This window comes from Quercus suber, unplaced genomic scaffold (assembly GCF_002906115.3).
Source record: "Quercus suber isolate HL8 unplaced genomic scaffold, Cork oak 2.0 scaffold_6, whole genome shotgun sequence".
NCBI lineage: Eukaryota > Viridiplantae > Streptophyta > Magnoliopsida > Fagales > Fagaceae > Quercus > Quercus suber.
In genome coordinates this window covers 2582433-2652846 of record NW_027069472.1, presented here as the reverse complement: position 1 = coordinate 2652846, position 70414 = coordinate 2582433, and the positions used below count along the sequence as shown (strand labels likewise).

Genomic DNA, 70414 nt, shown 5'->3' with positions numbered 1-70414 from the left:
TTGTTACATATGCATTTTCTATTAGTGAGTTAATGGAAAAAACTAAATTGGTTGTAAGTGGAAAATAGCAAGGACTAAATTAACTGCTACAAAAAATATAGGAACTAAATTGACTTTGACCTCAAAATGTAGTAAGGGTCTTTTTGGAATCTGCTTATTTTGCTGAAACTGAAAATTTTTGCTAAAAGTATGGTAGATAAAGGTAAAAGTCAGTTAAAATAGTACGGTGGGACCTATGAATAATACCAAAAAGTGCAGTGGAGCTTATGAATGAATAGTAGCAAAATAAGCTTAATAGTAAAAAAAAAAAAAAAAAAAAAAAAAAAAAAAACCTTGCTTTTTAAGTTGGAGCCAAATGCACACTTAGTGAGTTAATGGTAAAGACTAAATTGGTTGCAAGTTGAAAATAACGTAGACTAAATTGACTGCTACCAAAATATAGGGAATAAATTAACTTTAACCTCAAAATGTAAGGACCAAAATAATGTTTTCTCAGACAATTTATACAACTCTAGAAGAAAAGACAATATCATCTTCCACCAATGAATAATTCTAGAGATACAAACTATTTTACAAATAATTTTACAAACTGCTGATGTGGTGAATGATTATTGATAAATGAAAAAGGAATATTAATGGCAAGCCTAAATGAAATCCAATAAAAAGTTGGCTATATCAATAATTTGTAAAAATCAGGGGCGGAGTTATAGCAAGGCTTTTGGGGGGGGGGGGGGGAAGGTTGGGATGGCCCCCAAAATAGAAGTTGGCTCATCCAAATGTTTGAGTTAGTCCAATGATACTCTTAAAAACCAATAGAATTTGTCAATTAGTCTAGTAGTTATAAAGACAATGTAGTTTTTGTTTTCTTTAATTTGTTTATTGTACATGTTTAATATCAAACTAGACTGCTTTTATATACTATTGAAGTTTAAAAGATATAAGTTCATCTAAAAAATTATCTTGCAAATATACATATGTGAAAGTTATTAATTTTATACACAATATATTTATAAATTATGAGCTACTCTATTATCAAAATATTAATGTTTATATTTGTATATGTGTGTTTAGGTATGTGTGTGATGGTTTATCTTGACTCAAGACTAAAATATTAGTGACAAAATTTAGCCTTCCAAATAAAAATCCTAGCTCCGTCTTTGTAAAATAGTTTATGATTGTAGTGTAATTCTCAACCAATTGCCCTAACTCTACGTGGACGAGGTTGCAAAATCTTAGGCGTGACGTAGATTCCAATTTTGGTATTCTCCATCCAATCCCAAAGTATTGATAATCTCAACAAATCATGAATTAGCACGTAACAACCGTAGGATAATATCCTTAAAAAATTCCCATGATCCAGCTTTCCACAATAATCAAAACAGTCAATACAATAATTTATCGTACACCTCCATAACCCTACCTTCTCTCTATGTCTCTTCGCTGTCTCCGTCTCAGAACGTAGTAGTAAGTGTAACCCCACAAAAAGAGTAACTCAAAGACTGTCAGATAGAGAGAGAGTAATGGGGGTGATAGATATAATAACACGAGTTGGCGCGATTGGCAAGAAGTACGAGAAGTACGACGTATATAAACACAAGGACAAGGACCCCAACGTTGTTTCTGGTGGGGATGATGCTTTTGCTCGTTTGTACGGCGTCGCTGAGGCCGACACCGATGCTGCCTTCCAGGTCTGTCTGTGTCTCTGTCTCTGTCTCTGTGTTCATGGCGGTCTTAGATGATGAAAAGGGTCTTTGTTGGTTTGTCTTAAGAATGTTTTTCTTCTTTGTTTTGATTTCTGAGAAAAAAAAAAACTGATCAGAAAGGAAAAGAAAATAAAAAAGTTAACCAAGATAGAATCTTCAGGATTATGTTCTTTGAAGAGGGTGCATGTTGGTTTAGTGTTTTATTATTATATATTTATTTTTAGGGTGGGGGACCTTTTGCTGCGAAGAAAATTGAAAGGGAAAGGAGAAGAAAAGTATGAACTTTTTCTTTTTTGATGTTTTGTGTTTTATTACTTTTTAAATGATTAACTTATTTGTTAAGGTAAAAGTGTTAGTAGGAGGCTGAGTATAGAGTAAAGGTTTTTGCTGTGATTATATTTAATATGTTTTCTATTTTTAGAAATTTTTTTTACGTTTTGGTTATATTTATGTTTATTTAATTTTGTAGAAATCAGATGCGGCTGCCAACGAGAAGAACAGGGCTACGGTGGTGGCTTTGAATGCAGAGATTAGGCTAACCAAAGCTCGTTTGCTTGGGGAGCTCCCTAAATTGCAGAGACTTGCTCTTAAAAAGGTTAGCTTATCTTTTTACATTTGATTTATTTATGTTATGTATCTCTCTGTATATGTATTTAATTGTTGATATAAAGTTCCTTTATTTATTTATTTACATTATATTGCTTGGTTTCTGAAAAATGTAGAAAAGGGTATAAATATCCTAAACTTGTACTTCGATTTAAATTTTCTTCATTTATTCAAGGGGGCACTTAAGCACATGTTCAATTTCCAAAATTTTCTCTTCTAACCTTAGTTGAGCTAAATTTGGTGGAATTTCTGCTTTCAAATGCGGGAAAAGACTTCAAATTGCTATCCCTATGATTTTTTGAGTATTTCCTGGATTAAACAAGAGCAAAATATTGTTTTCATTTATAGTATTTATTTTTCATCTTATGCTAGACTCTACTACCCTTTTTGCTACTGATTCTAATTCATGTCCCTTCTTGGTATGCTTATTAAAATTTAAAACTATTTGTAGGTCAAAGAAGGGCTGTCAAAAGAAGAAGAGCTTGAGGCTAGAAATGATTTAGTTTCTGCACTGAAGGAGAGGATTGAAGCTATACCTGATGNTTAGGTTGATTTTGGCTTGCGGTGGCAATGGTGGTTGAGTTGCTAGGTTTTTTTTTTGGGGGGGGGGTTGTGGTGGTGGATGAGTTTCTATTTGATTAGTTAAATGAAGAGAGAGAGAGAGAGTGAAATGAATAAATAAATAAATAAATATTATTAGCTGTGATGTGAAGAATAAGAGATGAAAAGTAGCATGAGTTGTGAAATAGTATGTTTAAGGATAAAATAACTTTTTGGAGTGAAAAATATTAACCTTTGTAGCACCCAAATGTGAATGTTCTTAAGATAAAATCATGCTTTAATAAAGGCCAATGCCTTAGTATGCTGGAGTTGACACAATTTAGGCGAAAACACCATTTAATCCCTACATTTTGAGGTCACAGTCAATTTAGTCCTTATATTTTGGTGGCAGTCAATTTGGTCCCTATTATTTTCAACTTGCAATCAATTTAGTCTTTACCGTTAACTCACTAATAAAAAATACATATGAGGCAAATGGTTTGCACTGTTGGCATGCCTAGTATTAAACTATTACATGATATGATGACATGTCTAAATTTTAGTGGCCACATCAACATTTAAAATTACTTTTCTTTTCTTTACCAAATTTTTCTTACAAATTCTTTTAACCAAACAAAAATTTCTTTTTTTATTCTTATTTCTTTATTGTAATTTCTGGGTTACCAAACACTCTCTCTATCTCTCTATGCAATTTCTTTACTCTTTAGCTTCTTTCTCTCTCTCTCTCTCTTCTGGCTTTCACTCTCTTTCACTTCACTCTTCTTCTCTTCAGTCATCAATGGCTATCAACAAAGACTCAACACCTCCACTAATTAACGGCAAAATTAGATCATACACAATGTTCATGAAGCCACCATTGACTTCGTCCCAAAAGCTTTCTTAGCAACCATTTTTCGATTTAGCCAAGAAGATCGTTGTCCCTTCAATGCAACTATTTGATAAGTTTCTTCAAGAATGAGATCCATAATGGATGGTCCTGGTGAAGAAGGAGAAGGGGTCCAAGAATAATATGGGTTTGATTACATATGAGGTTGTTCCTGTTTGTTTATTGGTTCCTCTACCCTCTCTGAGTTTTGAATCTTCTAATTTATGAAAGCATCACAAGAAACAGAGATCTACTTTCTAGTTCTAATAAACCACTATGGGAAGCAAAATGATGTTTTTTTTGTTTTTGTTTTTGTTTTAAAATTATCTTAGGGACTTCACGTTTGCTCTCAGAACCTCATTAAAGAATTCACATTCATTATAGGGAAAGAACGAATTTTTGGATCATTGTTGATATTTGATGGTAGTAGCACTAATAAAATAATCAAAGGTCCTTTCCCAATTAATTGTTGTTTATGTAAAGAATAAAGTTTCAGAGAAAGAGAGGGTGTGTTTGGTTACCAAGAAAAAAAAACTCGAGAAAATAAAATAAAATTTTTAAAAGGTGACATGGCTTTTTTTGCCATCCAAGTGCTAATGTGGTCACTAAAATTTAGGCACATCATCATAAAACGCAATAGTTTAATACCAGGCATGTCAATAGTGCAAACCGTTTGTTACATATGCATTTTCTATTAGTGAGTTAATGGAAAAAACTAAATTGGTTGTAAGTGGAAAATAGCAAGGACTAAATTAACTGCTACAAAAAATATAGGAACTAAATTGACTTTGACCTCAAAATGTAGTAAGGGTCTTTTGGAATCTGCTTATTTTGCTGAAACTGAAAATTTTTGCTAAAAGTATGGTAGATAAAGGTAAAAGTCAGTTAAAATAGTACGGTGGGACCTATGAATAATACCAAAAAGTGCAGTGGAGCTTATGAATGAATAGTAGCAAAATAAGCTTAATAGTAAAAAAAAAAAAAAAAAAAAAAAAAAAAAAAACCTTGCTTTTTAAGTTGGAGCCAAATGCACACTTAGTGAGTTAATGGTAAAGACTAAATTGGTTGCAAGTTGAAAATAACGTAGACTAAATTGACTGCTACCAAAATATAGGGAATAAATTAACTTTAACCTCAAAATGTAAGGACCAAAATAATGTTTTCTCAGACAATTTATACAACTCTAGAAGAAAAGACAATATCATCTTCCACCAATGAATAATTCTAGAGATACAAACTATTTTACAAATAATTTTACAAACTGCTGATGTGGTGAATGATTATTGATAAATGAAAAAGGAATATTAATGGCAAGCCTAAATGAAATCCAATAAAAAGTTGGCTATATCAATAATTTGTAAAAATCAGGGGCGGAGTTATAGCAAGGCTTTTGGGGGGGGGGGGGGGAAGGTTGGGATGGCCCCCCAAAATAGAAGTTGGCTCATCCAAATGTTTGAGTTAGTCCAATGATACTCTTAAAAACCAATAGAATTTGTCAATTAGTCTAGTAGTTATAAAGACAATGTAGTTTTTGTTTTCTTTAATTTGTTTATTGTACATGTTTAATATCAAACTAGACTGCTTTTATATACTATTGAAGTTTAAAAGATATAAGTTCATCTAAAAAATTATCTTGCAAATATACATATGTGAAAGTTATTAATTTTATACACAATATATTTATAAATTATGAGCTACTCTATTATCAAAATATTAATGTTTATATTTGTATATGTGTGTTTAGGTATGTGTGTGATGGTTTATCTTGACTCAAGACTAAAATATTAGTGACAAAATTTAGCCTTCCAAATAAAAATCCTAGCTCCGTCTTTGTAAAATAGTTTATGATTGTAGTGTAATTCTCAACCAATTGCCCTAACTCTACGTGGACGAGGTTGCAAAATCTTAGGCGTGACGTAGATTCCAATTTTGGTATTCTCCATCCAATCCCAAAGTATTGATAATCTCAACAAATCATGAATTAGCACGTAACAACCGTAGGATAATATCCTTAAAAAATTCCCATGATCCAGCTTTCCACAATAATCAAAACAGTCAATACAATAATTTATCGTACACCTCCATAACCCTACCTTCTCTCTATGTCTCTTCGCTGTCTCCGTCTCAGAACGTAGTAGTAAGTGTAACCCCACAAAAAGAGTAACTCAAAGACTGTCAGATAGAGAGAGAGTAATGGGGGTGATAGATATAATAACACGAGTTGGCGCGATTGGCAAGAAGTACGAGAAGTACGACGTATATAAACACAAGGACAAGGACCCCAACGTTGTTTCTGGTGGGGATGATGCTTTTGCTCGTTTGTACGGCGTCGCTGAGGCCGACACCGATGCTGCCTTCCAGGTCTGTCTGTGTCTCTGTCTCTGTCTCTGTGTTCATGGCGGTCTTAGATGATGAAAAGGGTCTTTGTTGGTTTGTCTTAAGAATGTTTTTCTTCTTTGTTTTGATTTCTGAGAAAAAAAAAAACTGATCAGAAAGGAAAAGAAAATAAAAAAGTTAACCAAGATAGAATCTTCAGGATTATGTTCTTTGAAGAGGGTGCATGTTGGTTTAGTGTTTTATTATTATATATTTATTTTTAGGGTGGGGGACCTTTTGCTGCGAAGAAAATTGAAAGGGAAAGGAGAAGAAAAGTATGAACTTTTTTCTTTTTTGATGTTTTGTGTTTTATTACTTTTTAAATGATTAACTTATTTGTTAAGGTAAAAGTGTTAGTAGGAGGCTGAGTATAGAGTAAAGGTTTTTGCTGTGATTATATTTAATATTTTTTGCCACCGCAAGCCAAAATCAACCTAATTTTCATGACCCATAACCTAGAAAACCAGCGTTGTTGGCCTTATTATTGTCATCCTTAAATCGAACCAGTAGCATATTGGCATCCTCAACTTAGTAGTAGATCCACTGTGACCCACACACACCAATCTCCACAACAACCCACATTGATCACTGTCTCGAAGGCATTAGTGTAAAGAGAGAGAGAGAGAGTCGGATAAAGAGACGTGAAAAGGACGAAAGAGAGATGGAAAAGACAATGAAAGTTAGATAAACAAAGAGAAGAGATAATTAAAAATAAAAATATAAGTAGCAATTTACTATAGCAATTTAGTAAATTTTTTTTTTTTTAACTTTAACAACTCGAGCGAAGCTTGGTTTTCGTTACTTGGACTACTGTAGATACCTCATTTTGTACCCCTTATGACTCGAGCCCTTATTCCCCAATGACGACATCACTTGAAGGACCAGGGATTGATTTAGGGTCTAATCTTGTGAATCTTTAGCTTGAAGGATATTTGGTGAAGAAAATAATGCAGTAAAATCCTAAGCATGCGTACGCGTGCTGCTAAGTATGCATACACATACATCGAGCATGCACACAGATACCCCATATATGCGCACACATGTAGGGTTTCAGAATACCTGTAAGGAAATTTTTTGGACATATAAATCGTATAGAGTGAATCACACATCTTTTGGGAGCCGCCCTACACCCCTCTATGATCACCATAGAAAGGTCCTAAAAGCTCGTTTACCAAAAAGAAAGCCAAATGCCTTAGAAAATAGTGAATCAAAGAGGTAGTTTTTATTCTAAAACATCCTCAAATTAAAGTTTACTTGGTTGAGACCTATCTTGGTCTTTACCTTCGAGTTTTAAGCTTACTAACCTTCTTGGTTTTGTTCTTGATTAGATTGAATGAAGGGAACATTCAAATCATAACTCTAAAGAGTTCTAGTGTTGAAGTAAAGGTTCAAACTTTGTCTCTTCCTTTTCTTGTTGTTTAATTGTTTGATTTTTTTTTTTTTTTTTTTGTGTTTTATTTCTTTAATAAATTGTTTGTTAATTTAGGTTGTTTAATTATTATATATATTAGAAGCATGATAGATCATTAGATTTCTTGTTTTAATCTTTCGTTCTTGCATGTTCTGAGTTTGTGTTCTTGGGCTCATATGTGTGTGCAAGCGTCATGCATGCCAAGGCATACTTGCATGCATGTGCACACATGCACATGGGGTGCACATATGCACATGGGTTGCTCAAATGTTTGTTTCTGTTTAGTCTAGTTCTTGCATATTTAGAGTTTAGGTCAGTAGTATAATATGTTTTGTTTGCTTAATCTTTAGATTAGGGTTTACATGCTTTAGAGAATATGAACATGCATAGAACATGAACATGCATTGATGCATAGGTGTTGTGGTACAGTAAGGTAAGTGAAATAAGTCAGGCATATGAATATGGACATGCATTTGGATTGTTTAACATGAGTTGATTGATGAACTTGATGATTGTGCTTGAATACTATGATGCCATGCTTGGATGATTGAATATGTCTTGTTTAAAAATCATGACCACATGTTAATGCCTTATTGATGTCATTGCCTTATGATGTTTGTACTTCCCTTGGATATAAAACACGATTTACTAGATGAATGAAGGGGTTTTATGCAATGATGTATGTGGGACAATATGTCATGTTTGGATGTTAGATGCATGTTAAAGTGTGTGTGTGAGTATAAGATGAACATGTTAGAGGACCCTTTGATGGGTTTAGAATTTGGAACACAATGAGTAGAGGCCGACCCACGAGTCGAGTAGGGTTGGGTGCCTAACACCTTCCCATTCCCATACCTAAACTCCGGACACATGCCCTAGTAAGATTAGTCCTTCACATAAGGATGTTATACATATGGTTCCTAGATCTAATCTAGGTGGCGAGTCCATTTACACCCTTTGCCAAGTCTATCCTAAGCCAAGGCGTACTTCCCACGATTGGAGAACACTCCAAACTCGTCACAGGGCGCTTGCAGCCATAACTACTAAAATATCATTTTTGGTAATTTAGCACCCCAATGTAAATGCTCTAAGGGATTCAAGTGATAATTCAATTATAATAGCATATATTATGGTGTTTTATATATGTGATTTGAATCATACCTCTCTTTCCCCGCCATAACTATCTACCGGTCAAAAAATCTTCATATTACGATTGGCAAAAAAAAAAAAAAAGTCATACTATGTTCCAAAAACAAATAGAAAATATTGTAAATTTATAAACCAAATTTTCCTTGACACATGATCTTTAATGACAAAAAAAAAAACTAAAATAATTATGTTATAATTAACTCAAACTTATATATATGTGAAATTTGAAGAAATTTAAACTTGTGATCAAATAAATTCTATGAGCACCAACACCTTTCTCAAGTCCCAACTAGAACAGTGGGTTAGCTTAATGAGACATGTACCGCTTTAGTGTCTAACTTAAGGATAGTGCGGAAAATGAGTCAGAACCTAGTTATATATCCATGAACCACTTTAGACCCCATATGTGAAGGTCTACTTGGCTCATACTAAGTATAAAGTTAGGGTACGTTATTGGGAATATGTTAGACACCTATTATTGCCCAACCATAGCTAGCCTTCACTTCTATTATTGTAGTATACCTAAATAAATATTACTAATAAGTAACCCCTATAACATTTATTGGCACACTAAACATAATATATAAACTAAAAAAGGTAAAATATCATTTTCATCCCTAAATTATCACAAAAGTTTGCCTTTTGTCCTTGAACTTTCAGAAGTTTTATTTTCATCCCTAAACTTTGCAAAGCATTCTAATTTTCATCCCTTATTATGTTTCTGTTAATTTATGTCTTACGTGGCTTGACAAAACATTAATGTGATATTTGACTTGAACTAAATTATTTTATTTAAACAAATTTAGACACGTGGCAAAAAATTACTGGCACATGTGAACCTTTTTTTAAATCGACAAAATTACCCCACCGAAATCTCCAAGTCTCAGGTGTGTGAGTATTAATAAAAAAAATCCTTAAACCATGAAAACCCACCACCCTCATTCATTGAAAATCTCAAACCTCTCTCACACGTAACTGAACTTCCAAGTTCAAGATTTTTGGTTCAAGATTTTTGGTTTACCTTAATTAATAAACCCCTAAATTTGGTTTAGTTAATTAGGTAACTTAAAATAAATTAGACAAATAGGTGACCAATCACACCTAATACAAAACCAATAGTTGGTGGCGACTCATAAAATAAAAATAAGAAAAAGGGACTCACACACACACACCTCACCCTAGAAGTGACCAATCATACAAAACCAATAGTCGGTGGCGACTCCTAAAATGAAAATTAGAAAAAGGGACTCACACACACACACACACACCTCATCCTAGAAGCATATACACATAAAGAGTCAAGTCGTTATGGATCCAATGTGTGATAAACCAAAAAGAAAACCCCTTTAAAGGGGAAGCAACTGAAATTAAATTTTTGGGGCATCCACAACTATTTCTTGTAATAAAGACATAACTAAACTACCGAATAACTAAACAGTAAGCTGTTACATTACAATGTCTATTACAGTCTATTAAACATGCATTAAATGAATTCTATACTAAAATAAATAGAATGAAATGCTTGACTAAAAAAAATTTAATTTTATTATATAAACTGAATTTGATTTATTCATCTTACTAAAATAAAACAAAATTGAGTAAAATACAATTGTACAAAAATAATATATGGAAATTAAATTCAAATTAAAGGATTTGCTCTGGGTGGCATACACCATTGATCAATGGCATACTCTACTTAGCTTCAAACAAAATCCCGGAAAATGAAGGATATGGGAACTAAAAGAACATCCAATCAAGGGTTGGGGAGGGGTTTGGGGGGGGGGGGGGGGGTTGGGGTGCCTAGAATTGGTGTAAGCCATTGATGACTAGTATATGACTATATGTATCCCTGGAAGTGGCATACACCACATCAAAAAAAAAAAAAAAACCCCATAAATTCACTAAAAGTGCCAAAAAAGAAGAAGAATAAAGATAAACAACATGCTATCATCCAATATAAATGAAAGCACAAATTAACATTTGAAAATAACTCTAAAAACATCACATTTAGGAGGAGAGGATTGTGGAGGAAATTCATACCTCTTTTCGTTCATTATTGAAGTGATCTTCTGACTGATCGCTCCATCAAATCAGGTACCGCAGTTATGTGTGTTATCCAACAGAATTAAAGTAAAGGGGGTTCGAGAAAAACCTAAGCCAAAATGATTAATAACTTCAAGGGATGACATCAACACTACAAGGGTAAAAAATGATGGACGAATTAGTGATAGTTGAAACCCATGAGAGAAAAGTTAATTCTTGTAAAAGATATTGCTCTAACACTTTTAGCAAAGAGAGCGAACAAGTCTAGATGGTTTGAGGGGTGGACTTCATTCTTGAAAAAAGGAGTGAAATGGGGTATTTATAGACTTGCAGAGTCTCTAAGGTGTTTGGTTAACATTTATTTATTTTTTTGATTGTAAACTTTTAATTGGATTTCATTGATAAGGACCAAAGTCCATTGCAATTACATCATTTAGAATTTGGAGTTCAATAACAGGGGGAGTATCCTCCACCCATATTACACAATCATTAACAGGCAAGGCATTCCTAGCAAGTAAGTGAGTAGCAACATTGTTGTTCCTTCTAACGTGCTCAATCCTCTAAGACTTGAAATGTCCTAAGCACCATTGAGCCTTCTACAATCTTTTGGATGGTCAAGGCTGGGATTACAGACCCTTTTAACACATTCATCACTAACTGAAAGTCCCCTTCCACCACAATATCCTTCAAACCCAAGTCCCATGCTAGCATTATACCTGTTTCAGCAACTTTTGCTTCGGCCTCTAAAGCTCCCCAAGGAAAAACTATCTTCTTACAAAGTGCTCCCATCATCTACCCTTTGTCATTTCTTATGTCCACCCCAATTCCACGACACCTTTGCTCCTTAAACACAGCAACATCAACGTTTACTTTATACATACCTTGAGGGGGAGGAGTCCAATGTTTAAACTGAGGGATTAGTTGAGCTTCTTGGCGCATAATCAGGCAGGCTTCACGAAATTCTTCCACGTCTTTCCTTGCTTCCCCTGCAATGGTTTTCCCATTCTTGCACTTACCCCAAACTTGACAAAATTTCTATTGTTCCACAGCAACCAAGCTGTGACAGCAAACTCCTCACAACCTTTCTCTCCTGGAGATGCCATTAGCAACCACACCATATCAAGGAAGTCCTTTGGGGGTCAACCTAGTCTGTCAAGCTTGAACTTTGTCTTACTCCAAGCCTCCTTTGCTACTTTACACCCCCATAATATATGACCCGATAATTCATTCTCTACACACAGGTCACACTTATCTTCTTTAACTACCTTTCGGTGCATTAGGCATTGTTTTGTGGGCAGGGCATTTTTTGCAAGCATGCCATAGGAAGTGCTTAACTTTGTTTGGGCACTACAAGCTCCATATAAGCTTCCATATAGCCTCCATTCTTGATGTATCAAAGCATCCAAGTCTGCCTTCATTTCCCTTTGAGACCTTGAGGTACCTAACTACCACTTTGTAAGTACTCTTGACAAAAATGATACCATTGGGGGGTTTTAGCCCACACTTGGGTGTCTGTCGGGTTCATGGGGCTAATTGGGATGCTTAGGATGGTCTCGGCTTCGAAGGGGAGGAAGGTGCTTCTTACCAAACCAACATTCCACTCAGTTTTGTCATGTGCTATTAGGTTGGCCACATTCTCCCCTATTTCCATTACAGGCCTAGGTGAGATAATTCTGCCTGACTCCGTGGATGGATTCCACGCATCACCCAGATCTTAATGCTCTTTCCATCACCCATACACCATCTAACCCCTTCCCTTAACATTGGTTTGGTTGCCATCAAGCTTCTCCAAATGTAGGAGGGGTTTTTCCCCACCTGAGCATCCAAAAAGGAGGAGTTTGCAAAATACTTTGCTCTAAGCACTCTATGGATTAAGGAGTCTGGTCTTTGCTATATTCTCCATCCTTGTTTGTCAAGGAGCACAAGATTGAATGCTTTCAAGTCCCGGAATCCCATGCCACCCTTCTTCTTTGGTTTGCACAAGTTTTCCCACGAGACCCAAGTGATCTTCCGAGCATTTTCTTTCTTTCCCCACCAGAAACCCCCAACCAAGGGATTTATTTCCGAGCACAAAGAATCAGTAGCTTGAAGCAATTCATGGTGTAAGTTGGTGTGGCTTGTGCTAGTGCCTTTATTAGGACCTTCCGGCATTGGACAACAATTTCCCCTTCCATCCCGCTATTTTCTTTCTTACTTGGTCTTTGATGCGATTGAAAGCCTTTTTCTTTCCCGTTCCCACCATCGAGGGTAAACCCAAGTATTTCTCGTGTTGTTGTACAATCTATGCACCGATAGTGTCCTTCACCCCCATTTTGGATATCAGCCCTTGTATTCTTGTTGAAAAACAAGGAAGTTTGGTTAACATTTTGGCTAGCTAGGGAGTTGACCAAAATCAAAGTAACCATGAAAATGGAAATGAGTGATTTTAGGGTTCTTGTCTTTAAATCGCATATGCCACCAACACGCAATCGTAAACTAGAATGTGAGAGGTGTTGGTGTATTTTAATAAACATAAATTATATTTTCATATTACTAATTCTATGAAAATAAATTTGGTGAATACTAGTTTGAAATATAAAAGATTCTTGTTAAAAGCATCGAAGTGAGCCAATAAGAAAAAGTTGGTGGTGCAAAAATTTTAATTTTTAGAAATTGTTAATACCACCAAAAATATACCTTTTGTATTTTTGAGGAGATTAAAGAAAATGAAGGCCTATAGCTATAGCCAATAGATTTAGTAGATGCTGAAGGGGATGAGGTTGAAAGTCCACATTAGAGGATACCCAACCAAGCGTGTAAAGATTCAGAGATCCTGAAAACTAGGTTCATTGGAAAAAAATCTTAAGGTGGTGTTGATATTGTGTTTTGTTCAGTTTTGATTTGCGTACCGAAAAACCAATTTAAGCAGTAAAAAGCCAAATTTTGATTTTGTTTTTTTAACATGAAAAAAAGAAAAGAAAAAGGAATTAGATGAAATAATTTTATTTGTCTCCATTAGATGTTGGATAAATCATTTTGATGGTCCGAGATTTTAAAATCCCAAAAATGTCATTTTTAGCTAAGGTTGACAGACTTTGACCAAACCTAAGTGAGGCTAGTCAAAGTTTGACCAAAAATCCTATCATCGATTGAGATGAATTTGAACTCATCTTAAAAATAATGAATTTCCCGTTAAAGTGGCAGTTCATGGGCCTAAATCAAAGTTGAAATGGATGAGATATTCCGAAAATATCAAAAGTGTTAACCTTTTTTGCAACATGTGATTGTAATTTAATTTTCGACTAAATGATAATCAAATGAATACCAATTGGTTCAAGTGAGGAGTCGTTGAAAATGTTACATGATAAATTTCGATTTGACATGCTTGGATGACTAAAAAATTCCATTTAAATAAAAAAAAAATTCACAAAAATATTAAAGTGAGAATTTTATGTTAAAACATGGTTTTTTTTACTACTTTTCCACTGCATCCGATGTGCTAAATCAAAGGATTTGAACAAAAAAAGTAAGAATATTTAGAAAATAGGCATCACAACCACCGCACACCCTTGGTGCGATGGTCACTCTACAAGTATAAGTGCTTGTGGGGTGTGGGGGGCAAGGGTCGGGGTTCAAGTCTTTAGGAGGGAGCTTCACACACATATACACTTAGATTAGGCTAGAGTAGAATTCTATCTTGTATCCAAAAAAAAAAAAAAAAAAAAAAAAGGCATCACAACCTTTTTGACAATATCTTTGAATACAGCTTATTTTGCTAAAAACTGAAAACATTATAGCAAAATAATTTTTAAATGTGTAAATAGTGTCGTGAGACCCATTTTTTTTTTTAATAAAGTGGTTGTGTATCCCGTGAATAGTGCGTAAACAGTGATGAACAGTGCACGAACAATGCATAAACAGTGCACTGTCTCCTAAAAGCTGTTGGCGTGCATAAAAAAAAAAAACTGAAACGCGTTTTGCCTGGAGACGCGGACGCAAAACGCAGTATCTATACCCAACCTAAGTCTTTTGTTGTTATTGTTGTTGTTAAGTTTCCAATTGTTTTTCAATGCTTAATTTAGATTGAAAATGTTGAATGAAACAAAAATAGAAGATATTTAATGTTAGGGGTGATAATATACCAAAAATGATAAAAAAAAAAATAGACAATTTGTGTATTCATTAAAGTTTATAAAGATGGAAATTTCTATTTTTATATAATAATAATAATAATAATAATGTATGCTTGTGTAAATGTTTGTATGTATCAATATGCGATTTGATCCCCCAAGCCAAAATTCTTAGTTTTGCCCTTGGTTACAGGGCAATAAGATAAATACCATTCATGGTTCAATCCCCTTCCACAACTTTGTTTCAATAACATGTTTTGATGTTAGACAAATAATTATAAATATGGTCAAGATTGTGTAAATGCCGACCTCCATTTTTGTTGGATAAGATATTGTCAAAAAGGNAGTTTTTTTTTTGGAAATGATGTTGATGAAGCTAGTTAAGGTATTTATTTTATGTTTTTTTTTTTTTTTTCACTATGTTGGGTCTGAAAATTAAAAATTGTTGTTTGAGGTTTATTTGTTTATCATTGGTGGTGGTAACAGAAAGTCAGAAACTCAAAATATTATTGTTTTGAGATTTCAGAAATTCATAATATTAAAAAATTGTAAAAGGCTTTCTTGTGGGTGGAAAGCATGGACATCGAATTTGACTCATGGTTATCTTTTGACAAGGATTGCAACAGTGAAAAAGTATAAGAGAGATTACTTTATATTGCAGCAGATTAAAAAAAAAGCAATACCTTAGTTGTTCTTATTTACCGACTTTCCTACACTACTTTATCAATTTTTTATAAACATACTACTTTAAACATGTGAGTTTATTACGTTACTATATGCTTTTTTGTTAACAGTTTTATGATATACGATTACCTGTAAAAAAAAAAAAAAAAAAAAATTCGATGATGTTATCTCCTTTTTTTTTTTTTTAATGATTTCTAAGTTGATTAAAAATTCTAACTTGACTACTATTCTTTCTTTAAAAAAAAAAAAAATTGCCTACTATTGGAATTCTTCCTCTAATGAATTTCTTTTAATTATAAATTTATTGCTTTTTATTACCAATTTATCAAGAGAATTAACATGAGAGCTCTTATTTTCATGTTTTTTATGAAACTTAAATTAAAAGATAATTAGTATTATTTTTAAATAAGATAGTTGTGGTTGAAAAGTAATGCAATGCAAGAAGAAAGAAAAAAAGGAAAAACAGAGAAGAACGAGAGAAAGAGAGAGAGATTTGGTGGAAGGAAATTCTGTTCTCATTGATTGATTGAATCAGATACTATATCCAATTAATTAATATATATAATTGTAACCTCCTCTGTAGAGTGTGGAACAAATCTAACCAACCCACATTCAATGCTACCAGATCTTGACACGTGAACAAAACACCAGACTCATTCTTACTTAACTACCCTATGCTACCTGTAGTTTACTTCTATGTCAACTATCCTACAGGTCGTTTACCAGTAGCCTTATCACCAATTGTGTCAGCACTCTCAACCACAGTAGCATCAGTAGCATGTGATGTAGCATGTGCCTTCACAGCGGTCTCATGAACTCATAATGATTTTTTTTTTTAATGCCAAACTGTGAATTTCATTATAAAAAATAAAAATAAAAGTAAAAAATTAGCATTACAAGTAGGGGTGGAGCTATACTTATCAATGGGGGAAGGATTTAAAAAAAAAAATCCTAATATATATATTCTACAATTTTTCAAAATATTAGATCATAAAATTAATAGCTGGCCCCTCCAAAAAATAAGAGCTGGCCCTAGCAAAAAAGGAATTGAACCACTATAATGGTTGGATTCCAAAAAAAAAAAGTTGTTAAATAACAACAAACTATCCACCTCTATCTATGAAAAAAAAAAAAAAAACTATCCACCTTGTAACCAAAAAAAGTAGTACTTCTTTTTAGTTTTTTCCTCTATTAATTGGAAAGTTCTAGTTGTTGACTTTAAATTGTAAGTTTTTAATAAAAGAAATTTCCTCTTAGAGTGTTATTTTATTTTATTTTATTTGGATTAGGCCTTCTGGTGTTGTTGTTAAGTTTAAAATTGTTTGTCAATACTTGATTTTTTTTTTTTTTTTTTGCTAAACTTGTCAATACTTGATTTAGTCACAAAATGTTAAATGAAAAAAAACGAAACTGAGGGTACTTAATGTTAGGGGGTAATAGTACTTAAAAAGTAATTTTCTCTTGGCTATATATATATATATATATATATATTTATATGTTTCCCCAATTTGAGACTAAGGGTTCATTTGAATACAGCTTATTTTGCTAAAAACTGAAAACATTATAGCAAAATAATTTTTAAATGTGTAAATAGTGTCGTGAGACCCATTTTTTTTTTTAATAAAGTGGTTGTGTATCCCGTGAATAGTGCGTAAACAGTGATGAACAGTGCACGAACAATGCATAAACAGTGCACTGTCTCCTAAAAGCTGTTGGCGTGCATAAAAAAAAAAAACTGAAACGCGTTTTGCCTGGAGACGCGGACGCAAAACGCAGTATCTATACCCAACCTAAGTCTTTTGTTTTTTGTTGTTGTAAGTTGTATTTTTTAATGCTTAATTTAGATTGAAAGATTGTTGTCAATGATTAACTTTTAGTGATGAATAACATAAGAAGATATTTAATGTTAGGGGTGATAATATACCAAAAATGATAAAAAAAAAAATAGACAATTTGTGTATTCATTAAAGTTTATAAAGATGGAATTTCTATTTTTATAATAATAATAATAATAATAATGTATGCTTGTGTAAATGTTTGTATGTATCAATATGCGATTTGATAAAAAAAAAACTAGCTTCGTCAACAGAGGTCCATGTGGTCAACTCGCAGGTTTCCTAAAACACCCCTCACCAAAAGAAAAAAAGAAAAAAGAAAAAGAAAAAGAAAACATATACACGGAACATACAATTATTACACACTCTTAAACCCTTTAACTTTCAAAGCCAATTGCTTTTCTTCACGTAGATATACATATGCTGTGTGCTACGAGATTCTTCCAAACCAATAATACTAAATGGCTTTTCATTCGATTCTGTGCTCTCCTTTCAATCTGATTCTCACTATTTTCGTGCTCTTTTCTTGTTGTTTTGGTCTCTGTTATACTTATGACCAACCGGGTTACAACACCTTCACTGTCTCCAGCTTTAGCTACCCTCAGACAACGCTCAGGCCCTTCGATTTGCGCTATATTAGAGGTGTGTGAGCCATTTCTCAATGACCCTTTTGAGTATCTGATTCAATTATCTGGGTTTTTTGTTGTTGCTCTTTTTCAGTGGCGTTTGAACTAATTCTCAATTACCCCTTCGAGAATTTGGCTCATAAGTTTGGTTTTTCTTTGATTGTTGAAGGATTATGGGGTGTAAAGATCAATGGGTTTTCGTCAAAATTTGGAATTTCGTGAAGGATTAATGGAATACGTAGAATTTTTTTAATATTATGGTTGTTGTTTTGTGTATATGTAATCAATGTTACAATTCTTGTTTTTTTAAGAATTAACTGGCTGCAAAAATTGTGGGGTACCTATATTTAATGGGTTATGGACAAAATTTGATCTTTGCTAATAAAATTCATGAAATTTGAATTTTTTTTTTTTTTTGGTCTTATTTGCTGATGTAGTTGGTATAATATATTCTTTATGTTTTACATGTTGTAGTGCTAGCAGAGGTGAAATATACGTAACAGTCACTGAGAATGTTTTTGTTCTGGCAACAAAAATTGACGAACTGATTGCAGAGTATATCATAACTTCATCTGAGATGAGGTCATATATAAGACAAATTTAATGTTTATACTAGGTTCGGAGATAATAATTTTAGAATCAACATTTGGTCGGTATGTAACCATGTTTTGGTGCTGCGTGACAGTATGTCTTAGTATCAGAGTTAATTTGGTCCTGTGTGCCTGTGACACAGTGATATTGGTACCAGAGTCATTTTTAATTTTGAGGGTTTTCATGACCTTGTTGATTGTTTCATCATTATCAAGTTTTATATTTCCTTTTTCTTTTCAAATGCAATAAGGAATGGGTTTTGCTTCAGATGTTTTCACTTTGTTTCTTTTGTCAATACCTCCTTACTTCTATTGGGTTGAAGTATTTACCTACTTCCTGTTATTGAATTTAAAAAAGATATTTGTTTGTATCATGGTTAGATTTATGTGTTCAATCTGTCAATTCTCAATTACAAAGGCAAGATATTGACTTACTCAAGATGCAAATGCTAAGATGTGTTCTTTTGAAAAATCTACATTTTGTACAGTAGCTCATTGATCTTGCTGTTTTGCCTTGTTCCAGTTGATTTGCCATTGTGGTTCTCTTCATTATCTATTTCATTGAGCTCGGATGTAGACCTTGTAAGTATGCTCATCTAGTTTATAGAGTTAATAGGATCTGTTTTTTATTCCAACATCTATTTATTATAAGTTTTTATCAATTACTTGTCTTTTGATGTTTCTGTTGGACATGTAACTTCTTCCATAAGAAACAGCGTATCCCATACACTTGTCTAATAGCTGATTCTGAAATTGAAGCTTGTTTTCTTGTTATTAAGTTTTTTGAATTCCATCATGTTCCAATATATCTTGTGCCTTTGTACTCTTCTTTTGTCCTAAAATAGAAATCAGAGGTCTGCTCCAAAAATTTTCCTTTAAAATGTACAGAATTGCGTTGAATCAATTATCAACTTAATGCGTTATGAGTAATTTGCCTCCCTCATTTGCTTATAGTCCAATTTGTTTGCAGGATGCTGCTAGCTTAAGGAAGACTCCTGAAAGCGCACTGCCAATAATTTGCTTCAGAGATGGCAGTCCCCCACTGCCAGATGTCTCAAACACTTCTCTAAAAGATCTAGGTACTTCAGATGAAAGTGGTTGAATTTCTTCAACTGAATCTTAATTAAATACATCTATTCATCCACTTGAATTTATTCAACTCTGCTTGTGGGCTGTGGCTTTGCTTAGTGTCATATATTTTGTTCACAGCTGATCCCAAGCCTGAGAAATGGAGGGCTGCAGTAGGTCGATGGCCAACGTAAATTTTAGTCACTCCATTCTGAATGGTTGGCCAACCCCAAAATTTTGGGACTAAGGATTTTTTGTTGTTGTTGTTCATCCACTTGAATCTTGTTTTTCCATTCCAGTTTATAGGCTTTATATTCTTTGAGGTCATGCTTTGAGCCAATATGCATATGCAAATACTTAATATGAAAACAACCTGACAGTTACCATGGGACCACCAAAATTAATTTTCTTTTCATCTAATAGGGCTTAATGACTGAGTATTCTGCTTGCTGCTTTATGAAAATAGTTTTTCTCAAATTACTTACCATTTGTAACAGTTTCTTTGGGTTAGGGAACACCCAAATTAGCTGCTTTTAAAACTCTTTCTTTTTGCCTATTTGCTTTTGGTTTTGAATCAATTAAGAATTCTGGTCGACTTATTTTTCCTTCTGGTAACCAGTCTAACCAGAGTATCTTTGCCAGCAGTTTAAAAAAAAATTCTTCTGTTGTAGTGTTAGTTCCCATCTCTAATTATTCGTTTGGAGGAATACAAGCTTTTCAGAAGGTGGAGCAGTGTTTTCCTATGCAGAAAAATATCACAATGAAGTTGACAAATGAGCAGGTCAATCTCAATCTCATTTACTTATTATTGTACATTTCTTTTTGGATGCTTGAATAAAATGTTCACACTATATTTGTCTTTTTTAATAAGTCTGACTGACATGGTGTCATGGTTTTCCACTTACGATAATCCATGATTACTGTCAGGTGGTTTTTTGTCTTTTATATACATACTTTGTAAAGGGTGATTCATTTGGTGCAAGGAATATTTCAGAATTTATATATATTCTGGTTGATAGCAATAATATTTATGAAGTTGTTCTTTAGATATCTCCAGGAGCTTGGTATTTTGGTCTTTTCAATGGCATTGGACGTACAAGGACACAATCAAAGATGGTATAGTTTTTTCCCCTTCAGTTTTACAATTTTTGTCAACTTCTTTTCTCAAAGGCTGCTAGTAATGCTGCTTTGTATCTGATTATATCGCGTGAAGGAAAATACTTTAGTTAAATAGCAGTTCTTTTTATATTTTCTTCTAATACATATAAATCCCATCCAAGAATGGAAGTTTTTAATGCTTGTGATCTCTATGAGGAAGCCATTCTTATTAATGAAAACTTTGTTAGGAGGAAAGCTGCGGTAATGATAGTTACTGCAAAGTTTGAAGCTGATGATCTGTTTGTTCGTAATAAGATCAAATGGCATTTAATCTATCGTACCAAAAGTTCTTATATTATTGTGTGAATTGTGAAGCCCATGAATTCTTTCTACAGGTTTATATCTGAAAAAAAATCAGCTGGCTCTACAAGCTTTACCATTCTAAAGTTTGTTCTAAATTTCAATGAATAAAGAATTACCATGGTGTCATAGTGTTGTACACCTTAAATATTGCTGACTTTTTTTCCTTTAGCTTTTTGCAGTCTACCTTGTTTCACTTCCTCATTGAAGAGTCTTGATATCAAGTTTCTGGACAGTCATGAATAATGCAATCATTTGAAAATTTAAACTATAGCTACTGCTCTGATAATTGCAGATTGTCCGAGGCCCGGCATATGCCTTTAGTGCCAACATTACTGTGGAAGGATGTACAACCCCAACAATGTGGGGCCAGTACTGCAACCAAACAGTTGATACACTCTCATGTGTTCCATCTGCAGGAAATATTTCGGTAGCCAATTCATACAACCAAACAAGTAAAAATGTGGTTTCCTGCAAAAATAGTTTAGAAACTTCTTGCCTTGGTGATGGTGAGCAAAAAGTATACTCCTTGGAGGTAATGGGAGTGGCTGAAGAGTTAACCATTATGGCAATGAATATTAGATTGAATGTAACGGCAACAAATAATTCTGGGAATTTTATTGGAGTTAATTTAATGTGCTTTGTTCGGCATGGTGCAATTCCTTCAGCGGCACTGCATGATTATAATTCTAGTAACATAAGTAAAGCCCCTTTGTCAATTCGCTCACCAAAGGTTGGTCGTTGGTATATTTCCATTTTACCTGGTAATATTTCTAAAGAACTTGGAGGGACTCAAAACTCAAATACAAAAGTTTGCTATTCCATGGAATCACAACTGCTTGAATGTCCCATAGGGAAGGCTGGATCAAATTGTACATGGGAACGATTTGTCCTTCAGGTGAGATTGTTAATGAGAATGTGTTTTCTGTCAGTCTTCCTCTATTAAATTTGTGTCTTTAATATGAAAAGCTGGTATAATAGGATGAGAATTTGTTTATACAACTTGTAACTGGGTATATGAAGGGGCACTTGTATCTCTTCAATGAGTTCCCATCTGGGCCCATTTTCTTAGATGATTAGAAAATGCTTTGTTAAGAATGTTTGCGTATAAAGCATGAAATGGCTTATAATGCCAAAATATAATGATCATACAGGAAATTATTATAAACAGAATAGGATCAGGATTCTGGCATGCAGATTTCACATTGGAAATATCACCTTTCATATTAGTTTCTTTCGTTTATATTAAGTTGATGAACAACTCATGCCTGTAGTGTCTTCTCTTTTCTTGATGCTTGAAGAGACTTATTCGCAGGAATAACTTATTGACAAGCTGAGAATGGTTGTCTGCAGACGATACTCAGGAGAGGTTCAAGCCCCTTTGAATCTTATTATTTGCCAGTCAGTGAAAAAGTATTATCAAAGTCAGCCAATTTCCCTCTTGAACCCCTTCTAAGTAACTCCTCATATGGTGAAAAACCAGATGACATTTGGACTTACTTTCTGTCGGAAATTCCTCATGGTGCAGCTGGAGGAAATATACACATCCAACTAACATCAGATACAGAGATAAATTATGAAGTATATGCTAGATTTGGTGGATTGCCATCTATTGATATATGGGACTATTTTTATGCAAATAGTACAAGAAGTAGTGATGGCTCCATGTTTTTCATGATGAATAATTCAAGCAAAGAAAAGGTTGATTTTTATATTTTATACGCTAGAGAAGGAATTTGGGGTTTTGGATTGAGACATCTTAACACTAGTAGTAGTGCTTCCAAAGATGAGATAATCATGTCTATTTCGCTCGAAAGATGCCCCAAAAGCTGCTCCTCTCATGGTGAATGCAGAGTTGCTTTTGATGCAAGTGGATTAACATCATACAGGTCTTATATTCAGCCTAAACCCTTATTCTTTTTACTTTATCTATATTATTCCTCTTTTGGTGGACATTATACATGGCATTGTTTGCTTACTCTCTTTTCCCAAAAGCATTATTACTGTTATGATTTTGGTGCTGACTTATAGAGAATCAAATATTGCTCGTCTTATTTAAGTTTTCTCACTTTTGTAATTGGGTACTTTTTTCCTTTCCTCAGCTTCTGCGCCTGTGATCGAAGGCATGGAGGCTTTGACTGTGGAATTGAAATTGTATCACATCAAGGTAAATGCTGATACAAAGTAATTTAAGATGATGTTTTTGTAATTGGTCTTTGATATATATGTTGTTAATATTTCCTTGTCTGTTATTGGTAAATTTTTCACCCCCTTATGTTGTACAACCATTTTGCTAAACTTTCAGCCAGTTGTTAACCAGCACCTTAATTGGTAAAGCAAGGAAATAAATCCCTATAAAAAAAAAGAAGAGTAAAGGCTGATGGCCAATCTGAAAAATCAATATATATATATATATATATTCCGACTGTCCTTCCAAGGGGAAGTTGCTAAAATTTTCTAATTTTGACCCTTAAAATTTTCCGAGTTGCGGTCACTTTTGATACTACTGTGTAGTTTTTTAGTCTTCAAAAAAGTTGTAATCATTTGGTCCAGTTTTCTGGTATTCTAGATGGCCACTTTCTTTTCTTAAAAGGTTTGTGATCTAAAAATTTTGGTCTTCAATTTCGAGACATTGACCCCTGAATTGTCTGATCCAGTTTCCTGTTAGTCACATTCTGGTTTACAAAAAAAAAAAAAAAAAATCTATTTGCATATGAATTTTAAGCCAGAAGTTAGTATCCTGATATTCAATGGTTTTTACTAGATTCTCTTGCCTAAAAACTGCTGTAGGGCATATATGGCAATCGTTTTGTCTTATTGCGTCAAATGCGGCTGCTGTACTTCCTGCTTTTTGGGCCCTTCGACAGAAGGTAATGCTTTTACCTTATTTTTGGATTAGATTGAAACAATTAAGAACTTCTAACAACAGAGAGTAGTGATAGGTTTTGTTGTATGTCAGAATCTTACCATTTGGTTATGCAACAATATCACTGGTCTTTCATAATGTTATGATGGCTGCATGACTTGTGTATGCTTCTGTAGTTTCCCAACGTATAGTGCTGTTATAAGACTTTTTAACTTTAAATTCGAGCATAAATTAGTGGAAGATGTTTACTCTAATAAAGACAGACAATAGAAAACTCTTGGTCAAGGGTGAAGTGTAAGGTCATGGATGCATTTCCTTACAGGGGGGAAAAATGAAAACAAAAAAAGTTTTGAAACGAAGTAGAGATTAGTGACATTGTATAAATCTCAAGGAGGTCAATGATATGTCCAGTGATATCATGGGAAGTTATTCACAACTCATATATGTACAAACTGATTGAGCGATTAGGGAATGTTCAAGCAATCTCAATCAGCCTACAGATTTTTTTTGACCTCTTATTACCAAGTTGACAATATCTTGTTTTATTCAGGCATTAGCAGAGTGGGTGGTGTACACAGCTAGCGGAATTTTTAGTGGCTTGTATCATGCTTGTGATGTAGGCACATGGTGTTTATTAACCTTTAATGACTTACAGGTATGAATTATTCCTGCATTATTTCTCTTTTTCCAGGAACTTTAGTTTCTAACAGCTTTAGGTTTAGAAAGATTTATTCATTTATTAGGTTGTACAACCTGTGCAAGGCATTTCAAATTTAGGGGTCTATATGCCTTTAAAGTTGAAAAACAAAAAAAAGACAACAATGGACACCAAAAGCCTGCAATCCATTCGGAACAATGTCAATACATCCAATGGCAAAGCCACAAGTAGACAGGGGCATGGCCCCATCAAATGTTTGATAGGATCTTTGGATACATGTGATACTCCAAAATGTTACTTAAAAGATATTGAACATGTACCTCCCCCCCCCCCCAAGAACGTATATATGCTCACGTGCCACAAACTGCAAAACATTTTATGCACCACATGTGAGAGAGAGAGAGAGAGAGAGAGAGAGAGATTCTATTAACATTGTTATACCTGTGCCAAATCCAGTAGCTTTCACTGTTTTCCAGTTTCCAGCTTATTGCTGCAAAGGCTAATGTAGTGAATCCTGCTAGCAGAAACATCCAGCGGAACCGTCTAAAAAGTGTCTTGATAAGATTTTGGACCCATACCTTAAGGGTTTGCCAACTGCAGCAATCAACATCCTCATCTTAGAAGAGAAAGTGGAATGGATTATCCATCACAGATAGTTGTGTGTTTCATCAGTTCAAGCACACAAGTGACTCTGTAGCGTGTGTACCATATAATAATATAAATAAATATCTAATGCGTGTACCATTATATAATTAAAACTTCATGATTGGTCAGGAAAAGAACCCACCTGCCAAGCATACGAAAATCAAACCCAATTGAAAAGGAGAATGACCTATACTTAGTCAAGAGCTCTATCAACCATCCAATAAGAAGACCCAAAGCTCCAATTGCTATCACAATAATAATATTGGAAGGCCTGCAGTTGGCATAGTTAAATTCCAACAATAATTTTATTAACTCTTATATTATATGTATTAGAACAATGTCTACCAGCATCAATTACCTGGTTGCCTTTGTTTTAGCCATGAGGGCAGTAAGGATAGCTACAGCTGTGTGAATAGCCCTCTTAAAAACTTCATCAATGGTAGCTAGGTACACAAAAGTACTCACCACAGCCATGAAAGAGAGCCAAAAGTCCATAAACTGAAAAAATTTTCATTTGACAAATCAATACTATCTCATGTTAAAGTTGTTGAGAGACAGAGAGATTTAAAATAACATGATAGAAAATTTACAACATTTTACAAAATTTGGATCACTTTTGCTAAAAACCCAATTCTCTAAGCACCTCAAGTGAGAATGTATTTGGTTGAGGAACCAAGAATTTATAACTAGAACTACACACACATATGTATTTATGTATTTACCTATGTATTCATACAGGCATGTACATAATATATTGCATACCATTTGCTAAGGGTGTTCATTACTGTGGTCAAGCAACGACATAGTCGGTTTCTCCAAAATAAAAAATACAACCACACCAGAAAGTTTAGAAAGCCGAGGTCAGCTGTGGTGGTTTACACAGTCAGTGCAATCAGCCAATTTCCGTGATAGGAAAAAAAGATTTTTTATTTTTATTTTTTTTACAGATCAGCAGAGGTCAGACTACTTTTTAAGTGGTGGTGGAGGTTGATGGTGGCTGAGCATGTGGATCTCTAGGCTTGGGTTGTTAGCAATGAGACTCACTGATCTGTTGCGGTCGATCTGAGCTTGGTTTGGGGAAAACGCCAATCTGTGGCAAATGTGTGGTCGTGTTAGGTGGAGAGTGATACAAAACACCAGCCAGGAGGAGAGCCTGAGTGGCAATATATATAAGGCAGTTGGTGGGATTTCTGTCGGCTTTTCAAACACCTTACTGATGACCACACCAACCGCTGTCAGTTTTGTAAGAATAGCCACTGACCACTGCCAGAAGTGATCGGTCTGGTGCGGTCGTAGTCTGTGTGGTTGAAGCTGCAGTTTTCTTGAACACCCATTGCCCTTCTATGAGCAGTATCAAAACAGTATAATATAGAAACTTCAATCAAAGAATGAATTGAAAACTCAATCTGAAACAAAAATAAGGGAAGTTGAAAATAGTCCATGCACAAAATTGGTAGGATCATACATCTGTGCTAATGCTTCTTAATAAATGTGAAGAAAAGTATACAAAGATGGAGAAAGATGAAGCTTTTTTCATGATACTTATGGTTTTTTCACTTCTAATTTGGAAAAAGCTAACATGACATCTACGTTATGAAATTTATAAGAATGAGAAATTAATGAGTATCTTGGGATAATAATGTTCTAAAACTACATGATTAGTATGTGTTTAGATGATCTTATTTTCATTGGCTCATTTTTGTTTAAAAAATAAGCAGTTTAAAAATACAGTTGTAACTAGAAAATAGTGATGATTTTAAAAGTTGCTTTTAGCCAAATAAACAAAATAACCTAGAAAATAAGCTCATCCAAGTAGAGCCAAAATCAACAACTTTAAAGTTTTCTACAGAAATTTTTTCCTATTTTGGGTTTTGTTTTTGGGGGGGGGGGGGGGGGGGNAAAAAAAAAAAAAAAAAAAGGTGGGAACAAACCTTATGAAGAAGATTTTACAATAAACTGCTGTAGTTGTTGATGCAGTTAAAAGTGTCTTATTAGACCTAACTTTTACAGTAACTAATTTCGCTAGGAATTCAATTCCCCCTCACTTCCTCGTCCCTAGAATTTTGCCGGGTCAACTCATAATTTCCATTTGGGAGACTTTGATTCTCGCTATTTACAATATTTGCTTTTGAGCAAAGAAAAAAGAAGGAAGACGTATATATGCTCACGTGCCACAAACTGCAAAACATTTTATGCACCACATGTGAGAGAGAGAGAGAGAGAGAGAGAGAGAGATTCTATTAACATTGTTATACCTGTGCCAAATCCAGTAGCTTTCACTGTTTTCCAGTTTCCAGCTTATTGCTGCAAAGGCTAATGTAGTGAATCCTGCTAGCAGAAACATCCAGCGGAACCGTCTAAAAAGTGTCTTGATAAGATTTTGGACCCATACCTTAAGGGTTTGCCAACTGCAGCAATCAACATCCTCATCTTAGAAGAGAAAGTGGAATGGATTATCCATCACAGATAGTTGTGTGTTTCATCAGTTCAAGCACACAAGTGACTCTGTAGCGTGTGTACCATATAATAATATAAATAAATATCTAATGCGTGTACCATTATATAATTAAAACTTCATGATTGGTCAGGAAAAGAACCCACCTGCCAAGCATACGAAAATCAAACCCAATTGAAAAGGAGAATGACCTATACTTAGTCAAGAGCTCTATCAACCATCCAATAAGAAGACCCAAAGCTCCAATTGCTATCACAATAATAATATTGGAAGGCCTGCAGTTGGCATAGTTAAATTCCAACAATAATTTTATTAACTCTTATATTATATGTATTAGAACAATGTCTACCAGCATCAATTACCTGGTTGCCTTTGTTTTAGCCATGAGGGCAGTAAGGATAGCTACAGCTGAATATTTTTTTTTTTTTTTTTTTTGGGAAATAGGTTTTGTTCTTTAGATATTGATTTGTATTTGCATAGGTAGGATTAAAGAACCACGCCAGGGCTGGAATGTTATTATTTCAGGGAGAGAATAGGACACATACAAAGATGAAGTATTGGTCATTGTAATCTTAAGGGTTTGACAACATATATTTTCTTGTACTTTTTTTTTAAAGGCTTAATAACAGAAGCAGCATTGATTTGATTAATCTTGTATTGTGGGTTTGTTTCTTATGAGTTTTAGTTTAAAAAAATAGTTTTAAACTAAAATTTAATATGAATTTTCTTTTTTCTTCAATCTGATCGTATTCCCCACCCCCTCTTCTCTCTCTCTCTTTTTTCTTTTTTTCTTTTTTCTTTTTTTTTTTAAAAAAAAAGGTCTGCACAACACTCCCTTTCCTTTTTCTTTTTTTTTTCTTTTTTGGGGTGGGGGCAAAGTCCTTTTTATTTAATAAGAGACAGAGACTGACTTTCGACAATAACCAGTCACTCACATACATCCACATCTTCGTTAATGGCCAGCCTTATTGCTTAATAATAAGCCCTTGCAAACTCCACTAAATGAGAGACTTCCTTTTTTGTTCATGCCGACCACGCTTTAACCCCTGTGATTCCTTACTCACCTTGATTTTGACTTATATTGAAGTGGGGGTCTATATCAAGGAACTACTTTCTTTTTTTTCTTGCTCGTCATTTTTGGTATGAGACCTCCAAAAAATTGGGAAGAAGAAATATAATTTTAAGCTTAAAAAATAACAATAAATTTATGTTGACTTTGTTATAGAATTTCCGTATGAAAATAGGTTTAACTTTCTCTCTCTAATGAGTGAGTTTAAACTAAAGATGGGATTTAAATCACATATACATGGAACACCATAAAAAATATTATTATCACTTGCTGGAACTCACCGTAAAATTCTGAAGACATTGAGTTAATATAAAACAAACAAAGAACTCTAGTGAAGGAAGGTGAACTTTTGGGATTTGTCCTTTTACTGAATTTCTGAAGTACCAAAGAAGTTGTGCACTATAAGAGCATATTGGCATTGGGGGTTGTGAAAACCCTCCAAATTGTAAATTTATAGCATCAAAATCATAAAAGTGTACATTATCCGGAAATCTAATTGTGAAAGATTTACAATTGTGCTACAATACCATCTTATAAATAAGATGGTACTATAGCAAGATGGTATTTTAAAAAAAAAAAAAAAATTTATTCGGTTTTGGGTTTTATTTGGGTATTAGGTTATATTATTTTATTGTGTTATATGGTAAAATAAAAGTTGAGATTTCTTTTTTTACAAATTGTTATAGTGGCAAATTATCATTGATTCTCATTTGAGCCATTCACTAATATCAATTTTTGTTAAAAAAATTTATAACTTTGCATTTTCCACCGAGTAAAGACCCTTTTGGTAAGAAAGTTAGGAAAATGAAATAATAGAAAATTAGTATATGTTTCTTTTGTTGTGTAGAAAAGAAAAATGGAATGAAAGAAATAGTAATTTATAAATATTTATTATTATATCCCTATTATTATCACCCATTCTCTTTAAGTGAACCTTTGGATGGCAACAAGCATCCAGCGTTTTGTGCTGGGATCTCATGTACTGTTCACAAACACACAAACCTCTTTTTTCTAGTAAAACTTTCATTAAAATGAGTTACACAGCACTATCTACACATTTAAAAATTATTTTGCTATAATATTTTTAATAACAAACAGTATTTAAACAGACCCTAAGTCTAAACAAAACATACTTTTTTCTCTCTCTCTCTCCTTTTACCTTTTTCTTAAAGTGACTGCACCCAAACACACGCAGTTGTTCACTTTTGACTATGCATGTGGGTACAAAATGTCGCAAAAAGGTGCCGATTTCTAAAGAGGAGAACATTCTAGACTAGCAAAATTGCTGATGGAAAAAATAAAATTATAATTATGTAATGTAAAGTACTAATAGTAATAGCTGATCTTTGATATTCCCTTCCTTCAAATCAAAGTACAACTGGAACACGGAAAAATATGTTCTGGACCCAAAAAAAACGCGTCTTGTTTTTTCTTTTTTTTTGGAGTCTTCTTCTTCCTGCTGCCCTGTTCGGGTCAACCTCAAAAAACACTATCATATGGAATGTAGCACCCAACCCCATGCATGAGTTTTTGAAGAATTACACAACTAGCTATCGTAATATTACCTAAATACAAATATAGCCCTTATCAATGTTCTTAGATTCCTTTGAGAAGAATCAAAACAATAAACACAATTCATCAAAAAGAAATACACACAAAGCTGGGAGGAAGTAGAGCACTTCCCCCATCTCAAACTAAAATTTCCTATTCACAAGCCAAATCTCATGAACAAATTATAAACAAATTCCCTAAATATTTTCAAGCAACAATTAAAACCTTTTTCCCGGCAATGTCTATGGATGCACTTCTTCAAGGTTATTGGCTTCATCCTACCGTGAACCATCCTGATTCAAATACTCAACTTGCTTGGTTCCCCCTGCTGGGTTTTCAATCTCTACTTAATTCCATTTATCCATCTCTAGTTCAAATGTGCATTCATTGACCCTTACTACTCGCACCTTAGGATCTTTTATACTACTTCCCTCATTGTTCTCTTATTGAAGTGCTCCTCATGGAATGGGATGAGAGTGAACGGACATCTGAAGCTGATACCTCTCTGTAATCCTTACGGATACTCCAGAGGATCTCTGCACACCTCCTCATGCTAGGCCGATTCTGTCTGCGTGGAGCCAAACATTGTAATGCTAGTTCTAGTATCTTTTCAATGGCTAAGTTATTTGCAGCATCACATTCCAGCCTTGGGTCCAATGTTGTAATAGCTTCTCCATCAGTGAACTTCTTCATGGCCTGAACTTGACATCAAGTCGCATTAGGGAAAAGAAAAGAATTTTCTTTCTTTTGTAAAATTTAATCAACCTATCCAGTTAAAAGAAGGGATGGTAGAGTTGGAAAATTGTTGCAAAGACTAGGTGGGAGACATTTGATGGATGTGTGAACACAATCATATGGATTTTTGTTAAACAGTCAAGAACTTACGTTTACTCCCTTTCCACAGAAAGTTACAGATTAAAACGGGTAGTGACCAAAAAAAAAGATAGAAAAAAAAATCATACCCATTTTGCCGTTATCCGCTCCTTGAGTTCTCGTTTTGGTTCAATTGGACGTCTGCCTGTGACTAGCTCAACCAATAACACACCAAATGAATACACATCACTTTTCTCGGTAAGTTGATAGGTTCTGAGGTATTCAGGGTCCAGGTAGCCTGCAGTTCCTTTAACTTGGGTAGACACATGGGTAACACCTGAATCACTGTCAGCTGCCAGTCTAGCAAAACCAAAGTCGGCTACCTTGGCTCTAAAGTTTTCCGTGAGGAGAATGTTGGAAGATTTTATGTCTCTATGAATGATAGGGTGATCTGCAAGGGAATTGACAGAAAATCCTGTTGGATCTCTTGAAATAGATTCTACACTCTCAGGCAAACAACTTTAACTTTGACAAGACAAATGAATTAAGTCACCCCTAAAGGTATACCAGTATACATATGAAGATAGGTGATGGCATGGGCCACATCAATTGCAATATCTAGCCGTGCAGCAAGGTCCAGAATATTGCCATGAATACCTGCATTAGTTCTCCAATCAGATTACAGGAACTCAAGAACACACAAAGTGAGTGAAAGTAAAGCCACATGAAGAGAACTCACAATCCAAGTGTTCTCTGAGGGTTCCATTGGGAACATACTCCACAACAACAATCCTTTCATCTCCATGCTCCAAATATCCATAAAACTTGACCAGATTCAAATGTTCCACCTGTGCCAGTGTTCGAATCTCACTCTGGAATTCCACTCCCAAATGCTTATCATATACACTCTGCAAAGAAAGGCAAGAAAGTACTTGTTAAAGATCTATGTCACACATTTGTTGACTTAAATGTGAAGCCCCATAAGTTTGTGTCAGACCCAGAAAATGGAATTATCCTAAACAACTTTCACCGAACCTTCTTAGCACGTTTTACTGCAACTAAGGTTCCATCTTCAAGTCTCCCCCTGAAGACTGTCCCAAACCCGCCTTGTCCAATCTTAAAAGATGGGGAGAAATTCCTCGTGGCCTTGAGGATTTCCTCTATGTTGAATTTTACGCTCCCGGGCTCCCGCTCATGTGTTGAGTTATTTGCACTAGCATAGACCCCTCGATTGGAACCACGTTTTCTCTCACTAGCAGCTCTTAAAGCATCCACTGCAGCTAAGAAAGCAAAAGATAAAATAGTTCATTGAAACATCCCACAAATGCAAATGAATATTGATTTAACATAGCACTCACAAATCCATATTGTTCATCAAATATGCCAGCAACAAAACAATGAGCAAACAAAAAGCTAATACTAGTTCCTTGTGGATTCTCACCGTATAATTTTTTTTCTTAAAAAAACCAAATAAAGGTAACACAATGCACAAAACTCCCACTTTTGTGGAATTTGGGAGAGGCGATTGTCAGGCAACCTTACCACCACCACCCACCCCCACCACCACGGGCAAACCTATAACCATTTGCTTTGGTGGACAGCACTTGCCATAGCACCAAGACTCAACCCTCTCACAATTGAGAATTCTGGGACTAAATATATATCTCTCTCTCTGCCTGTCTGATTTAACAATTTTCATAAATTGAGAGTCAACTACTTATTTTCGATAGATGGAGAGCTTATCACAAATGATTTGAGCGAGTTTGGCTATGTATGATAAATGAATAAAGCAAGCTGGTCAACTCAGGTTTTAAACGATAAATTATTGATTATCTCAAAAGCTCAAGCTGAATGGGCGGTACGGTGGAGACAGGATTTGAATCCAGACAGACATCCTCTGATACCATGATAAATTATCCATTGTTCCAGGAAAATGTCAATTGAATAATTTAATCTAACAATAAACATAAAAGTTTTGAATTAAAAACAACAAACAAATAATAGTTTTTATATTTCTCAGCTCTCACAGTATTCTCAGCAACCAATACAAACTTCCGGATTCGGATCATGAAGATCCAAAACCGGTAAAAGCTGTGAATTAAATTTGACTCTGTTTCTTTTGACCATAAATAGTAGAAGTTGGAGAGAAAATGGAAGTCAGTGTTTAGTTTACCAGGTTTGAATTCGTCAGAGTCAGCGAAGCTCTTAGTGGAGCTCCTAGTATCCACCGGAGGAGTGAAGCAGGAGACGAATACTCCGGCGACGGAGCGTGCGGCGGAGGCGACGGAGCTCCTGGAACTGGTGGTGGAACTACGGGAGGTGGAGGTGTCGGAGTATACGGAGGCAGGCGAGTAGGGAACGCTCCTTGAGCCCGTCGAGCTAGTGTTCCGGCCACCGTACATTGAAGCCTTTTCAGAGAGAGAGAGAGAGAAAAGTAAATGTTGAGAGTTGGAGATATGGCGGGTAGTTGAGAGTTAAAGACTTTAGAGAGAGAGAGAGTCGGAGTTGAAGTTGAAGGAAGACTTTGATTTTTTTTTTTTTTTTTTTTTTATTATTATTTTTTAGGTGAGGTGTGGCTAACGTGCGCTTCAGGCGTAGGCTTCACTGGCCAGTTAACATTCAAGTATTCAGCGTATCATAAATAGGTTTTTTTTTTTCCCTCTCTTTTTCCTTTTTATAATTTGAAGCTGAAATTAGTAAATCTTTTAAGTTAGATTTTTTTTTTTTTTTTATATAATATAGTTTATTGGTGTTTTGTTTTTTAGAGGGAGTCAATCACTTTTGTGGGGGGACGAGGATCAAAGGTAGTTAATGGAGGCAATAAGGGTATATTCGAGGAGGGGAACTATACGGAGAGGACTTGTTTAACTAGTAAGGAGTTCAGGATGATGCTACTGATGACGATGCCAAAAGTTCCTACTTGACCTTGGGAAGGCCGAGAATCCAAAATGAAGGAAACATGGTGCAATCCTCGGGAAGACAAAGGTAACTAGGTTATGAACAAAGAAGAGAAGAAAAAGGAAGGACAAGGTAGCCATCTCATCTACATTAAATGCACTACAACTACTTGTCTGGCCGCATTAATGGGAAAGTGACTATGAATAGTGACCACACAGCTAAAAACTTCAGTGTATAGGCCTGCTAGTGAGGCCTTGATGGGACAAGTATCAAGGAAGTGAAATACTAAACCTCCAAATGTAGAGTCCAAATGCATTATGGCTAACTATATAAAGCCAAGAAATGTCTGAATCTAGAAGGTTAGGAGAAAAACAAAACAAAAAAAGAAAAAGAAAAAAAAGAAAACAGGAGACAAAGAAAGAGTGGAAGGAGGGATGAATTGACCAACTATAAAACTCCTCCTCAAACTAACCTGAGGATAAACACTTAATCAATATGAGGTTTTTCTTTCTTTCTTCAGTCTGAAATCCACATACTATAAACTAATCTGTTCATTACTTGCTATGTTGGAGTCGGGTACTAAAAAGGGTGATCTTGCTTTCCACCTCTAAAAATATATTGTGTGTGCAAAAATAACACGTTAGCATCCACGTGGTCTCCTTTTAGCTGTCCATTCTTGCCGGCCACAACTTTCAATTTAAAGAGCATTTGTGTATTAGTTTTTAGAATTACTTTCTAATATATGTGGACTTATGTTAAAGCTTCCTTAATGAGTGTACAAGAGTATTCGCTAACATATTTCTTACTCCTTTTACATTTCTACATATTCTCTCCATTCCAAATTGTTAGTACTATTTCATTTTTGGATGTATCAAAAGGAATTTGAAAAGTAGTTTAAAAAAAAAATACTAACCCCATTTCACTAAAGTTTTAATTAAAGAGGCCCTTGATGGTACCTAAGTTGTAGACAAATTAGTCTGGGATGTAACATAAAACTAAAAGGTCTCATGTTCAATCCACACTGCCATTCTATGAGATTTTCAAGGTGTCTCTTAAATAGGAAGTAAAATATTGAAATTGTCTAACCAAAAGTTAAGACACCACTTTCTTATATCCAACAAATAAATAAAAATTAAGAAGGATAAATTTTAAAACTTATACCTCAACATATAAAAATAATAATACATTAAAAGGGCATTTGGTTCGTTGTGATGTGTTTTAAATGTGATACACATTACGATGATGTGACATTAAGATTTTTGGTTTATTTTATTTTTTCTAACTTACCATAATCTAAAAGTACAAAATATATCGTATTATTTTAATCTCATCATATTCCTAAACAATGTAATGTTGTATTTTTATATTGAGATTACATTAATATAAGATTACACTAATATAATATTACGGTGTAATGTAACATCATGGTGAACTAAATGCCCCTAAATGATGTTCCATTGGATTTTGTAAAGGGACTATAAGAGATTTTTTTTTTTTTTTTTTTATTTTTTTTAAGAGATTTCCAACCTATAGCGTTTGCTTGTAATGATAGCTCTTTATCATCAGACTAAGACATCAATCAGTTTTTAGTATAGGCAAGGAATAAATTTCAGATCTCTTATTCAATCATCGAAGACTTTGCTATAAGAGTTAATAATGGGCACTAATTCATGATCTTAAGCTCAGTTTATTGCTAAAGTTTCAACTTTCAAGAAAGGAAACATCATTGTTGACGGGGTGAAAGTTATAGTTAATATTTTTTAATATTATCTACAACCAGCTTATTTTTTTAATAGCAAATCTAGAACTAGTTTTATGACATTAATAATTTAATAGTAAATCAAGTTAAAAAAAAAAAAAAACATTAACAATAATTATGCCATATTAAAAAAGTGGATTGGATGTAATTACTAGAGCGTGTGTGATAAAATAACTATGTTTGTATGGTGCAAAACAAAAATTCTACCGTCATAATCAAAGTAAAACCTTTGTCCTTTTCATCTTTTGAGTAATCCACATCGACATTTAACGCCGTTCTGGCTGTCTTCCATTAATTCTAGAGACAGTGGACAAGTTCTACGCCAATAATTCTATAAACTGAAAACAACACGAAGAAAAAGAGGAAGAATTGGTGTAATTTTTAAGATTAAAAACGTTCATCCTACGCTTAATTATTGTTGTTGTTGTTTTTTTTTTGTTGGGTTACATATTAATATTAGTAAGGATTCATTATCATTGTCATAATCACTGTCACAGTTAGTTTAATTTCCACTAGAAAACTTGAAAATTAAAATGACCGTTGCTTGAGCAAGAATGAATCCTCACAAAACTACCTCGATAGTAACGGTGGTTGGTGCCGGGAGAGCCCACTGACTTAAGGAACCGATTAATAAGTATAATTAAGAAGTTGAACCACCAAAGGTAATTTGGTCTCTTGTATATTGGTTAATTATTATAATTTTCAACTTAAAATCCCTACTTTTCCTTTGTGGGTAACTGACTATGGCCATGGTTTGGTTCATCAAAAAAATATGGTTTATTTCCTGTTTTCTATGGGATCCACTAATGAAAAACTTAATTATTTGGGTCATTTTTGGTTCTCATTTTCATTTTCAATACTTAAAAAAAATGTGGGAATGAAAATGGAAAACTAATAAAACTTGTGAATTTGGTTTAACTTTTTTATATTGTGCTTTTTGAAAAAGTGACAGGTTTTAAAGGTGTGGTATGAAATTGGGTTTTTTTTTTTTTTTTTTTAAATTGAGTGATTGGTAAAAACTGTTAAAAAGTGTTTTTTGACAAAATAGAGTATTTGGCTTCTAGTTATCAAATTGCAATTTGAAGTGTAAATGACTAAAAAAGGACAAAACATATATAAGATAGTTTGAGAAAATGAAAAATGCATTATAATGTAGAGATACAAGTAACAAGCAAATATATAAGGTAATTTTATATGGTAAAAAAATTGATATAATGATGCCACTAGTGCATTTAAGAATTTTTTTTAAAAAAAAAGATTAATTTTTTTTCCTTCAATTTTAAGTTAAGTATATTATTAGTCAAAATAAAAAAATTAAGCTACCTACACGTATAACAAACTTGTGGAGATTCTTGTCTTCTTATTTATACCATTTGTCATAACACTTATTTTTCCAATGCAATTTCCATTTACCCCTCCTTGTCTTCTTCATCTTTCTCCTTCTCTCCCTCTGTATTTCTCGAATCTTTTTAGGAATTTATCTTCATTGTACATCTCTTTCTTATTTTCTATGCCATGTGCAGGTATACAAGAAATATTGTTATGGTTTTGTGAGCACCAAATCCACCTAAGAAGATGGTGATTGATGGTGTTTGGCCCTAATTAATTTTTATGTGGGTTATGTCACGGTCCTACAAACTAGACCCTGATCTTCACCTGACTAGCTTCCCTCAACCCTTGACACAACGCTATTTCACCCTCCTCCCTTTGTTTCCTCACCTTAGCCTTTTGGTCATTATGTTCCCCTGTGTTTCCCTCCCTAATTCCTCACCCACCCCCCCCCCCCCAAAAAAAAAACCCTAATGTTCACCTTCTTCCCCCTTTTATAGCCTCTTCCTAGTGGATGGATCATCATTGCTTCCCCACTTAACACACTTTTCCACCTCTGTCTGAATCTCCAGGAATCTTCACGATTTTATAGGATTTCCTTGGAACTTGTTCTAGGCGCTAATTAGCATTCAGCGTCAGACTCCTTAAGGTTATTAGGTGCTATTTGGTCCCAACCTCAAATGGCTGTTCTTCCTTGGTATTTCCTTTGGTTGGCTTGTTAGTCTTGGGCCCAACCTGGCCTGGGTGTAACTCTATATTACTGAGGACTTGGCCTCCTTCTTTATTTGCGAACTTCTCCCCTTTCCTCCATGCCTAATCTTTAGCCATAGGGGCCAACTTCCCTGTAATGGGCCTTAGCCACATAGGCTCCTTCTTTATGTTGGGCCTTAGTGACGTGGGCTACTCACAGTTCAAGGGCCTGAGCCCCTATAGGTTTTATTTGTGGTTATAATTGGTTTTGTAAATCAACCCTCTAGCTTCTCGGCAAACCATGTCTTTCTCACTTTGGCAATCAACCCTAACTCCAGCAAGGTGAGTTTGGTCATTAGCAACACCGATTTTTTGAGAATGGATTGTGTTGTGTTGATTTTTATAGGTTGTGTACTTGTGTTGGGTTCTTAGGGAAGAAAGGTAAAATTGGGTTTTGGGAAAAAATGTAAGGATAATTAAGTAACGAGAAAAAGTTTCCAATGGTAGCCTTGTTGTGTTTTTTTGCATTGGACCTTTGAGGATCAAGTGCAAAATCATGATATTTCATGTTTTGGGGCTGAAAATGCAGTATAGGAAATGCTTACCAAACACAAAAGTACATTTGGAAACCGCATTGTGTTTTTTTCCCCCTAAAACTCGAACCAAATGGGCACTTAGCATCCGTTTGGGATGAGCTAAAAATTTTAGCTTATCTACACTTTTAGATTATTTTTGTTACTATTAATGGGTTCCACTATACTATTTAGCTTATTTTTAACCTATTTTCTATACTTTAGCAAAAAAATTTCATATTCAGTTCTCAAAAAGACACTTTTAGTATTTTTCAATATCGGCAAAATTGAGTATAGTGACACTGGCATTCTCTAATAAAACTGAAAACAACTCCAACCCACTACTATGACATGTCTCACTCAATTCTGCTATGAAGTAAGTGTTGCTATGCTCGCATTTTAGAGAATCTAAGGACTACTTACTCCCTAGTCCCTACCCTTCTTATTTTACAAGGAAAAAAAATGCAACCCTTTGTTTTTTCAATCTTTAGTCTTAATAGGTGTGATTAAAGTTGTGAAAGTTGATCAAGAATCTTGTATTTTAATATTAATTTTTTTTTTCAAAAAATTGAATAGATCTTAGGTAAATAGCTCCTACATTTTTTTTAAAAGTAAAAGTAATTAAATACTCTTTAATTTATTGTTGTCTCATTTATCTTCCTTTTAATATTTATTTTTTGTCATTATAAGTCATTAATTTTAGGAATGTTTAAAACATAGGTTTATAAAAATATATGTTAAGAGTTTTTTTTTTTTTTTTCCAAAAAAAAAGTCATACTCATTTATGTTAAGAGAAATAAGTACCGAAATACAATGATACATTTAACTAGGCCCTCCTTGAGAAAAATTTCTAGCTCCATCATTGCTTATAGTTAAACTTGTATTTTCAATGAAAACATTTAGAATTTAAATCCTGCTCCCTCCTCATTGTAATTATTGAATAATAAATAAATAAATAAAAACTGAGTGGATTGATTGTGGGAATTTAAGAAAAGAGGCACAAATTATAGCATGCATAATCAGCTTTAGTGTCTTTCTATTTTTCCTTTTCTAGAGGAAGAAGTTAGCTCAGAGCAGTGGTGTCACCCACACATGGCTCCAGCAACACATCTTGAGAAGAAACATGTATTTAACTTAATTTGAACCTATAATATTAATAATCATTGAGTTTGAGTAAAGAGAATGAGTCAGATTAGCACTTATCCATTGTTTTCTACTTTTGTTTTGTCATTGTGATAGAAAAGAAAGCAACAAGAGAAAACAATTTAACGGTCAACAGTTTTTAGCAAAAAAAAAAAAAAAAAAAAAAATTAATGATCAAAATTTTACATCGTCATAAATCGTGAGTCATATTTGACATTTGACTCCCTTGGCTGGTCTTTCTCTTGAATAAAAATCTCTCTCACACACACACAGCACATCCTATTTGCAAAAAGACTCAGAAATACAAGTCTGCCTAAAAAAGTTCAATTCCACATTTAGACTTTCTCCACTAATGATTGAATTTATACGTCCAACCTCTTTAATTTCCTTCCAAGGATCAGTCAAGGGCTTTAATTTTTTTTTTTTTTAAGTAAAACTTTTACTGAAATTAAAAATAAAAATAAAAATAAACCACATACACAGGATGTGTATGCAGTATGCAAATCTAAATAGTAAAGGAACAAGCATCAAGCATCTCAAGCATGGTATGAGCATGGAGTGGATGCATTCCTCTTTCTTTAACATCTTCAAGAACGGTTAAACAAATTTCAGTTCCAAGACTCCATAAGATAATAACAATGGACAGACTAATCTTAATTTGTAACATGGCCACGAATTATTTTCAATCTGTTAACAAAGAAAGAGGCTTGAGTTCTATCATTTATGTATAGGTCCTAGCATTATGAAACAACTAATATATATATATATATATATATATATATAATCTTTGATCGTTTGAGGATTAGTAACAATATACATCAGTCTACATCATTATCAGCCGTATGATGAATATACATTATGCAGTTAAACCAACATTCTTGTGATTCAATCTATGAATTAGCCAGAAAGAACTCAAAAATCATGAGGCACAATTTTTAGTAAACAAATCTACGTCATTTTTAGGGCCTAGAATCGATAAACCATTTTAAAGACCTATTAAAGACATGACATGGTACTACTCTCTTTGACCTCCTATTTTCAATATAGAAAGCTCAAAATAATCGATAATTAATATATTTTAGAGTGTCTTGCCTTTTAGTTTAATTGGTAAAATTTCTTATTTTCATTTTTTTTAAAAGAAAAAAACTCAATGGTATCTTGATTTGATAGTGAAAGGCAATCATCAAATAACAAAAGCTGTAGGTTTTTTTTTTTTTTTTGAAAACCAAGACAAAACAAAAACTGTAGGTTTTAAATCCTATCATATCTAATAAAAAGTTAAAATATTTAGATAAATCAAGTTCAGAAATAATAGTTTTAATTAAAATAATTAATCTAAAAATTAGAGATTAATGACTTTGTTGATTTATGGTATTAACTATAGTGCTATAATTCATAAACTACATTCAAGACATCACATTTTTGCAACTTGTGGAACTTGAACAACAATCCAAAGAGGAAATTTAAGAAGATTTATAACCAGCAATTGCCTCTGTATCATGTAAAAAATTAGAAACTTACATATTTAAGAAAAGAGAAAGAGTGAGATACTAACCTTTGATTAGAAGCCAATCAACTGTTCCGTACAGTTAAGGTGAACAGTCAGAGTGTAAATAATAATTAGAACTATAGTTGGGTAGAGACTGTTGGGCTTTGTGGAGCCTAGTTTATTTTTTGGCCTAGCCCATTGTAACCCTATAAGTAGGATATAAAAGGCCGCTTTTATAATTAGGGTTTTTAGACTACTACTGTTGTTGTGTTTTTAGAGAGAGAAAAAAAACACTGTAGCCTCACTTTGTATTTTTCCCTGATAATAGTGAAATCCTTGCAACTCCGTGGACGTAGGCAAATTGCTGAACCACGTAAATACTGTCTTGTGCGTGTGATTGTTTTTCTTTGAGGTGTGTTTTCTCTATTTTTTTTTTTTGGTTTCTCACAGGTTGGAATTTTGGTTAAATTCCTAACAACTGGTATCAGAGCCTAGGGTTAGGTTTGAGTGAGAGCAATGGCAGAGGAAGCAGGAAAGGCATCTGGAATAGAAAAGTTTGATGGCACAGACTTCGCGTATTGGAGGATGCAGATTGAAGATTATCTCTATGGGAGGAAATTGCATCTGCCTCTTTTGGGGACAAAACCTGAGGCGATGAAGGCTGATGAATGGGCTCTTCTTGACAGACAGGTACTAGGAGTTATCAGGTTAACTCTGTCTAGGTCTATTGCACATAACATTGTAAAGGAGAAGACCACAGCAGATCTGATGAAGGCTTTGTCTGGTATGTATGAAAAGCCGTCAGCAAACAACAAGGTGCATCTGATGAAGAAACTGTTCAATTTGAAGATGGCAGAGAATGCATCAGNTCAAAATACATCAAGGTGCATCTGGGGAGAACTGTTCAAATGTGAAGGGAGAGAATGCATACTCGCACAACATCTGAACGAATTTAATACTATCAAAATCAATTGTCGTCTGTAGAAATTGATTTTGATGATGAGATTCGTGCTCTGATCGTCTTGGCTTCTTTGCCAAACAATTGGGAGGCAATGAGGATGGCAGTAAGTAATTCTACAAGAAAGGAAAAGCTCAAGTACAATGATATTCGAGATTTAATTCTGGCTGAGGAGATTCGCAGAAGAGATGCAGGTGAAACCTCAGGATCTGGTTCTGCCCTAAACCTTGAGACAAGAGGCAGAGGTAATAACAGAAATTCAAATCGAGGCAGATCAAAATCCAGAAATACTAATCAGAACAGAAGTAAATCTAGATCAGGCCAACAAGTACAATGCTGGAATTGTGGGAAAACATGTCACTTTAGGAACCAATGCAAAAGTCCTAAGAAGAAGAATGAAGATGATTCTGCTAATGCTGTAATAGAAGAGGTACAGGATGCATTACTTCTTGCAGTAGACAGTCCACTTGATGATTGGGTTTTGGATTCAGGAGCCTCGTTTCATACCACTCCACACCGAGAAATCATACAAAACTATGCTGCAGGTGATTTTGGTAAGGTGTATTTGGCTGATGGTTCAGCCCTGGATGTGTGGGTATGGGAGATGTCCGGATATTGTTACCCAATGGGTCTGTTTGGTTACTGGAGAAGGTTCGACACATTCCTGACCTAAGGAGAATCTGATTTCTGTTGGACAACTTGATGATGAAGGGCATGCAATACTATTTGTTGGTGGTACTTGGAAGGTTACAAAAGGAGCTAGAGTATTGGCTCGTGGAAAGAAGACTGGCACTCTCTATATGACCTCAAGTCCAAGAGACACAATTGCAGTTGTGATGCAAGTACTGATACAAGCCTATGGCACCGCAGGCTTGGTCACATGAGTGAGAAAGGGATGAAGATGCTGCTGTCAAAAGGAAAACTACCAGAATTGAAGTCCATTGATTTTGACATGTGTAAAAGCTGCATCTTAGGAAAGCAGAAAAATGTGAGTTTTTTGAAAACTGGCAGGACACCGAAGGCAGAAAAATTGGAGTTAGTACACACTGATTTGTGGGGGCCTTCTCCGGTTGCATCCCTTGGAGGTTCAAGGTACTACACCACTTTCATTGATGATTCAAGCAGAAAGGTATGGGTTTATTTTCTGAAAAATAAATCTGATGTATTTAAACTTTTAAGAAGTGGAAGGCCATGGTTGAGATAGAAACAGGTTTAAAACTAAAATGTTTGAGGTCTGATAATGGAGGAGAGTACATAGATGGAGGGTTCAGTGAGAATTGTGCTGCACAGGAAATTAGGATGGAAAAGACCATTCCTGGGACACCACAGCAGAATGGTGTGGCTGAGCGCATGAACAGAACTCTTAATGAGCGTGCTAGGAGTATGAGGTTGCATGCTGGACTACCAAAAACTTTCTGGACTGATGCTATTAGCACTGCAGCTTACCTGATAAACCGAGGGCCATTAGTTCCCATGGAGTTTAAACTTCCTAAGGAGGTTTGGAGCGGAAAAGAGGTAAAATTTTCCCATTTAAAAGTTTTTGTTGTGTTTCTTATGTTCACATTGATTCTGATGCTCGTAGTAAACTTGATGCTAAGTCTAAAATATGTTTTTTCATTGGCTATGGTGATGAGAAATTTGGCTATAGGTTTTGGGATGAACAAAACAGGAAAATCATCAGAAGTAGAAATGTGATATTTAATGAACATGTTATGTACAAGAACAGGTCAACTGTAGTATCAAATATTGCAGAGATAGATCAAAAGAAATCTGAGTTTGTCAACTTAGATGGATTGACTGAAAGTACTGTCCAGAAAAGGGGTAAAGAAAATAAGGAGAATGCAGATTCACAGTAGATCAGAGTACACCTGTAGCTGAAGTCCGCAGATCTTCCAGGAACATTAGACCTCCACAGCGTTATTCACCTGCTTTAAATTATCTACTATTGACTGATGGTGGTGAGCCAGAGTGTTATGATGAAGCCTTGCAAGATGAAAATTAAAGCAAGTGGGAGTTAGCCATGAAGGATGAGATGGATTCCTTGTTGGGGAATCAGACATGGGAACTGACTAAATTGCCAGTAGGAAAGAAGGCTTTGCACAACAAGTGGGTATACAGAATAAAGAATGAGCATGATGGTAGCAAACGTTACAAGGCTAGATTAGTTGTTAAAGGGTTCCAGCAAAAGGAAGGCATTGACTACACAGAGATATTTTCTCCAGTTGCGAAGATGTCAACAATTAGACTGGTGCTGGAAATGGTGGCTGCAGAAACTTACATCTTGAGCAGTTAGATGTGAAGACAGCATTCCTTCATGGTGATTTGGAGGAAGATCTTTACATGATTCAACTAGAAGGGTTTATTGTTCAGGGACAAGAGAATCTAGTCTGCAAACTGAGAAAGAACTTGTATGGCCTAAAACAAGCTCCTAAACAGTGGTACAAGAAATTTGACAATTTTATGCATAAAATTGGGTTCAAGAGATGTGAAGCTGATCATTGTTGCTATGTTAAATTCTTTGACAATTCTTATATCATTTTACTGTTGTATGTGGATGAATGCTCATTGCAGGGTTTAGCATTGAGGAGATTAATAATCTGAAGAAGCAATTGTCAAAACAGTTTGCAATGAAGGATTTAGGAGCTGCAAAGCAAATCCTTGGTATGAGAATCATTAGAGACAAGACTAATGGTACATTGAAGCTTTCACAGTCAGAGTATGTGAAGAAAGTTCTCAGCAGGTTCAACATGAATGAATCTAAACCAGTGAGTGCACCCTTGGGTAGTCATTTCAAACTGAGCAAAGAACAGTCACCGAAGACAGAAGAAGAAAGGGACCATATGAGCAAGGTGCCTTATGCCTCAACTATTGGCAGCTTGATGTATGCTATGGTGTGTACAAGGCCAGACATTGCACATGCAGTGGGAGTTGTGAGCAGATTCATGAGTAGGCCTGGAAAGCAGCATTGGGAGGCAGTCAAGTGGATTTTGAGATATCTGAAGGGTTCATCAGATACATGTCTTTGTTTCACAGGTGCAAGTTTGAAGTTGCAAGGTTATGTAGATGCTGATTTTGCTGGTGATATTGATAGTAGAAAGAGTACTACTAGGTTTGTATTTACTCTGGGTGGTACAGCTATATCATGGGCTTCAAATCTACAAAAGATTGTTACTTTGTCTACTACAAAAGCTGAGTATGTTGCAGCAACTGAAACTAGAAAGGAGATGATTTGGCTACATGGTTTCTTAGATGAATTGGGTAAGAAGCAGGAGATGGGCATTCTACACAGTGACAGTCAGAGTGCAATCTTTCTTGCCAAAAATTCAGCTTTTCATTCAAAGTCGAAGCATATACAAACAAAATACCACTTTATCCGTTACCTTGTTGAAGATAAGTTGGTAACACTTGAGAAGATATGTGGATCTAAGAACCCAGCAGATATGTTGACTAAGGGTGTCACTATTGAGAAGTTGAAGCTGTGTGCAGCTTCAATTGGTCTTCTAGCTTGAGGACAGGAGGATGAGTTGCAGGGATGATGGATTGCTTTTGGAGGATAGCGGCTGATGTTGATGATTGAACTAGTCTCCAAGTGGGAGATTTGTTGAGTTTTGTGGAGCCTAGTTTATTTTTTGGCCTAACCTATTGTAACCCTATAAGTAGGATATAAAAGGTCGCTTTTATAATTAGGGTTTTTAGACTACTACTGTTGTTGTGTTTTTAGAGAGAGAAAAAAAACACTGTAGCCGCACTTTGTATTTTTCCCTGATAATAGTGAAATCCCTGCAACTCCGTAGACGTAGGCAAATTGCTGAACCACGTAAATACTGTATTGTGCGTGTGATTGTTTTTCTTTGACGTGTGTTTTCTCTTTTTTTTTTTTTTTTTTTGGTTTCTCACAGATTGGAATTTTGGTTAAATTCCTAACAGAGACTGATCTGGAGTTGGTTGAAGATTGACAGTGCAGTAATTAGAGGAAGACAGTAATTAGACTGAGATTAGAATTAATAAATAAAATATTAGAATGACTCAGACGTCCATCCAAATGGAATTTTTATTATTTAATATAGAATAATGTTTAAATTATTAAACTCATCATTTCTTAATAACTTAAAACTTTTTAGACAAATAATAGTTTATCATGCTATTGAAGCAAGAGATTCTTAGTTTAAATTTTGTCTCTACTTTACCTCCTATTTAAATAGTAAAAAATTCTACGTGTTAGGCCCACATGTGACAATGAGTGTTAAAATAATGTTTGAATAATTATATTTATTATTTCCTAACAACTTAAGTTTTTCAAACAAATGATGGATTATCGATTAACATATATCAAACAGTTGAATACACAGAAAAGTCATGTAAAGACATTTTTGCATTTAACAACTACCATAACATGACAAGTAGACCAAAATGATTCTGAGTAATACTGAGAATGAGAAGACCAAACGTGACTCACAAGTTAAGCAAATCAGGCTTTAATGACTTTTACCTCAGAGCTTGACCTATCAATTAAACACGGTTGAGCTTTACTTATTTAGCTGTTGAACAGAAATTTGACAGCCTGGTCTGTCCAGCTCACCTCACCGTTTGGACGAAACCAAGCTTGAGGACTAGTCCCTAGAGCATACCAATTAACTATCCCTGGAGAATTGAGTTGTTTAAAAGGACAGGTTGAACGGACTTGGACCTATGATAAAGTATTTAGTCCATCCTTGGACTCAATTTCACATCTAAACTAAACTACGTTTGGCTTCACAGTGGAAAAAAAGAATTCCAATTTGAACACATACCAGGCCAAACTCCAGAACCTGAACTGGTTTATGACTATGGAATAATAGATTTTTTTTTGAGAAGCTAGAATAATAGAAATAGATACCTAACTTTGGGAGTCTGAAACACAGCAAAGAATCAACTGAGTAAGGACAGGAAGTTTCTTTAGCATCTCTATTTGAATCATGGTAATTGCAAAATAAATATTTGTTGTACACAAACTATGCATCACCTGATTCTGTTCCCACTCACTCACAAATTGTAGGATAGACCTCTAGGTACTTCATAAGTGTATTCAAAATCCTGAAATCTGAAGCAGACATTCACAAACTTATTAAATGAAAAATCAAGACAGCACAACATGAATTCTAGAGGTCTAAGTGCATAGGCAGCAATAAAATATCTTTCATAATAAATATTTTCTGTATGAAAGCACAGTTGATTCTCTTCAAGTTCAGGAGTGAAAAAAAATATAAGAAGATATGATTTTCAAATATTGCTTAAGCAGAGTTGAAATTACTAAGGTAAGGTGCATAAAAACAAATAATTAATTTGTGATATTATTTTTGAACCCAAAAATAGCATTTTTGAATTGTTAGGTCAGCAGTTACAACAAAATTTGGTGATAATTCAAGGATAACATGAGCAAATGAGAAATAAATTTGAGTGAAGGAAAAACAAAGAACATTATAGTATAAACATACATATTCTTTCAGATCCAGAAAAACTGGCATAATTTGGAACAGTATAAGATTATGGAATTACCATAATATTCATGAACATATTTTAGGACATGTGATTATATTTGCTAGGGTCATATTTTTTATATAATTGGCTAATCCTTTGACAAAATGCATTTTACTTATAACTGGATAGATCTAAAATGGGTTTAATATATCAAGAAGTATGTTGATCAAACATATCAAGTGGTATCTTTAAAGTCACGAAAATTGATCCAAGAAACAAGTGAAGAAAAGTTATTTCATTAAGTCACCACATAAGCTTGACAAATACTACTATCGAGGGCTATCAAGGTTAAATGAATAAGCTCGACACTAGCTTGACACAAGCTCAATTTATCGAGAATTACAATTTTAGAATTTTCAGATCTGAAATTCGGCTCATGCTGTCTTATTTTATTAAGGTTTCTTTTCTCACAACTTTAGTCATATATAAGGCATATTTTAAAAGTCATCGTACATAGATACAGAGACCTAGAACTCATATACTCAATGTGAAGCTACTGCATTTGTATGTCTTGCGGTTTTGTAACCAAATGCTTCCTGATTTTTTATCGTTTATGAAGTAAAGAACTTTGCAGCCAACAACAATCATTCAAGTTGTTGGAGTTAGTCACGTACTAGGATCCGTGCAAAGGAGTTAATCACAGATTGGAGATTTGTGCAACAAAGGAAAGAATGCTACTACAATATCAAGTTCAATTGGGTATTGAAGCGAAAGTTCAACTATAAGTTGGTATTTTTGGATAGGTTAGGGTAGTAATAAGATTCATCATTCTTGTAATGCTTGATTATTGATTAGTGGATTTTTGGGAGTGGTGACCTTAAATTCATCCAGTGGGGTTTTTGCCTTGCGAGAGATTTTTTGCATTTGTCAACAAATTACCATGTCAATTTTTTTTTCGCTGCATATTAGTTATTTGATAATTTTTTGGTGCTTCCACGATTTGCATGTAATTTAAATCGTGAAGGTAAGCCCAATTTTTTTGCCATTTGTCAACAAATCATCGTGTGATATTGTTTGCTTTCAAAAAACTAAGTTGTCTTCTGTAAACTCTTCTGTTGTTCAAAGCCTTTAGGGTAGTCCATTCCTAGACTAAGTTGCTTTGGATGCAATCAACACTGCAGGGGGTGTTACTGGTTTGGGACAAGAGAGTTTATGAAAAAGTTGACTAAGCTATAAGTTAGTTTTCTGTTAATGTTTTACTGAAGGGGGTTGTGGATGATTTTGTATGGGCATGTTTAGGAGTGTATGGTCCTAATGATGATAGCCATTGGGGTGCTTTGTGGGAGGAGCTCACAAGGATGCACTCTAGGTGGAATACAGCATGGTGTGTGATTGGGGATTTTAATATCATTCATTATCCAAGTGAGAGATTTTGTTGTAATATCATTCGATATTCGATATCCAAGGAGAGATTTTAATATGCCTTGTGGACTTCATTGAGGCTAACTACCTTATGGACTTACCTCTTGAAAGGGCTTCGTTTACCTAGTTTAGAGATTTAGGGACAGATTGTATGTCAAGAATTGACAGGACCTTGGCATCGGTGAATTGGGTAGATCATTTTGGGAACATATCTCAAAGGGTACTCCTCCAAGTAGTTTCTGATCACTACCCACTTTTGGTGATAGCTGGTAGTGTTAATAAAGGTCGAAATGCCTTTAAGTTCAAGAATATGTGGTTGAAAGAAGTGGGTTTTGTAGAGAGAGTTCGGCAATGGTGGAATGGGTATTGCTTTTTGGGTTCTCCAAGCTTTATTCTGGCTCGTAAATTAAAAGCCCTTAAAGGTGACTTGAAAAAGTGGAATAAGGAGGAATTTGGGGATCTGGCCTTTAGAAAGAAATGTCTTTTATCTGAATTGTTGGGTTTGGATGCTAGGGAGGACTTGTTGGGTCTTTCGTAGGAGGAACAAACTCGTAGTATTCAGATTAAAGGTGATATTGCACATTTAGCCTCTTTGGAGAAGATTTCTTGGAGACAAAAGTCTCGGATATTGTTTGTGAAGAAAGGTGACAATAATACTCGTTTTTTTCATCGGGTAGATAACTCCCATAGAAGAACTAATCATATTCAAGGTAAAGAGGTCGATGGTGTCCTTTATGAGGATGAGGAAGAGGTGCGGTCTAAGATGGTTCATTTTTATCAAGGTTTGTACATGAAGTCAGATACTTGCCGTCCTTCTATGGACGGTTTGGATTTTGCTAGAATTGAGGAGGATGAGCGGCTTGCTCTTAAGAGGAATTTTTCCAAGGAGGAGGTGGTACAGGTTCTTCAAGAGATGGAAGGTGATAAAGCCCCAGGTCTTGACATCTTCACTATGGCCTTTTTTCATAAATGTTGGAGTGTAATAGAAAAAGATGTTATGGCCTTCTTTGATCATTTTCATAGGAGCTCAGAGTTTGAACGGTCTCTAAATGCTTCTTTTCTATATTTGATTCCCAAGAAAAATAATGCATTGAATATCAAAGATTTTCGGCCTATCAGCTTAATGGGTAGTGTGTGTAAGTTGTTGTCTAAGGTATTGGCTAACAGATTGAGGCTGGTGCTGGATAAACTCATTTCAGAGTTGCAAAATTCTTTTGTTGGTGGTAGACAGATTTTGGATTCAGTGCTGATTGCTAATGAATGTCTAGACAGTAGACTGAAGTGTTGTACTTTGGGGGTAGTGTGTAAGTTAGACATCGAAAAAAGCCTATGATCATGTGAATTTGGACACTTTATTCTATTTGTTGGAGAGGATGGGCTTTAGGGGTAGATGGAAGAGATGGCTAAAGACTTGTGTCACTACCGTTTGTTTCTCAGTTTTGGTTAATGGATCTCCTGCTAATTTCTTTGATAGCTCTAGAGGTCTAAGACAAGGTGATCCGTTGTCTCCCTTTCTCTTTCTTTTGATTGTGGAGGTTTTAAGTCGGATTCTTGAAGAAAACTGAGGAAGGTGGTCTCATTTAGGGTTTTCATGTGGTCTCAAACTTTGGCTAATATTCTTCAATGCAGGGTGGGCAGTTTGCCTATGATTTATTTGGGTATGCCATTGGGAATTTTGTATAAAACAACCTCTATCTGGAATTTGATTCTAGAGAGGATGGAAAAGAAGCTTTCGAGCTGGAAGCGGTTTTATTTGTCAAAGGGTGGTAGACTTGCTTTTTTGAAAAGTACCATTTCAAGCCTTCTGACTTATTATCTTTCCCTTTTTACTATTCCTAAAGCTGTGGTGACTAGATTAGAACGTATTCAGAGAAATTTTTTGTGGGGTTCCTCAATTGAGTGTTTTAAATACCCTTTGGTGGCTTGGGAAAAGATTTGCTTACCGCATGAGTTAGGTGGTTTGGGAATTTGGAATTTTGTATCTTTTAATTAGGCTTTATTAGGGAAATGACTTTGGAGGTATGGCCACGAAATTACTCATTTGTGGCAGAGGGTCATAGACATGAAATATGGGGAGGGGAAAGGGGGTTGGAGTACTAGAGTTTGTAGAAGGGCTCAAGGTTGTGGTTTATGGCGGAGTCTTAATGAAGGGTGGGAAAGTTTTTCTAAGCATTTGTCTTTTGTGGTGGGGGATGGTTCTCATATTCTTTTTTGGCATGATAAGTGGACGGGGGATAATTCTCTTAAAACTCTTTATCCTCATTATTTATGTGTTCAACCAATAAGGAAGCTTGTATTTCTGAAGTGTTAAGTTCTCCAGTTGGTGATTCAATGATTAGGAGTTAGCGGCTTCCTTCTCCCTACTTCATTTCATCCAATCTCAGATTCCTAAGGGTGGTGGTTGTGACAATCTTTGTTAGCATCTTAATGGAAGTGGAAAGTTTGACATTCAGTCTTTTTATCATAAGATTTGAAATGCAACTCCTTCTACTTTGCCATGGAAAGGCATTTGGAAAGTTAAGGTTCCTAAAAGGGTGGCATTCTTAATGTGGACAACAGCTCATGGTCAGATTCTAACTTTAGATAATCTTATGCTTCATCGTCGCTCTTTGGCGAATCATTGTTGTATGTGTTGTTGTAATGAGGAATCTATGGATCACCTACTAATTTTTTGTCAGGTAGCTCATTCTTTGTGGATGTATATGCTTCGATTGTTTGGGATAGATTGGGTCATGCCAAGTTCAGTTGCGAACTTATTATTTTGTTGGTATCATTGGCTTAGGAAGCATAATTCTGATATTTGGAACTTGGTTCCAGGCTGTTTAATGTGGACCATTTGGACTGAACGGAATTGGCATTCTTTTGAGGGTACTGGGAAATCTTTGGCTCAGTTGTTAGAACGGACCCTCTTTGATTGGTCTCAATGTTGGGGTCCCTCAGATTGTTCTATACTTATGTATTTTCTTTTGTCTCTTAGAATAGTTTAGTGGCTGCTTGTTACTTTTTGTTTCTTTTTACTCTTTGTTCACTACCATGAACTCTATGTATTTTTCCTGCTATTCCTTTTTCAATAATATTTTCTTCTTACTTATAAAAAAAAAAAAAAAGAATTAATAAACCAAGATCAAGCTGTCTTAACCCAACAATATTATTGTTAGAGAAATTTGCAAATCCTTACCTCAGAATGTGAAGCAAACTGACCACTTGAGGTGAAAAAAATTCTGGATCAGCCAGGGAAGTTCAGTGCACGATCGACTAGAAAACTGTCAGACATAGTGTTTACATTGAAAATATGATTGTCCTCTTTCATCAACCTAAGCAATGTTCCTAATACAACATAAACCTGTAAGGCTTGTGGGTGAGATTTATCACTTGACACAAAGGTTTGAACATTACTAGAAATCTGTATCCAACTATACCCTGGAACTTTAGAGTCACACTTGTTCCTCATCATTTTGCGTACTCTTGCCACATCATGCCAAAGCCTTTCAGAAGCATACAAGTTAGACATCAGAGTATAATTCACAGGATTGTTAGGCTCTAATGCAAATAACTTTTCTGCAGTCCATTTTGCTAATCTAAGATTTTTATGGACTTTACATGCTCCAATGAATGCTCCTAAGCTGTTTGACCCAGGTTCCATTGGCATTGAGGTCAAAACATCAAATGCCTCATCCAAAAGACCAAAGCGCCCAAGAAGATCTATAAGACAGTTGTAATGCTCCAAGTCTGGTACAATTTGGTAGTAACTGGTCATCAAATTGAAGTAATGCAGACCCTTCTCTACTAGCCCCCCATGGTTACAGGCAGAGAGAACCCCAAGAAAAATTATTGGATCTGGCCTAATGCCATAAGATAACATCTTCTCAAATAACTCAGTAGCTTCTTTGGTAAGACCATGGAATGCATATGCGCATACAACTGAAGTCCATGTAACAAGATCAGGCTCTAAAACAGAGCTGAAGCATTGATATGCATCAAGGATGCTACCACATTTGGAGTATGCATTTATCAGAGAATTGGATAGAGATAAAAAGACTTGAAGCCCTAGCTTAATAGTACAAGCATGAGCTTGCATAATTTCACTAGTGGCAGACAAGTTGCCACATGAGCTAAGGATGCTAGCAAGAGTTAATTCATCAGGATAGAAACCTGCTTCAAGCATTTTCTTCAGAAGTTTCATAGCTTCCTTCCCATCTCCATGCTGTCCGTAAGCCACTATCATAGTATTCCAAGACACAACATTTCTAATGTTCATCCCACCAAAAGCCTTGTGAGCATCATTGATACTTTGACTATTTGCATACATATCAACAAGTGCACTCGCCACTTGAACATCTAAATCAAAAGAGTTTTTTACAATAAGGCCATGGATTTGCTTTCCCAAATTACAAGATTCCAACATGCCACACAAACTCAGCAGGCTACTGAATGTAAACTCATCCCCATTCACACCTTTCAACTGCAACAAATTGAAGACCCCAAAAGCCTCTTTGGCCAAACAATTCGAAACATAGCAAGATACCATCACATTCCAGAAAACCAAATCTCTAGACAAAATGCCATCAAAAGCCCGTCTAGCATCTTCCACAAAGCCACATGTTGCATACAACTTGACAAGAGCACTACCCACAAAACTATTCAAGTCAAACCCCACTTTCACTATAAAACAATGCAGTTCTTTACCAATCACAACATCACCCAACTCAATGCATGCGCGAAACAAACCGTTAAAAGTTATATCATCTGGCCATACCATTTCCAACAACATTCTTTTAAAATAAGAAATACCCAGATAAAGGTTCGACCTATTATTACTACTAAAGTCAACAACACCACAAATAACAGTATTCCATGACACCACGTTTCTCACACGCATATCATCGAACAGTCTCTGTGCATCATGAAACTCCTTGCATCTAACATAGACATTCAAAATCTGGTTTTGCAAGGACAATGCATTATACAATCCCAACTCTATCACATGTGCATGCAGTTGTTTTCCTTGGGGAAGAAATCCCATTTTGGCTGAGACTTTGAGGGCATTGGAGCAAAAAGAATGGGCCGAGTGAGGATCGCTGAAATGGGTTGCCTCGGAAGTAGGCATTTTGGCTCTGAGTCGACTCAGAGGGAGAGATGAGTCGTTTTTTTGAGCATTTTGGCTGGTTTGAGCCGAGGAAAGTATTGGCGGGAAGGACAACTGCCGTTTGAAATAGACGGTGGGGATTGAAGATGAGCGGCATTTGGACAGCATATGATGATGATTGATTATGAGACCCAACGTTCAGTGGTGGTTAAAAACTTTTACAATGGAGGGGGAGAGTGACCCGAAACGCCAGTGTTTTGTGTTGAATTGTAAATAACACTATCTTATAACCAATGCATAAGCATGAATGATAAATTCACGTAATTAGATGCATATTAAATTTCTATCTGAGTTTAATACTATTTATAGTCATTTTTAGATTTGTATTAAGGATATTATTTGAATAGAGTACGTAAATTATTAATTCTTGATGACCTATCAAAAAAATGGATAAAGTTTGTTGTACAAACTTAGTCAAGCTACAAACTACTTATATCTTTTTCTTGGATATAAATTTTGACATTATATTTTCTTCATAGTTTTAAAAACTGTATAGAGAATTGAGCACCAATTCGGTCCGTAAAACCCTTAAAACCTGTAAAAAAAAAAAAAAAAAAATCAGCCAAAATCGGGAATTGTGAGCAAAAGCAATTCTTTGACCATACTAGTTTTTAAAACCATGATTTTCTTCATATATTCTCTATGTTTGCAAAATTTTCAAAAGATTAAAGATCAATAGCTATATCCAATCAAATATTTGAATTTTAAGTTTTTGTAGTCTGTAATTATACGCAAAAATAAGTTTATGAATCGAATAACAAATAACATCCTTTTGGCATGAAATTTGACATATGTGTTAAGAACATAAAGAACATATAATCTAATTCTTAGATTTTTAAAATATATAGTCATATTAATTTTATTAGTAGGAGTTGTAGTGTTATAATTAAGTTTGTGGTCAAATTTTGTCCCAAAAAAATTGTTCATTCTTGATGATTTTGTTTAAGAAAAAGAGATATTTTGTTACTTCTTTAACTTAATTTTGTTATTGTGGTGTAATAAATTTATTTTATGTTTATATTTTTCAAATAAGATATAAATAACCAATTTTTAAGATCACGATTAAATTTTCCCCTGAAACTTTTATTAATTTGAAGTAGTTTTTAATCTCTCTTGGTCATGAAACCCTAATTGGTCAATCTCTCCTCTATTGAACTCTAAACTGAAATCCCACCTCGCATCACTCTCCAATCCCATCTGTAAAGTCAATTTCTCTCAATTCCCTCTTTTCTCTTCCATCAATTTCAATCCTTCTATTTCACTTTTCGCAATTTAATATCTCCAATTTTTAAATCTTTAGGGTGGGGATTTTGGTTTTCTTAATTTGAAAATGGAAGGGAACAAAGACAAAGCATTAAAATGCTTGAAAATCAGTAAATAAGCAATTGAAGTTGGAGATCAAAGCTGAGCCTTAAAAAATTCATCTCCAAAGCTCATCAGCTCGATCCCACACTACTAGTCCATGATCTCTTATTGGAGATAGAGAAAGACTCCAATGGGCCCAATGATATCAACAAGCCCAAGACTCTTCCAGGCCCACTAATAATGGCCCATCAGAGCCATCAAAATTCGAAACGAGTTTTGCAGTTAGTTTTTTTCTCTTCTAATTAGAGCACCATCTATCTACGAATGAGGTAACAAAAACATGTTGGTAATCTGTTAATTAAGTGCAATGCTATCATCTTCTAATGATTCTCATTATATACATCTTATTTATTAACAAATAGAGGTTGAAAGTAATGATTATAAAGGGTTGTTGATTTCACCAAATGATTAAACAAGACCAGCTTTTCTGTTTTTTTTTTTTCTCGGTGGAAATGATATTCATCTTATGATCAAATCCAGCTCGCTATTTAGTCCCTTAAATGAGTAAAACTATGATTCCAAACCAATCATGTTTTTTGTTTTTTCATAATAAATTTGTGTTATGTCATCCACACACTCATTTCCGATGACAGCTTCAACTGTGGGATGAAAACTCACAGTAAGTAAAGGCAAACCTAAGGTTCATATTTTAATGATTGAACGCGTGGTTGTGGAAGTTATACTAGATGTGACAATTTGAACTGTTTTGCTTCAATTTCGTTCTCAACATTAACTTTTATATCGTTTTCTATCATGTGAAACTTCCATTTTCTTGAAAGGAAAAAATTGTTACATACATTTTATTTTGAATTGAAATTCTGAGTTTGAGACAAAATGGGTGTAATAAACACTACTCTTTTTTTAAACCTTGTGTTTGTATGGTCATTGCCTTAGCTCTCTCTGATTCAAGCAGCTAGCTAGGCTTTTTCTTTGGCAATTGTCACCTCTCTCCAGTGGCCAGACTCAATCATCAACTATCATAAGCTCGCTCTTCACTTGTCAAAAGGTCTCGTTGCCTTCCAAAGCTTGTTTTTAGCTCCCTACAACTCAGACTTCCTCCACCTTTGCTTGACCTTGTTGTGCTCTATTGGGACCATGTTGATTGCCGCCCAACATTTCTCCATTTTGTCTTGCAATTGAAGTTGCAATTCCATTATTCTTATTTCGGCCTCATGAGAAGCATGTATAGCCTACATAGGAACAAAAAATTAGTTGCTGCATGAAAAGATCTATCATAATATACCTGACTTGCTTCTCCATGGTCGATGCCCAAAACCAAAAACTAGTGACTGCAAATTAGTCCTTGTCCATACCCTTACTTGAGTTTGAAAAAAGGGCTCCTTAGGGGTCATGCTGAGTTTGAAAAAAGGGAATTTATCAGGGCTCACTCATAGTCCCTTTCCTTAAAATAGGACCTTGGCTTGGTCTGCAGGTGGTAGATACAACCATACAACCATGTAACTTTATGACTTCCACAACAAATCCCACATCTGCTCTTCAATTTCTCGTTTCGATTCTTCACTAGTCTCTGTGACTTTTCATCTAACTTTATTTGATTAGTAATTTGGTTTAGTAGTATTTTATTTTTTGGAACATTGTGAAGTCTACGCCTTAGGATTTGAATTCTAATTGTATAGATGTGAATGAAAATTTTTAGGTATACCTCTCTCTCTCTCTCTCTCTCTCTATATATATATATATATGAGTTTTTTTTTTTTAAGAGATAATTACAACATGTTGCTAACTTCATAACTTAAATCATTTCTCTCCTAGACTCCCCAAGCACTTTGTGCATGAGAAGGTGTCAATTCAGCTACAAGGCCTTTGTCATATATATATGAGTTAAATTCAAATTAATCCTGGTATAATTCTATAAAAGTTACACTATTTTTGAACCGTAGATCTTTAAAAAATCTAATAGTTTAAAAAACATAGTTGACCATCTATTGCATTCCAACTCATTTACCTAATTAATAGCAATTTTTTTCTCTCTCCTTAATTATTCCTTCCCTCCCAGCTTCCATTTCTTCTTCTTTTTCTTTTGGTAGAACTACTCTACTAAATTAGAAGCAAGTTCACACTTTACATTGTAAAAAACAGAGACACAGCCTAGTAATATTTTGAACGAGCAAATAGCTGAAACTATCTAGGAAGAAAAATTGGAAAGATCAGTTTATATATAGTTGACGCCTCTACAAATAATCAAGTTCATGAATAAAAGTCAGCAAATATTGTTGCCAAAAGGCTAAATAAAAAAATCGGTTCATAATGCAATTGTGAGTGAGTGAACAACCATTGGGATCTCCTTAATAGGAAAATATCTTTGGAACCCTATTAAAACAAAAGCTGCGATATAGTTAAATGCCCTATCAAGCCACAGATTACTGAAGATGACATCTTTGCAATGTTTTTTGTTTGTTAAGAAATAGTGTCAATAAGAAAACCTTTCAATCAAGGTCAGTACTTTAAAAATATGGCAGGGTGACCTACAAGGCTAAAATTGGAGGTTTTGGCTATGGCGAGGTGACCTTTAAGGCTTCAAAAGTTTCTTGAAAAAATGGCAGAATGACATTCAATGAGGTGGAAAACAATAGTATCTCAACCATTAAAAAAGTAAAAAAAATATATGGAAAGTAACAAATAAGGAATGAGAAAAAATGCTATTAATTAGGTAAATGAGTGGGTAAGGAATTAATATTTAATGGTGTTTTTTAAACCGTTAGATCTCTTAGGGATCTATGGTATAAAAAATGTGTAACTTTAATAGAGTTACACCAGGTGTAACTTGAACCCATCTCATATATATATATATATATATATAAAGGAATGATGAAATTGGGTTTGGAGGGTCAAGGTCTATAGTCAACATATTCATATCATGGCAAGTGTATCTTCAATAATGACGAGAAGGGCCTAAAAACTTTTTTATGGATTTCTTCTTTCTTCATGGATAGTCCTCCTCAAAAGCTTCGTCTCCTAACATTGTTCCAACCCCTCTTGACCAATGCGTTGATCTAAACAGTTTGAGATTTGAGTTGTGGAAGTGGATTTGTGTAATTTATTCAAAATTTTTGTAGTTTTATTAGATGTGGGATTTGATACTTGAGAGGGACTTTGTGAAGGCTTTTGAGAGAACCAACATTGGGGATGTTCTAGCAGAATCCATTGTGAGTGTTATTTTTTTATCTTTTTTTTTTTTTTTTTTGGTGGCTTTTTGGTGGCATGGGGTCCACTCCTATGTAAGAATTATGAAATATACTCCTGGAGTACATAATAATTTTTTGGCATGTGTTGGACTATTTTTATAATAAAAAATTATTTTAATTATTGATTAAATGATCATTTAAATGACATCTTTATTTACAAATATATTAAAAGCATATATGCATAATATCTCAAAGATGCATTGGATATGAATTGGCAAAATCAATGCTAGTTGATTAGAAAAAACTTCATATGTGGTGCCTTTAAAACCATCAATCATAGTGCTATGAAGGAAAATTCAATTTTTTTTTAATACTTATTTCGGGCCTCCAAATAGAACCCAAAGGCCTTAAATTGATTAGGAAAAAAAAAAACGTAATAAATAGATCAGTTTAGTGACCTAGCTCAAATTGATAAATAAATAAACATAACAAAAATGAAGGAGAAAAAGAACCTAAGTCTCACCTCACCATAACCTAATCAACAAAATTATGAAAGACAAAAAAAAAAAAAAAAAGAGAAGAAAGTAGAGAGTAAAGGGCAAGTGTGACAAGGATTAAAAATTCATGCTATTGGTGAAGAATTTGAGTTTGGTGATGCCAATGAAAATGAAGTGAATGAACCTCCAAATACAAAATTAAGAGATTTTGGTGATTATCTAATAGATGATGTGAGCCATGTAACTGCTAACAATGATGAGAATGTTGTTTATAATGATCAACCCTATTTTGAGAAATCCAATCAAGATGGCCAAAATTTTGGTCTTCAGGATTGAGTGTGATTGTGGTGTTGTTTGAAACATTGTTATTTGTTTGTGTTGTTTATGTGAGATATTATATGTATGTTTGTGGTATTAGAACTTAGAACTTGATATTTGTAAGTTGTAACTTTGAACTTTGTTTATGTTTTTGTTTTTTGGTACTCTATCTTTTATTAGTAATTTCACCAATTTGTGTCAAAAATTACTTTTGTTCAATGTTTCTTTAACATATATTATGAACTATAATTATAGGTATTTTTTAATCATAAAGTAGGATCTTACGATTCTCATTGGTTGTGTGTTTAGTGTCCGCTGTTTATAACTCCAGCCTACAACTTCAAAGGTTAGACAATTTTTTAGTTGTACTCTGATTATGTAATGTATTATAAACTCACTTTAAAACACTACTATTACTATTTTCGTGTGTGTTCTAACACATAGTAAGACATGCTACTACTTGACCCCATTACCACAATTTTTGCATATTATAAAGTATGAGTTAGTACTCAATACTCGAACTCATGACCTTCTTTTAGTATTTGGTTTGAAGTGATGGGTCTTATCGAGGGCTTCCTAGTTCCTACTGCTGCACCACATTCGCCGATGGTAAAAGAAAAAAAGTATTCTGCATCACCAAAAAGTCAGTTTATCTATTTTATATTATCACGTTAATAATACATCATACATCACATATTCTATTCCATTACTACTATGTTTATATATTCTTTTTTAAAAAAATCTATTGTATTTTATATTATCATTTTAACAATACACCCTAAATCATATGTTCTATTTTTTTTGGTTCTTTTGGTGATATGAAAATAATTGAGGATGGAATAAAATAATACTAGTGTTTAATTAAGGTATAGATATCGGAACAGTATACATTCGACAATGTTAGCTAACCTCAACCAAAAAAAGACAATATTAGCTAAGAACACATTTTAGAGCAGCAGATGATAATGCTCTCATGTAATGTTTATAAAATATAGAATTCAAAATAAAAAAATTAAAAAAATAGTGTGTAATCTATGACAAAGGACAAACCTTTGGATATTTTCTGGTCTTTACAGTTTTTCTTAAATTTTAATATTGTAATTGTGGGCAATAAATAGAAGTGGCAGCTCCAAGAATTTTTTTCAAGGTGTTCTTTAAGAAACATAAATTATATAATCTAATAAAAAAAAAATTCAAATATTGATAATAATAACAATAAAAAAACACGCAAATACATAAAGTTTATAATTATCTTCTACGAGTTTTCATATTTTAAAATCGTTGCATAATGATCTCATTATCAATGTTACAAGTTACATCTCTTTCAATGTACACAACCAAGTAATCATTTATCCACTAAAGGTAGAACAAATTATGAAGCAAAATTTAATTTTATTGGCATAAAAAAACTGAGGGTGTTACCAAATTTTTTTTGAAAGGTAGACAAATAAAAAATTTTAAATTATTATATATAATTTTTTTTTTTAGGTGGCGCCGCCATGGGCCCTATATAATCATACAAAGTTAAGGTCATTCTCAAGAAAAAAGTTACAAACTAGTTAGCAATCGTCGGCAATAAACCTATGATAGAAAACAAGAATTTGGTCGGTCTGTTTAGACCTTAGCGTATTTTAAAAATGAGTTATTTTTCAAAAAATACCTCATTTTTCTATGTTTAATACCTCATTTTTCTATGTTTAGAAGTATTGTTTGAAAAATTATTTTATTTTCTTATGTTTGATAGCATCCTTATTTCATATTAACTCTCAACTTTCTTTATTTAACGTGACATAAGATAAAATTGCTTTAAGGAGAAGAAAAAAAAAACTTTCGAAAAAAAAAAGTCTCTTTAAAAATTTTCTATTAAACAAAAATAGTTTTTTTAACTTTCTCCATAGAAAAACGCAAAAAAACTTTTTTGATAAAAAGGGTTTCTATATATTTTTATTCTACCAAACGCTTTTATAAAAAAAATTTCCATAGAAACAAGTCTAAGGCTTAAGATTCAAGAAATCCCTTAAAAAATTTTTATTATTATTTTACCGATTGTTGGTCTTAGAAAAGCATCCCAGTTTTCAAAACTCTCTCACTGTAATTCTTGACTTCCCTTTAGCCCACACTAGTAGTGAAGCAGCCACAGAAGAAAAAATAAAGTACTACCACTTTACACGTTACAGGACATATAAATAATCAACAATATTAACCGCTCTATATTATTTTATCTGCATATTAAATAAAAAATAAAAAAAAGTCAAGTTGTACACCCGTCAGGCTTTTGAGATAGGTATGAGTGGAGAGTGCACAAACACAGTTGCAACAAAGCACAACAAAACAAAAACAAATGACGTAGGAAAGGTTTCAAACACTTCTCTTCTTCAATATCTCTTTCCCCATTCCTAACTCTGCTTTCTCAATATCTCTCTTTTTTCAGTGGTAAGCTTTGCTGTTTTTCCCTTTGTAAGTGATGGGTTTTCATTAGTTTGTTGTTTTTCAGATTGTTGTTTCAATGTAAATGTCATTTTTTTTTTTCTTTCTTACCAACTTTAATATCTGGGTTTTTGTTTTCTTTTTGTGAAATTTGTTACTGAATATGAATTGGAAAGTTATGGGCTTTACAATCAATTTTGTCAAAATGTTTCAATTGTTTAGTAGTTTTTTTTTTTTTTTAATAATAAATTGTGGGTGATGTTTTGTTTTGTTGTAGACTTGTAGTTGTCTCTGAATTTAGTCCTATTTTGTTGTTTCAATTAGTTATTTTTCTATGTGGGTTTTTATTTTAACCTTTGAAACTTGTAGCAAATTTTGATCACTTCTTGTAATAAAGTTGGCTGGATAGGTGTAGGACCTGCAAAGAAGTATGTGGGTACTCAAATTTGACTTGTCTCTGATATTAAGCTTGTATATAAATACAGACACGCACTTGAAGATTGAAACTTGAAGGTGTGGTGTCTTCTGGTCCATTTGAGATGAGGAAGGGTGGTGGCAATGCTAAAAATCCTATTGCTAGTTCCTATTCATGCTATTGTTTAAACATTAGAAGTACAGAATATGTATTAAGCTTCTTTATATTGCGCCTTTAGAGTAGATGAATGTGAAGTTTGACACGGCCTTGAGTTGAATTATGCGTGCATACTAAAATTTTATATTAGGTTGTGTAATTTTAGGTACATGGATTCATGGAATGATAGTAAAAAGGTGCGGTTGTTAATGTATAAAAATTGCAGAAGGGAGGTACAGATTTGTATGTTTAGCTATTACGACTTAATTAGGCTATGTCCACGATGAACCCAGTTCAATATTTTATTTACATATACTTGCTGAGCTTCATGGCTGTATTTTTCAGAACAAGGAACAGTTGTGAATTTTACTGATGGTGTTTGTCATCGGCCAAACTATTCTTCTTCACTTTTCATTTCTGACTTTCAGTTATAAATTCTAATAAACTTAATTGGCATACCCTTTTGCATGCTATGGTTGTAGTGATTCTAGGCATTATCCTCCATCTTCAGGTTTGTGGCTAGCTTAGTTCTAATGTTTTTTCACTTGTTTCTGATTGCGTTTCCTATCTTACATGCTTACATTTTACATCTCTACTGTCTTTTTAAATCTTTGCTCTGGGTTTTGATTTTGTTAGAAAATTGTGCTTGTGATAACGTTTATTTACTCTGAATATGTGGCATTTTTCTGCCATCTGATGCCAAATAACAGAAAGAATGCACCAATGAATGGTAGTTTGGGCTGGATAAAGGAATAACTTCAGGGATGGGAGGTTGCTGCTGTACTTCCAGAAAAGCTCATCTGCATGGAACACCTGTCTATTACTATGTCAGCAACACATTCCCTCTAATTTTACAATAGTTTGGCATTATTCTTATTATGTGCTCCTCTTCTCTCATGCTTGACTTGTTATCAATGTTGCATATACTATGCTGATCTACTTACTGCCCTAATCATCAAAATGTTTTTCATTGCTTGTTTGTGGTAACTCGGGGTTCATTTGAAGTAAATCCAAGGTGGAATTTGACTCACAAAATTACAGAAATTCTCATCTAGTTTATTTTTAGTTTTATTCCTGATCCATTTTTGTAAAGACATGGTCATTTATCCTGAAGTGGTTTTTCAAGTTTTTTTTTTTTTTTTTTTGATTGATAAGTTTAAGGTTTTTATTATTAATAAGTTAAAACACATATCCAATGGTTCTTGAACCAACAACCTCACCCTCCACATAGACCTTATAAGTGGAGGATGTGCCAGTTGAGCTATAGCTGATTGGCTTCTCAAGATTTTTTATTTTTTCAGAGGTAAGTTATGCACACACCCAGTGGCTCTTGAACCCACTACCCACTACCTCACCCGCCACTAAGCACTTGCAAGGGGAGAAGGTACCAGTTGGTGGTTTTTCAAGATACTTTAATAAGTTATTATCTATAACTAAAGAAAAAATTCAGAAACTTTTATTGCTATTGAAGTGTTTTGTAAAAATTTGGGAGACTGATACGTGGCAATGACTCCCTTTTGGGTGCTGTATCTTTTGTCAGGAATTGAGGATGTCTACCATAGACTTAGTGCAATTCTTTTCTAACTACTACCGTACTTTAGATCAGAAATCCTTCCAGAGTCTAATATCAGGGAGCCTGTAGTATTGCAAACTCCTATTGGATGAGCCAAGTCATAATAGTCATGCTGGATATCCAAAGAGGTGTATTATTTGTTGAGACTGACATATCCTACATATATCTTGTCAACTAAACATTCACCTTTGCAAGTCCAATACATTCCAATTGTGTAAGGGGGCCTTTGACCTCCTTAGTTGGCACTAAAAATTAGGTCACTTATGCTATCATGAGTGTTGCTACATGGATTTTCTGTTGAGTTACCTTCTCACCTTATATAACACATTGCTCCATCAACATGACCCACCATGCTCAGTAATAGGATCCATCGTGGTATCTTCTTCATCATTTTTTATTTTTTTTCCTGAAGGTTTTCTTTGTCTCTTGTATCCTAAGGGTGGGAATTATTTCTATAGCTAGGGTTTTTTTTCCCCCCCTAGAATACAGTTGATTTGATTTGATTTGTTTATTTTTTTTTTTTTTTTATATATAAATAATTTGATAGTTACAACAATGGGCGATAGGGGATTTGAACCTTGGTTCTCTTAATAAAGGAGAGCAGGCTATGTGATATTTTTTGATAAGTAGAATACAGTTGATTTGGATATTTGTGCGTTGAGATAGTTGTACAGTGGGGTGCATGTCCATTTACAGATATTGCAGCTAATTGTCTGCACCAAGAATAAGGTGTTTAAAAACCTGTTAAAAAATTGTTATTCAATCCCAACATCGAAAGGCTAACAAAGAAGAACTTTTAACATGTTCCTACACAAGAAAAACTGGGGCAGCAAGCAGTAATCAAGTTGAGGTTTGTAATCCTCTTGTCTGCACTTTGCAACATGCTGTCTTTTAACTCTGTATCAAATGCCCTGAAAGAATAATAAACAAATTTAAGTTTATGGTTAAATGTTGACATGAATTTAGCACCTGGAAGCAAAATCCAGTCATGCATATTATTGGCAAATCCTGGACAACAAAAGCTGTATTAAAATATAGGCAAAGGCATCTGAAAGGTTCTTGAGGACTGACAATGTAAGTATGGAACCGTAGCTCCCTATTTCTCCTACCATCTCATATCAGCCAGAAAATTTATAGGTTTTAACAAAATTTTATCTCAACTTGTATGATAAGTCTTTTTTATTTTTGTGATCGGAACAAGGGAAAACTAGAACATGAGTTTATTATTATCCTGCCATCTAAGATTTTGAAGTTTGAAGGTTTTAACAAAATTTTATCTCAACTTGTATGATTAGTCTTTTTTATTTTTGTGATCGGAACAAGGGAAAACTAGAACATGAGTTTATTATTATCCTGCCATATAAGATTTTGAAGTTTGAAGGCTAAAATTTTAAATTGAAAGTGAAGCTTTCTGAATTGCTGCTGGAAAACATACTCTGAACATTTATATTGTTGCAGCTGTAACCTTTATATTTCTTCATGGTTGGCTTCTTCCTCCTTGGCTAATGATGGACTTGAACTGAAAGTTTCCTCTCTTTTTTCGTGGAAATGACCTGGCACATTAAGATTGTAATACGTACTGTTATCAATGCCCTTTCATGGGTCAACAAGACAATATGGAGTTTGGAGTTGAAATGTTTGCTGGCTTGTTTATGCTAAAATTGGTTCATGAAAATTTGTGTGTTATTAACATATCATTTTGAAAAAAATTAATTCTTTTCTACAGTGTCCACCGATTCTGGAAGAGCATGAGTCCTTGAGATCTCATGATGGTGCAGCCTCTGCACTTACTGCTGAATTCCTGGTTGATTTGGGTCTGGATGCATCAACTCCTGACACTTACCGAGCCCCTCCTGCACCTTTGCCATATGATTTGGTCTTGGGATATCCCCAATCAACAGAATCTGAGTCTGCCAGAGAAACAGTTAGTGGCGATAGCTTTGAAACTTTGACTACATGTGAAGATCTTGAGGAATCAGATTGCAAAGCTCAAGCCAATTCTTTGTGTGTCTCACCAAGGAAGTTAGAAGCTCCAAATTTTAATGAACCTAATGTATCTGTAGCGAAAGAAGAAGATATTTGTCCCAAGGTATCTGTAGCAAAAGAAGATGCTTGTCCCAATGTATCTGTAGCAGAAGAAGAAGATGTCTGTCCCATTTGTCTTGAAGGTGCATTACCAGAAAACTGGTGTTTCTTTTCATTGTTTATACTTTTTCCAGTTTGCTTGTTTTGGGAAGTAAAATCAAGAATTTTCTGAATGCTTTTTCTAAATGTGAAGCTCGTAGCTGATGGATAAACTTTTTGTTCTCCAATGCAGAGTATGATGCTGAAAATCCAAATATTATCACGAGATGTGAACACCACTTTCACCTCTCATGCATTCTTGAATGGATGGAAAGAAGTGATGCATGCCCAATATGTGATCAGGTATCAGATTTGCCTCTTACAAATATGTTCATTGTTAATCTTTTGCTATCTTATTAACTGGAATACAGCTTTCCAAGAGCCTTGTACCATAGTGCCATTGACTGGTCTCCTTTATAAGGAGAACCAGGGTTCAAATCCCCCCTCCCACATTTGTTGTAACAATTTATCAATTTTAACTGGAATACAGCTAGGTTTGTGGCTTTTCTATGCCCCCTTAAGATTTGAAAATTTTTCTCTGGACATTTATCCTTGCAATTAGAACCATTATTCTATTGATGGCCACGCTTTTTATATTATGTAGTTTCACTGCATTCCCAAATTCCCAATCTTTGTCTCAAGCAGCAAGAACTAGCTAGATCCTTCCATTTGTGCAGATAATTAATGTTGTCATATCATCTTACTAAAATCATACTTCTTTTACATGTTTAAAATATTTATAATTTTTCATTAAAGTAAACTTGATTTTCCTTAAATGATCTAGCTTGGCTCTTGCTATAGTTTATTCTTAGCCCCGCCGGAGAGCATTGCTGCGCTTATGAAGGTAGTTTCATAAAAAAATGTTTCTATGAATATAAATTTTAGCAGCACTGATTGTTTTTGGTGAAATAATTGTTAATGATCATGACTGTGACATGGAGTGTTGGTAATTGGTTAAAAGAGGAACCAGAACTGCTAATGGTTGAGTAACTAGATGTGAGTGTGTATCTTTATTAGTGCTTGTTTGTTGATGAAATGTTTTACTCTTATTGTAACAGGAAATGACTTTTGAAAATACCTGTAATTAGTTGCTCATATTCTCTTTCAAGACACAAGTTTCTTAGCTGTTTGCAACCAAGCTTGCCAACTCAGTGCCAAAAATGCATGGCAGTTGTTTTGTTTTGTAATTGATCATTTGGTGATGCCCCCCAGATTTATTTGTAGTTTGGTGCAAGTCATATCCAAAAGTGCAATGTCGTTTAATTCCATTGTTCCCATACCAAAATTTGTACAGAAATTAAGTTATCGAACACATAAAAGTAGTGCCTTGGTCCTCCATCTCTTCTTCATTGCTTTATCCTGGGCCAGTTTTCAGATATGTCTCCAGATTAATAGGAATTTAGATTCAAACAGCAGTTACATGGGAAAAGGAAAATAATGGCACGGCTGGCTAGCATGTTGATTTGCTAGATTTTCTCCTCCTTGTACAGATTATAGTGCTTTTTGTTTGTTTTTGTATCAGTTGTATGCATAGATTTGTTTTGTCTATTGTATAATAGTTTCGTAAATAGGCATTTTAATTTTGGGTGGGTATGACATTGGTGACTTAGATTGGCTTGTGAAATGTATGGAATGAGAATGACCAGTTAGATCTATACTACTTTGTTGAAGTAGAACCACTGTTTGCAGCTTTAGCTTCCAAATATTCATGTATCCTTTTCTGGCAATGGGATATATATTTTTAAAGTTCTTCAATCTTTTTCCTTTCAGAAGTTTATGGTTCAAGGTTGTAATTTTGAACATTTTATTTTTCAATACTGGATGTATAGGGCATGCTGCTTCCTCACTTTAATTAAATTTTTTTTTTTTAACAGGTTGGTTTTTCTCTCTGTTAAATTGTAGGCTTTAAATTTATTTAAAAATTACAATTGTACATTGTTTGCTTATCTTTCACTGGACCAAGTCTCTCTCTCTCTCTATTAAAATTCACAACAGGATTTAAATTCAATTACAAATTACAAATTTTCAATTATTTCCTGATCTTTCAATAAAGAAAGAAAGATCAGGAAACAAAACTTTTAACACAACCTTAGATGTGAATTTTAGGTAGACCTAAATGAAAGTTGGCTACCTACCATTTATGGTATAACTAGATATAAATTCATTGAGAGATGATCACTAACTTGTTCTAGTGTCACTCAGCAAAAAAAAAAACTTGTTCTAGTGTCAATTATAATAATTTTATATTATATAAATGCCCTTGAACAAATTGCATGAGGTATGAACTATGAAGCCCGTGATTTCTAGCAAATTTTTTTTAATGGGCCTTCATGTTCCTATTTCCTCATTCAGTTCTGATGTAGTCTGGAGGAGCATTATTTGAAGTTACTTTGACCACTCCACACCACATGTACGCATTAGAGCATTCTCATCTGCTCTCTCATAAAAAATGCCATTTTAACACACCAAAAACTTACTTTATCATTTTAACACACTATTTTACAACATGTCATTTATCAGGTGTTCTATACTTCAATTCTATATATTAAAATAATATTTACTATACATTAAAATAATATATTAATTTCTCTCCATTATCCTCTTCATCGGCAACAACAACAACAGCACAACCATCACTGCCGCAACAACGGCCACCAGCCACTGCCACAACAACACCGACAACCACCACCGGCACAAACCCACATCCACCAACGCCACCTCAAAAAAAAAAAAAAAAAAAAATGGCTTGATCGGTGATTGGAGATCGGCGGCTTGATCAGTGAGGCTTGATCAGTGTTTGGCGAACGACGGCTTGATCAGTGAGGCTTGATCGGTGATCGATGGCTTGATCACTGTTGATTTGAAGGTGATCTGAAGAAGAAAGAGAGAGAGAACATTGGCTGGAGAGAGAGAGAAAATAATGAGAAGAGAGCTTGATCGGTGATCGGTGATCGGCGGCTTGATCGGTGAGGCTTGATCGCTGTTGATTTGAGGGTGAGGAAGGGTGATCTGAAGAAGAAAGTGGGAGAGAACATCGGCTGGAGAGAGAGAGAAAATAATGAGAAGAGAGAGAAAACGTTGAATTAAATATTGAGAGGAGAGAGAAAATGTTGAATAAAAAATTAATATTTAGAAATGGCATTTTGGTCCGTACCGTCTCAAATATGAGACGGTACTATAGCATGTTGCATAATTATAGAACATTTGGAATACCTGATGAAGCTTAAACAGTAACTTTTGGTGTGCCAAATTCCAAATATTTGGAATACCTGAGAGTGCTCTAATGTAGTATATTTGAGATAAATTACCATATGTTAGATTTTATGGCTTTGGAATTATATTACTAGTGCTCACATATTATAGGATATGGTTTCAAGATATTTACTTTGAGGAACTTGTATTTCATTATTAAATCATTCTTGTCATATTATTATTATTGTAGATAAAACTTGCATTTCCTCCACTCCCATTAATTATGCTACTTACTGGGTTTTAGCTCATCCCAATTTTTCACAGTCTTATAGATTAATTAGCTATATCATGAGAATGGAGCTTGCCTTATCGGTAGTGATTGGAGTTTTATGCTGAATTGGGAGACTTACATTACTAATGGTTGGTGATTCGATCTAGTTGTATTTAAGGGAGCTTGCAGTAGTTAATTTTATTAGAAGTTGGGCTCTTGAGGCTTGTTAGCCTAAGAGTTTTGTTGGGATTGCATATTTTAGAGAACTTTGGGACTTTCCATTTAAATCATCTAAGTTTTGTAATATATTCATGTATTATGTGGAGGCACATGATTTTTAGTTATTGTTCGTAAATGTGTTATAGAGCTCTGACTTACTTTGAGAGTATATTCAATGAAATTATTATGATAATTCTTGATGTTGGTATTTGATATGATTTATGTGGATTGGATTGTCAAAAAAGAAAAATCTACAGGTACTTTGAGACGTCTTTCTCATGCTTTGGACTCTTTGGACTTTAATGCTAACTCATTAAATGAGATGAATTCATTAAATTAAATGTGTGTTTTTATCGACTTTTGAAAATTAGAAACTGAAAACAGCTTTTTGCATGTTTTCAATTTCTTTCACAAATTGAGTTTTGAAAACAATTTTTGTTTTCTGTCTATATTAGGTTCCGAAACAAGTTTTTTAGTCTCAAAAATAAAAAAAATTGTCTTTAAAAACAGAAAATAAGGAGAAAAAACATTTACCAAACATACCCTAAATCTTTAGCGCAATTACAACCACGATCTAGTGAGAAAAAACCAATACAACCTGCACAAATTGTTTTATCTAATCTAATATGAAGATCTACTGAATCAAAAAGTGAAAAAGTTTGAATATGTTAGAGAATTCACATCAACTTGTGCAAAAATTTCTATCT

General features: G+C 34.4%; 7 protein-coding genes across 13 annotated transcripts; 3 read left to right on the top strand and 4 right to left on the bottom strand.

Moving 5' to 3' along the window:
- Positions 1 to 1454: 1454 nt before the first annotated feature.
- LOC112015353 (syntaxin-73-like) lies at positions 1455 to 2856 on the top strand. Its single transcript, XM_065773859.1, has 3 exons — positions 1455 to 1688; positions 2173 to 2298; positions 2761 to 2856. The coding sequence occupies exons 1-3, from the start codon at positions 1521 to 1523 to the stop codon at positions 2854 to 2856; spliced, it is 390 nt and encodes a 129-aa protein (XP_065629931.1). The 5' UTR covers positions 1455 to 1520.
- Positions 2857 to 17702: 14846 nt separating this feature from the next.
- LOC111999379 (uncharacterized) lies at positions 17703 to 24922 on the top strand. Of its 3 annotated transcripts, none has more exons than XM_024031504.2 (10): positions 17704 to 17984; positions 19082 to 19140; positions 19529 to 19637; positions 20298 to 20407; positions 20674 to 20742; positions 21380 to 21982; positions 22438 to 22973; positions 23187 to 23251; positions 23875 to 23954; positions 24501 to 24919. In XM_024031504.2, exons 1-10 carry the CDS (start codon positions 17804 to 17806, stop codon positions 24609 to 24611), a joined length of 1923 nt encoding a protein of 640 aa, XP_023887272.2. In that variant the 5' UTR covers positions 17704 to 17803; the 3' UTR covers positions 24612 to 24919. The 3 variants fall into 3 exon arrangements, with proteins under 3 accessions (XP_065629412.1, XP_023887272.2, XP_065629415.1); XM_065773343.1 differs by lacking the exon at positions 17704 to 17984 and adding an exon at positions 19768 to 19844 and having other exon boundaries at positions 19513 to 19637; positions 24501 to 24922; XM_065773340.1 differs by lacking the exon at positions 24501 to 24919 and having other exon boundaries at positions 17703 to 17984; positions 23849 to 23942.
- LOC136067673 (uncharacterized) lies at positions 24903 to 26593 on the bottom strand. The gene is made up of 5 exons (XM_065773854.1): positions 26298 to 26593; positions 25612 to 25751; positions 25396 to 25524; positions 25050 to 25202; positions 24903 to 24972 (listed from the first exon to the last, which is right to left on the bottom strand). Exons 2-5 carry the CDS (start codon positions 25746 to 25748, stop codon positions 24903 to 24905), a joined length of 489 nt encoding a protein of 162 aa, XP_065629926.1. The 5' UTR covers positions 25749 to 25751; positions 26298 to 26593.
- Positions 26594 to 27180: 587 nt separating this feature from the next.
- Positions 27181 to 28114, bottom strand: LOC136067445 (uncharacterized). The gene is made up of 4 exons (XM_065773334.1): positions 28071 to 28114; positions 27855 to 27983; positions 27509 to 27661; positions 27181 to 27431 (listed from the first exon to the last, which is right to left on the bottom strand). Exons 1-4 carry the CDS (start codon positions 28091 to 28093, stop codon positions 27284 to 27286), a joined length of 453 nt encoding a protein of 150 aa, XP_065629406.1. The 5' UTR covers positions 28094 to 28114; the 3' UTR covers positions 27181 to 27283.
- Positions 28115 to 30315: 2201 nt separating this feature from the next.
- Positions 30316 to 33640, bottom strand: LOC111999380 (calmodulin-binding receptor-like cytoplasmic kinase 2). Of its 2 annotated transcripts, none has more exons than XM_024031507.2 (6): positions 33315 to 33640; positions 32177 to 32415; positions 31881 to 32049; positions 31709 to 31798; positions 31291 to 31592; positions 30316 to 31024 (listed from the first exon to the last, which is right to left on the bottom strand). In XM_024031507.2, the coding sequence occupies exons 1-6, from the start codon at positions 33541 to 33543 to the stop codon at positions 30761 to 30763; spliced, it is 1293 nt and encodes a 430-aa protein (XP_023887275.1). In that variant the 5' UTR covers positions 33544 to 33640; the 3' UTR covers positions 30316 to 30760. The 2 variants fall into 2 exon arrangements, with proteins under 2 accessions (XP_023887275.1, XP_023887274.1); XM_024031506.2 differs by having other exon boundaries at positions 32177 to 32421; positions 33315 to 33639.
- Positions 33641 to 51988: 18348 nt separating this feature from the next.
- On the bottom strand, positions 51989 to 54252 carry LOC112000016 (pentatricopeptide repeat-containing protein At2g46050, mitochondrial). The gene has a single exon (XM_024032123.2). The coding sequence runs from the start codon at positions 54110 to 54112 to the stop codon at positions 52085 to 52087; it is 2028 nt and encodes a 675-aa protein (XP_023887891.1). The 5' UTR covers positions 54113 to 54252; the 3' UTR covers positions 51989 to 52084.
- Positions 54253 to 61629: 7377 nt separating this feature from the next.
- Positions 61630 to 67780, top strand: LOC112000073 (probable E3 ubiquitin-protein ligase RHB1A). Of its 4 annotated transcripts, XM_065773315.1 has the most exons (7): positions 61631 to 61763; positions 62243 to 62270; positions 63039 to 63155; positions 65628 to 66069; positions 66219 to 66328; positions 66810 to 66869; positions 67084 to 67780. In XM_065773315.1, exons 3-7 carry the CDS (start codon positions 63093 to 63095, stop codon positions 67111 to 67113), a joined length of 705 nt encoding a protein of 234 aa, XP_065629387.1. In that variant the 5' UTR covers positions 61631 to 61763; positions 62243 to 62270; positions 63039 to 63092; the 3' UTR covers positions 67114 to 67780. The 4 variants fall into 4 exon arrangements, with proteins under 4 accessions (XP_065629378.1, XP_023887948.1, XP_065629387.1 ...); XM_065773306.1 differs by lacking the exon at positions 62243 to 62270 and having other exon boundaries at positions 61630 to 61763; XM_065773311.1 differs by lacking the exon at positions 62243 to 62270 and having other exon boundaries at positions 61631 to 61787.
- The last annotated feature ends 2634 nt before the right edge of the window (positions 67781 to 70414 follow it).

Bases quoted from the DNA above. Each gene is read 5' to 3' on its own strand.
- LOC111999379 (XM_024031504.2), top strand. From the start codon at position 17,804: ATGGCTTTTCATTCGATTCTGTGCTCTCCTTTCAATCTGATTCTCACT. The intron at 17,985-19,081 runs GTGTGTGAGCCA...GCCTTGTTCCAG, and splicing joins CGATTTGCGCTATATTAGAG to TTGATTTGCCATTGTGGTTC. The intron at 23,252-23,874 runs GTAAATGCTGAT...AAACTGCTGTAG, and splicing joins TGAAATTGTATCACATCAAG to GGCATATATGGCAATCGTTT.
- LOC136067673 (XM_065773854.1), bottom strand. From the start codon at position 25,748: ATGGACTTTTGGCTCTCTTTCATGGCTGTGGTGAGTACTTTTGTGTAC. The intron at 25,525-25,611 runs GTAATTGATGCT...TGCCAACTGCAG, and splicing joins GCTAAAACAAAGGCAACCAG to GCCTTCCAATATTATTATTG. The intron at 24,973-25,049 runs GTATAACAATGT...AATGTTTTGCAG, and splicing joins AGCTACTGGATTTGGCACAG to TTTGTGGCACGTGAGCATAT.
- LOC136067445 (XM_065773334.1), bottom strand. From the start codon at position 28,093: ATGGCTAAAACAAAGGCAACCAG. The intron at 27,662-27,854 runs GTGGGTTCTTTT...TGATTGCTGCAG, and splicing joins GATTTTCGTATGCTTGGCAG to TTGGCAAACCCTTAAGGTAT. The intron at 27,432-27,508 runs GTATAACAATGT...AATGTTTTGCAG, and splicing joins AGCTACTGGATTTGGCACAG to TTTGTGGCACGTGAGCATAT.
- LOC111999380 (XM_024031506.2), bottom strand. From the start codon at position 33,543: ATGTACGGTGGCCGGAACACTAGCTCGACGGGCTCAAGGAGCGTTCCC. The intron at 32,422-33,314 runs GTAAACTAAACA...TTGCTTTCTTAG, and splicing joins CTCTGACGAATTCAAACCTG to CTGCAGTGGATGCTTTAAGA. The intron at 32,050-32,176 runs GTTCGGTGAAAG...CTTTCTTTGCAG, and splicing joins CAGTAAAACGTGCTAAGAAG to AGTGTATATGATAAGCATTT.
- LOC112000016 (XM_024032123.2), bottom strand. From the start codon at position 54,112: ATGCTGTCCAAATGCCGCTCATCTTCAATCCCCACCGTCTATTTCAAA.
- LOC112000073 (XM_065773306.1), top strand. From the start codon at position 63,093: ATGGGAGGTTGCTGCTGTACTTCCAGAAAAGCTCATCTGCATGGAACA. The intron at 66,070-66,218 runs GTGCATTACCAG...TCTCCAATGCAG, and splicing joins CTGTCCCATTTGTCTTGAAG to AGTATGATGCTGAAAATCCA. The intron at 66,329-66,809 runs GTATCAGATTTG...TAAATGATCTAG, and splicing joins CATGCCCAATATGTGATCAG to CTTGGCTCTTGCTATAGTTT.